Consider the following 72,089-nt stretch of genomic DNA (forward strand, 5'->3'; position numbering starts at 1 on the left):
CTGACTATTAATCAAACGTTTAGTTGATTTGTGTACCGGGAATACTAAAGGTTGTTCGCCTTCCATCCCTGCATATAATTCATCGCCTCTTCCTCAGAATCAGAAAGATCCTCAAACTCAAGATCCTCTGGCTCTGAATCCGACAAAACCTGTCTATTAGTTTTAGATAGTGCTTTCTTATGTACATTACCTCGCTCGGCAGTATCCCCCTCAACAGGCATATCCCCACCCTCTGGAGGTCCTGAGGGAACCCCTGCTGGTGTAGTGTTAGTAGATTCTACCCCAACCGAGCCCGAGGCATTATCAGGTACAATATTAGCAACTGTTGCTGGCGTCACCGAAACCGCCATTGCATCTCTAAATACTTTGATAGATTCTGCCATTTCGTTTCTCATTGCACTCATTAGATACTTATATGATGTAGCTGACTCCTGATTAAGTATTGTTATAGTACAAGCTTGACATAAAGTTTTGCCCCAGCCATGTGCTAGTTTAACATTACATGTTGGGCACCGCTTTGACCTGGGCTTATCAGCTGTATTGCTCTGTAAAAGATAAAACAGAAACAAACCATGCCCCTGTCAACAAACAAAACAAACACTGAGGACAGATGTAACAAAATATGCACAAATATCTCAGTACAAAACAGCTAAGGCTAGCTGTCAACCATAAGAGAACCACCGTTCATCTCACCGCTCCTGCGTCTTAAGTGGCTTCTCCCTCAGGTTTGTCCGCCCTGGGGTCCCTCTTAGCCTCCTGCTTGGACTCCCCGGCATCCTGAGGAGCGTCCATCTCTCACTCTGCTTTCCAATTAGTGAGAGAGGACGCCAGGCTGCTGCGACTCTTCTGTGCTGGCGGGCGGAAGTGACGTCATTACGGAAACCGGAAACGTCCGTTCCGCCATTTTGGAAGAGGGAACCCAATGCGCACGGCCTCCTGCTCACCGCTCTGTTCCCACACGCCCACTTCTCAGCCAGTCGCCTCCGCGAACAGCGTCTTCGCCGCAGCCATCTCTTCCCCACACTCCGATATCCTGCGGCATGAAGAGGTAAGCCGCCTGGCAACCATCCACCTTGCGACCACTGTGCATTTCCTCCAGGCAGCATGCCGTTACTAGCCCCTAGCCACCCAGGCTCTCCAGGACTCCGGCATACAATAGAGAGACCTGTTCCAGGGAACAGGAAACACCCATACTGCCGGACACCTGCGGTGGGTTGATACTTATAGAGAGATCTATTGGATGTTTCCTGTTTCCTGGGAGGGGTCAGATCTCGTAGTATACCTGTCCTGGAGGGTTACTGGGAAAAAGACAACTTTACTTACGGTAACGTCTTTTCCGGTAGTCAGGAGGACAGCACCCCTGGATGAGACTTGTCTCCCTCCCCACCGTGGACAGGAACTGCAAAAGAACAAATGTGCATAAGCAACAGGCAGCCTGCTATATAAGCCACTTACTTTGCTGCTATACCTCAGTTAATATAAAAGATAATACGGACACTAAAATGCTTATACAAACCTCTGACGCTCCACCCAAAAAGGGCGGGTTGTAGGGGTGCTGTCCTCCTGACTACCGGAAAAGACGTTACCGTAAGTAAAGTTGTCTTTCCCGGATCGTCACTCGGACAGCACCCCTGGATGAGACGATATACTAGAGATCAGGTTTAGGGCGGGACCACTGCTTGCAGAACCTTCCTTCCAAAGGATAAATCTGTGCTTGCAGATACATTGAGTCGATAATGTTTTACAAAGGTGTTATGACTCGACCATGTTGCAGCTCTGCATATCTGCTCAATGGAGGCCCCTGCCCTCTCTGCCCATGAAGTAGAAATGCCTCTCGTAGAATGAGCTCTGACCGAGGATGTTAATGTCTTCCCCTGCACCTGGTATGCTGCTACAATTGCCTGTTTGATCCAGCGCGCTAAGGTTGTCTTGGAAGCTCTATTTCCTTTTGTCTTCCCAGCAAATAGGACAAACATTGCGTCTGACTTTCTCCAAGAATTAGACCTTTCCAAATACTGTAATAGACTCCTTCTTACATCCAGTAGATGTAGTCTCTTCTCTTTATCATTTGTTGGATTTTCACAAAATGATGGGATATATATTTCTTGGTTCCTGTGGAAAGAAGAAACAACTTTCGGTAGAAATGCTGCGTCTGGACGTAATGTTACTCTATCCTCTGAAATAACACAGTACGGCTGTTTTATGGATAGCGCTTGTAACTCTCCTATCCTTCTTGCTGTAGTAATAGCTATAAGAAATATGGTTTTTAATGTCAGGAATTTGTCCGATACCTGAGATAAAGGTTCAAATGGAGACTCACATAATCCCTGTAATACCACATTAAGATCCCAAGCAGGTATTCTTGATCTTACAGATGGCTTTAGTCTCTTTAACGCCTGAAAAAAACGGATAATATAGTCTTCCTGTGCTAATTTTCTTTCCAGAAACACACTTAATGCTGAAACCTGAACCTTCAGAGTACTAATACTGAGGCCCTTCTTATAGCCACACTGTAAGAATTCCAAAACTGATCTAAGTGATTTATTGTTGAAAGATCTGTTAGTGCACCAGTCATTAAAGACTCTCCATGCCTTCTGGTAAATTACTCTAGTTACCTTCTTTCTACTATTGAGCAATGTCTCTGCAAGACCATCTGAGAACCCCTTGGATTTCAGTATTACCCACTCAGGTTCCAGGCTGATAGGTGAAGTAGACTCAGATCTGGATGCAACACTGGGCCCTGCGATAACAAGTCCTGCATCAGCGGTAGGACTATTGGCTCTGATATCGCTAGAGATTGAAGTAATGTGAACCAAGGACGTTTGGGCCACAATGGGGCAATCAATATGACCCTTGCTTTGTCCTGAATGATCTTCTTCAATACTCTTGAAAGTAATGGAATTGGCGGAAAGGCATACATCATCATGTTGCCCCAACTTATCGAGAACGCATCCACTGCCCAAGGAGAATCCTCCTGATACAGGGCACAAAATCTTTGACATTTTGAGTTATTTTTCCTGGCGAATAGATCCAGTTCTGGACATCCCCATTGAGAACTTATCATCTGAAAAGCCCTTGGGTTGAGTGACCATTCGTTCTGGTCTAACTTCTCCCTGCTTAGATAATCCGCCACCTGGTTTGATGTCCCCTTTAGATGACGTGCCTGTAACGATCTGACATTGTTCTCTGACCAAAACATAATTTTTGATGTTTGCTTCCATAACATCTGACTCTTCGTGCCTCCCTGTCTGTTTAAAAAGGCTACTACCGCTCTGTTGTCGGATTTTATCATCACATGCGTTCCTTTGATCTGATCCCTGAAGTGTAACAGTGCCCTCCATACTGCTTCTAGCTCTCTGCTGTTCGATGACCTTGAGCTCATCTGTACAGACCATTGTCCCTGAGCCGGAAGAGCATCCAAATGTGCTCCCCAACCCCATAAACTGGCATCTGTTGTGATTATGCTTTGATCTGGGTACTTCCATAACCGGCCTGTCGAAAGATGAACTCGATGCTGCCACCAAAGCAGGGATACTTTTATGTTGTGAGGGATAGGGATCCTCTTGTCCAATACCGTAAGGCTCCTGTTCCATGATCTGAGTATCCATAACTGCAGAACCCTTGCGTGGAATTGTCCCCACTGTACTGCGGGAAATGAGGCTGTTAGAAGCCCGAGTATTGCCATTGCTCTTCTCAGTGATATTGTCTTTGCATTCTGAAAGGAAAAAATAGCGTTTAGAATTGCAGTAATTTTTCTATCAGGCATGAAGATCTTCTCTTTCCTAGTATCAATGTTAAAACCTAGAAATTCTATGACCTGGGATGGAACTAAGGAAGACTTCTCCCAATTAATGAGCCAACCCAACTGCTGAAGATAATCTAACGTAGATTCTGTCTGCAATCTTACCCCTTCTGCTGAAGGTCCCCAAATCAGAAAATCATCTAAATATCCGAGGATATTGACTCCCTTTAATCTAAGGTCAGCTAAAACTTCAGACATGACCTTGGTAAACAGCCAAGGGGCAGATGAGAGTCCAAAAGGAAGAGCAATAAACTGAAAATGTCTTACCTCTTCCTCCATGTGGACTGCAAATCTTAGATACTGTTGAGATGACGGATGGATGGGTAGGTGAAGGTATGCATCCTTGAGATCTAGGGAGGCAAGAAAATCGTTTTTCTGCAAGAGATGAATCACAGATTTTATATTGTCCATCCTGAACTTTCTGTATTTTACATTTAGATTTAAGCTCTTCAGGTTCAGAATGAACCGGTAAGATCCCTGCGGCTTTTTTACCAGAAATACTGTAGAATAGAACCCTTTTCCTCTCTGACAACTTGGGACATATCTTATTACCCCCTTGTCTAGTAGGGATAGGACCTCGTTCTGTAATGCCTGACACCTTGTTTGGTCTTGTGGTTGGGGAGTAATGCAAAACCTCAGAGGGGGATGCTGATTGAATTCGATCCGGTATCCCTCTGATACAATCTTTAGCAGCCACTGACTTGTAAACCGAGGCTGCCATTCCTCTAAAAAATTTGCAACCCTCCCCCCCACTGGGATTCTGGCGTCATTGCTTATCCTGCCTCTTGGCCGGATTAAAGTTGGGTTTTGATTTCTGTGGTCTGTATGGAGCCCAACGCTTACCCTTGGAGGACTTGGAGTCCTGCTCTGACCTGTTAGGGGGACGAAATGGCCGCTTATACTGGAATGGTCTTTTCTTCTCTGGAAAATTTTTCTTTCTATCTGAAGTTCTATCTAGTGTATCATCCAACTTGGATCCAAACAGAAGCCCACCTTCACATGGTATTCCGCACAATTTCGATTTTGAGGCATTATCACCACTCCAAGTTTTAACCCATATGCCTCTTCTAGCTGAGTTAACCAAGGCAGTTGTTCTGGCCGTAAGCTTAACAGTGTCATCCGATGCATCCACCATATAATTGGAGGCATTTAGAACCTTAGGAAAGTCATTAAGAATTTCGTCTCGAGGAACCCCAGAAGCAATTTTATCTTGCATTTCTATTAGCCATGATCTTAATGATCTGCTCACTGCAGTGGAGGCTACTGCGGGTTTAAAAGTCAAGGAAGAGGATTCCCATGCTCTACGCAGAAGGTTGTCCATCTTTTTGTCAATTGGGTCTTTCAGACTACCAAAGTCTTCAAATAATAAATCCGTTTTCTTTGACACCCTTGAAAAAGATGGGTCCAACCTAGGCGGAGGGCCCCAAAATCCCTGGTCCTCCGGAGAGAAAGGATAACGATTGGATAAGGATCTAGGCCAAAAGGCTCGCTTCTCAGGGTTATCCCATTCCTTCTTAATCATACCCTTTAGGGTGGAATGAACTGGGATAAACTGAGGCTGGGGATCCGCCAAAGTTTTGTACATCTCATCCAAAGGTGTCAAAGACTTTTTCTCTGTCTTGATACCCATTGTATCATACATAGCCCCCAATAAATCTTTCATTAAATCAGTTGAGAAAGCAAATTTTGATTTGTCAATATTAGAGACCTCCTCTTCCATATCTGATGGCTGATCTAACTCAGAAATCTCTCCCTCAGATAATTCAGAACCTTCTATTTCACTCTCTCTTCTACGCTTAGATCCGGAGGAACCCGGCTGAGGCAAATTCAGAACAGGGGATGCCGGAACAACAACTGTAGGCACTGAATCCATATTTCCACTAGTTCCTGGAACATCAGAAGGAACTATAGGCTGTGAAGCAATGGCAGAGTCTTTACTCTCTTTAATTGCTGAAGACATCTCAGATCTCTTATCAGATTTGTCCGACTTGTCATGTTTTTTAGGCTACAAAAAAACACAAACAAGGAACAAATATTACTAGAGGTTCCATAGTAAATAATAATAACAAGCAGGAGTATTTCAGATACCACATCTACTTGCCAGAGAGGGGTCTTGTCCAGACTTAGCAGACTGCAAAGGAGCTGAACCTGAAGCGTCCTCCATGACTTCCAGTAACATCTGAGTCATGGACTCACCTCCAAATAAATACCTCTAACAGACCCAGCTGATAACACTTAATGCCGCCCCTGCCGCATAAATTATGCAAATCAGCTCACATACCTTAAGTAATCAGCCTAGGCTGATTCCCTCTCACCGCCGCGGCCCTGCCGCCTGATTGGCCCGGCGTCCTGATGTAATTACAATCAGCTGTTGCGCTGATTCACCTTTCTCCGCCGCGGCCCCTGCCGCTCTGCAGACCTCAGATCACGCGGGACGCCAGCGCGTGACTACTTCCGGGTAAAGCGGAAGTGACCTCTTCATGCGCGCGCCTGCGTGCATAACACCGCTGCCTTCCTTGGAGAAGCCTCCCATTCGCTGCAGGACTCCCCACTGATCACTGCTCAGCTCTAATGGGAGTCCTGCTACACGCTGCCCCTGCCGACTGACATGGATGGCACCCTGGAGACCTCTCCCTCCGTTCCGTCCGGGACAGGAAACTATACTGAGGTATAGCAGCAAAGTAAGTGGCTTATATAGCAGGCTGCCTGTTGCTTATGCAAATTTGTTCTTTTGCAGTTCCTGTCCACGGTGGGGAGGGAGACAAGTCTCATACAGGGGTGCTGTCCGAGTGACGATCCGGGAAAATTACTTAAAATACTGCTGAGCCAGCCATCTGACCCAGCTGAGAGTTCAAATTACAGTTGTGATTAGTCACCGATGAGGGGGAATTAGATAGGCTAAACTCTCTAAATACATACAGGGTGCATTCTCTCTGTTTTCCTTCTGCCCTATGCAAGAGTTCAGGTCCAATGTAAGGGTAGCTGGCTGCTAGGTTCCAAGTTGCGCTGTGTATGAAATGTTTACCATTTACGTTCTTTAGGGACCTGAAGGGTCCCTGAGAGGTCTGCTTAACAAATTCAATGGTTGTCTAGGAAGCGGTGGCAGGAAGGGAGGCGGACGCATATGGTACAGAGACTGGAGGCAGCAAAGCTCAGTCTGGACCAGAGAACATAGGAACAGAGCCCTTAAAGGGGAATTGTCAGCCACAAAAACAAATTACATGTACTCACTGCTCTGTGTTTAATATGCAGCCTGCAACCTTACCCTGCACTGCAAGCACTCCAATATATTCAGAAATGTTTCTGCTGTAATAAATCTCAGTTAGCTTTGCTCTATTTTTGCCATTGGAAACAAGAAGGAAACCTGTCACCAACCCTCCCACATTCCTGCTCCTTACAAATTGGCTGAGGGCAGTTTAGTGAACTGCTGAAATCTGATCTATACTGTGCTCACGTGTTTACAAAGCAAGCTATGACAGTGCAGTTTCTAGGAGAAAAACTGTAATGCTGGGAATACATGGTTCGTTTTTTAGGTAATTAGATGGTTCGATAGATAATTTCCGACATATCCGATCTCCCCTTGGATTCTTTTGCCGCTCGATTTCTGATAGAAGTGAATGGAAAAAGATAAGAAAAATGAGCGGAAAATAAGAGAATCGACTGCAGAATCGAGCAGCAAAACGATTGAGAGGAGAAACGCACAGCAGAAACGAGCCGTGTATTCCCAGCATGAGGGAGGAAATCACATCAGGATTGGCTTCACTCAGAGGGAAACCTGATGGAAAATGCTAGGAACAGAATTCTCTTTATTTATTATATAACATTCACTAAAATCAAAACGTGGACAGTACAATACAAATATAATGTAAGTAGAACAAGTAGTTATCTACTTATATATGTGTTTTTTTCTGGGATATTATGGCTGTCCCACTTGCTTTAATTAGCGCTTCTCAATCAATGAAGCTGTCGGCCTTGCTTCCTTTCTGCATTATAATTTGTCATTCAGTAGCTACGGCACTTTCTGAAAACCTTCAGGCTGCTTTCACAGTGAGACGTTACAGGCGCACGTTAGTGCAGCCTGTAACGCAGCCCACCGCACAGTAATAAAAAATCAATGGGCTGTTCACAGTGCCCACGTTGCGTTACATTGTAACGCAGCACGTACGTTGAATGTGCTGCATGCTACGGCGTTATGCGCGGCTAAGCTGCGTTAGACTGTGCGCACATGCTCTGTAGTGTTGGAGGAGGAGGTCTTCCCTCCTCCTCCTCGGCCAGCCACATGGCTAATTAATATTCACTGCACGGTGTGACGTGCAGTGTTTACTTCCTGGAGCGCCGCTCTGTGCGGCGATTGGCTGGCGGGACCACGTGATGCCGCATGTGTCCAAGAGAAGGCACCGCGGCATCACGGACGCCAGAGTGAGCTGCACAACGCGGCTCACTCTGACGTCCACATCTAAGAGCACCAGGCGTTGCGTTAGGGGCACGTTATGCGACCATAACTTCCCCTAAAATGCAACGTCTTGGTGTGTAAGTAGCCTCATTCACTAGAAGTAACCCTGGGACCACTTACAAATCCTCGCTACAGCAATAAGCAAATCCTTCAGTTGCAAGCAGCTAGTTTAAAGTGGACCTAAAGTCATAACTTCCTCTCTACTCTAAAAGATAAGCAACAGCATAATAACCTTTAATGAAAAATATTTCTTTGTTACAGCTGATAGAAATCCTACAATAAATATGCAGTGTGTCTACTTCCTGCTTTTATAGAAGCAAAGATAGGGTTAAGTTAACATTCTGTCTTTACAAATTAGCTGCTCTGTCGAGTCAGCCATTTGGCACAGCTGAGAGATAAAATTACAGTTGTGATTAGTCACAGATGAGTGGGAATTAGACAAGCTAAACTCTCTAGATATATACAGGGTGCATTCTCTCTGTTTTTCTTCTGTCCTATGCAAGAGTTCAATTTTAAAGTAGCTGACTTTTATGCAGTCATCTAGCTTCCAAGTCCTCAGAACTTACTGCGCACGCGCTGGACGCTAATGCGCAGTAGCCAAGGAAGCAGAACTTTCATGTGAGCTTAAAAACCATACAGTGCTGGTGCTCCAATGAAATAGCCTACATTAAATTATTTTACTGTTTCTCTCCCTAACCCTTAACCCTTTTGCTTATGCATGTAGGCCGAATTGACGGGCAGGCAGAAATGATGGCACACTGGCCCTAACAATAGACATAGCTGAACAGCTACTGTAACAAAAACGCCTGGAAAATCGCTCTGATCTTGCGTTTTCAGAGCGGTTTTCCACTTTCCTATACTTTAGCATTGAGGAAGAAACGCCTCAGAAATCTAAAAAATGCTACAGCCCCCGAGACTGCGTTTGTGCAAAAAACGAACCGCTCTGGTGTGCACCAGCCCATTGAAATACATTACCCGAACAGTTTTCAGCCTGCAAGCTTTTTTAAAAACGCTCCAGAACCGCTGAGACGTGCGGCGCACCAACGTCACCTACTCTTGTCCCACACAGACGGAGAGAGAGCAGAGCAATCTGCGGCTGTACTTGGTGTTCATTCACACCCCACGGTCACCACCGCTGCCACTGCCCTCTAATCTGCTACACTGCCAACGCTCTGTCTGCTGCCTGATAGACAGGCCAGTCCAGTAGTCTGTTTGTTCCGCAATTTTCCAGACTGCTGCTGAAATGAAAGTGGACCTGCTGTCTGCCCTTACCTGAACTTGGCTGTCCTGAACTCAGATCTTCTACTCTGCTCTAAAAAATACGCAACAGCATAATAACCTTTAAGAAAAAAATTTCTTTGTTACAGCTGATACAAATCTTGCAATAATCTGCAGTGTTTCTACTTCCTGCTTTCATGGAACATATTGTTAACATCCTGTGCTTTCAAATGAGCTTATCTGTCATGGCACTTGCAGACAGGTGACACGGGAGAGGTCAAATTACAACTTTAGACAGGCTGAGGCTAAACTCTCTTAAGCTACGTACACACATACAACAACGATCATTCGTTGTGAACAACAAACGATCTTTTAATTGATGAAAGGATGACTTAAAGTGAATGTTTACCAAATACAAAATAAAAAGTCAGATACTCACCTAAGGAGAGGAAAGGCTCGGCCCTAATGAGCCTCCCCTCTCCTCTCCTGGTGCCCGGTCCCGCGCAGGATACGCCGTAGCAGTACTCGACCAGTTCGGTCAAATACTGCCGCTTCCGCAGCCGAAGGGAGCTTTCGGAAGCCTTCGGGAGCACTCAGGCTCCCAAAGACGGGCCGCTCCATACTACTCATGTGCGAACGCCCTCTATGACGCACTTGCGCGTGCGTAGTATGGAGCGGCCCGTCTTTGGAAGCCCGAGTGCTCCCAAAGACCTCCGAAGTCCCTGCGGCGGCGGACGAGAACGGGGGAGCCAGCGCAGCACCGAGGGCACCGGGAGAGGTGAGGGAAGGCTCATTAGGACCGAGCCTTCCCTCTCCTTAGGTGAGTATCTGACTTTTTTATTTTTTAATTGGTAACCACTGGCTTTAAGCAAAAGTAGCTTTTAAAAGTGTGTAACGATCTGATCGTTTGATAGTGAAAGTGTTTTAGTATACAAACGATTAGCTGCGCACATTAAATTCTGCAAAACAAGTGTCCTTCATCTGCATACAATCCAATCCGAACAAGGAATTACATGAGTGGCAGAGGGCGGCCTGATGACCCCATAAGCGCTGAGGACCCATCTAGCAGAGGGTCAATTGTTAATGGTGAGTGCCCACTGCTTGGGGTGTGGTGGTGGTATCTCGCTGAAGTGGACATTGTTTGGCAAACCTGGAACTTAGGAAGAGCGCTGAATGTCTATAGGGTTGTATCGTATGCAGATGAAGGACACTTGTTTTGCAGAATTTAATGTGCGCAGCTAATCGTTTGTATATTGTGATTTGATTTAAAGGAGCAGCGCACCAGCAGTGAATAGTCACCCGTTTTTAATATATCAGCGCAGTTTCTGTGTATATTGCAAGTGTTTTAGTGTCCATTCAAATTACAATTATGGTATAATCATGGAGCAATTAACGTGTCACAGGACACATTCATAGAACGAACGTTAAATAACAAAAACCACGTGTTGTGCTTGCGCATTAAAATGAAAACTTCTATGGAGATATAACGAAATGCGCATGTCAAGCCTACTACGAACGAAGGTTTTCTAACGATGTAATCGTTTTGCAAACGATCGTCATTTAAAAAAATCCGCCAAGGCAGATCTTTCGTTTTTCACGATCTAGCTCGTCCATCGTTTGGCTTAATGATCGTTGGAGGTTGTTTTTTAAACTATCGTCGTTTGAAATGATTGGGGAACGATCGTTTCAAACGACTATAGCCGCATGTGTGTACACGGCTGGGTGCACACATAACATAACATGAAAGGCTGTGTTTTGTCAGGTTTTTTTATTCTTTTTTTTTTTATTTTTTTTTTATGTTGTGCATTTTTGCTGCGTTAGCGTTTTTTTTTTTTAAAACACAGATGCATTTTTCAAGCGTTTTGTGTGCATTTTAATGCACTTGCGGTTCGCATGTTTTTCATGCGTTTTATGCAAATCACTAGAAAGACAACAGGAAGTGGAAATACATTATAAAACATTTTTTTTAACCAAAAAGGCATAGAAAAACGCATACCATTGCGTTTCATTAACTTTCATTACATGCGTTTTTGAAGATTATGCAACAAAACAAGTGTTTTTGAAAACGCACGCATCAAAAATACATATGCGTTTTTTCCTGCGGCCCATAGACTTTCATTAGCGGCAAAAATGCAACTTTTTTGCAACGCCAGCGTTTCTGCTATGTGTGCACCTAGCCCGAATACATACAGGGTATATTTCTCGACACCAAGCACGGGGAAAAATATGTGCTTGAACATGATGTGTACACATGATGCCCCCTTCACATTTCTGGCTGTTCCCTTATACAGGATCTTCTCAAAAAATTAGCATATTGTGTTAAAGTTCATTATTTTCTGTAATGTACTGATAAACATTAGACTTTCATATATTTTAGATTCAAATACACACAACTGAAGTAGTTCAAGCCTTTTATTGTTTTAATATTGATGATTTTGGCATACAGCTCATGAAAACCCAAATTTCCTATCTCAAAAAATTAGCATATTTCATCCGACCAATAAAAGAAAGTGTTTTTAAAACAAAAAAAAGTCAACCTTCAAATAATTATGTTCAGTTATGCACTCAATACTTGGTCGGGAATCCTTTTGCAGAAATGACTGCTTCAATGCGGCGTGGCATGGAGGCAATCAGCCTGTGGCACTGCTCAGGTGTTATGGAGGCCCTGGATGCTTCAATAGCGGCCTTAAGCTCATCCAGAGTGTTGGGTCTTGTGTCTCTCAACTTTCTCTTCACAATATCCCACAGATTCTCTATGGGGTTCAGGTCAGGAGAGTTGGCAGGACAATTGAGCACAGTAATACCATGGTCAGTAAACCATTTACCAGTGGTTTTGGCACTGTGAGCAGATTCCAGGCCATGCTGAAAAATGAAATCTTCATCTCCATAAAGCTTTTCAGCAGATGGAAGCATGAAGTGCTCCAAAATCTCCTGATAGCTAGCTGCATTGACCCTGCCCTTGATAAAACACAGTGGACCAACACCAGCAGCTGACATGGCACTCCAGACCATCGCTGACTGTGGGTACTTGACACTGGACTTCAGGCATTTTGGCATATCCCTCTCCCCAGTCTTCCTCCAGACTCTGGCACCTTGATTTCCAAATGACATGTAAAAGTTGCTTTCATCCGAAAAAAGTACTTTGGACCACTGAGCAATAGTCCAGTGCTCCTTCTCTGTAGCCCAGGTCAGGCGCTTCTGCCGCTGTTTCTGGTTCAAAAGTGGGTTCATGCTTCCATCTGCTAAAAAGCTTTATGGAGATGAAGATTTCATTTTTCAGCACGACCTGGCACCTGCTCACAGTGCCAAAACCACTGGTAAATGGTTTACTGACCATGGTATTACTGTGCTCAATTGGCCTGCCAACTCTCCTGACCTGAACCCCATAGAGAATCTGTGGGATATTGTGAAGAGAAAGTTGAGAGACGCAAGACCCAACACTCTGGATGAGCTTAAGGCCGCTATTGAAGCATCCTGGGCCTCCATATCACCTGAGCAGTGCCACAGGCTGATTGCCTCCATGCCACGCCGCACTGAAGCAGTCATTTCTGCAAAAGGATTCCCGACCAAGTATTGAGTGCATAACTGAACATAATTATTTGAAGGTTGACTTTTTTTTGCTTTAAAAACACTTTCTTTTATTGGTCGGATAAAATATATGCTAATTTTTTGAGATAGGAATTTTGGGTTTTCATGAGCTGTATGCCAAAATCATCAATATTAACCACCCTGGCGTTCTGATTAAATCGCCAGGGTGGCTGCGGGAGGGTTTTTTTTAAATAAAAAAAAAACTATTTCATGCAGCCAACTGAAAGTTGGCTGCATGAAAGCCCACTAGAGGGCGCTCCGGAGGCGATCTTCCGATCGCCTCCGGCGCCCAGAATAAACAAGGAAGGCCGCAATGAGCGGCCTTCCTTGTTTTGCTTATATCGTCGCCATAGCGACGAGCGGAGTGACGTCATCGACGTCAGCCGACGTCCTGACGTCAGCCGCCTCCGATCCAGCCCTTAGCGCTGGCCGGAACTTTTTGTTCCGGCTACGCTGGGCTCAGGCGGCTGGGGGGACCCTCTTTCGCCGCTGCTCGCGGCGAATCGCCGCAGAGCGGCGGCGATCAGGCAGCACACGCGGCTGGCAAAGTGCCGGCTGCGTGTGCTGCTTTTTATTTCATTAAAATCGGCCCAGCAGGGCCTGAGCGGCAGCCGCTGGCGGTGTTGGACGAGCTGAGCTCGTCCAGACCGCTCAGCTGGTTAAAACAATAAAAGGCTTGAACTACTTCAGTTGTGTGTATTTGAATCGAAAATATATGAAAGTCTAATGTTTATCAGTACATTACAGAAAATAATGAACTTTAACACAATATGCTAATTTTTTGAGAAGATCCTGTATATGCCTGTGTAGAACTGGCCTTGGGTGTGGCACGGGAGCAGCTTAATTGTCACTCTTTCTTATCTCAAAAACTTGGGAGGTATCACGGTATGCAATAAATAGTAGACATATGCGTTATTTATGGTGATACAATTTTGCAGTCTTTGGGCTCTATTCTCAATGAGTTACCGCATGAGTTAAATTAGGTAGTGATAAACACCGACCAAAATATCTCGATTTTCAAATTCACAAATTTTTTTCTCACTAAATTACCTCATGTGGTAAAAATGAGGTAAAAGTGTGGTAATTACCTCAAAATTTATCTCCAATTTGAGATTCTCAATTGAAAAGTTGGTGTTAATTAAGGATGTTTTTATCACCTACAAATGGTAGGTGATAATTATCACTTCTCTGCTTTTGGCCTTCAGAATGGAGCCTTTTGAGCTTTGTTTGCTTGAGTTTATGTCAATTTTACATAGCAGGCAGAAAAGACGAGTGTGTCTAATCTCAAGGCGTTCTTTCAGACCTCGTACAGTCTTTTAGATGATTTTATAGATACCGAGGAGGAAATTCCTCTCTGCTCTAAAAGATCAGCAACAGCATAATAACCTCTAAAGAAAAACATTTCTTTTTACAGCTGATACAAATCTTGCAATAAATCTCCAGTGTATGTACTTCCTGCTTTCATGGAAGCAGACATAGGGTTAACATTCTGTGTTTACACATTAGCTGCTCTGCTGAGGCAGCCAGCTGACACAGCTGAGAGCTCAAATTACAGTTGTGATTAGTCACAGATGAGGGGGAATTAGACAGGCTAAACTCTCTATAGACATACAGGGTGCATTTCTATATATTTTCCTTCTATCCTGTGCAAGAGTTGAGGTCCCACTTTAAATGTGACAGGCTTTCCTGGGTCCTCTCTGTGTACTGGGTGGCAAGCATATGGGCTGCCCTACAGTGGTCAAAAATGTTTTTTTTTCCCATACATATTACTGACTGTTTTATCACCTGTTTTACTGCACTTTTATCAAACATTTATCACACTCCGTACATTTTTAGTGAATACTCATTATTTTCACTGAATTATCACTGGAGGTAATTTTTCACCCAAAAAAAGCGTTACCGCATATGGTTTTGTGAATAGAGCCCTTTGTAGCTCTCTTCCTCGGTGTCGCCACTAGTTAGCCTGACGCACTAGCTAGTTCATATTTCAGCAAATATCTGATCTAACGTCCAACGCTGCAATACAGTAGCAAATGTCAATATCAGTATGCTAAAATGATTGCTTTAAATGCCTCCCATTCACACAGAGATTTACTATTGCAATAACTTCCAGCCTGAACGTGCTGTGCTAGCCAAGGTTGCAACGTCTGTGACTCGCCTTCACCTCGCGCTTAATCCGAAATACATGCAAAAAATAAAAAGGAAATTACAACTCAGAAAGTTATGTTACGCAGCCGTACACGGCTGTTTCCGCCGACAGTATGACGTCACATCCGCCGGTAGCTGCGCTCTGCTTTGCGCTCTGCAGCACAGCACGCAGCGTGCTGCTGATGGGAAGACGAGATGAGCGGTAAGCAGTGCGCAGCTGCGGATCGGTTTCAGTACCTACAGGCTTTGGTTACGGAGTTTCAAGACACAGACAGCATAGGTGAAGTTTTTTCCTCCCTGTATTATTTACTCCGAACTGGTTAGCGTAACCTATGTGACAGTAAACTTGTATATAAAACTATAGAAAGACATTCTAGTTCGATAGCATGGCCAGTCTCTTAGCAGCAAGTGCAAATGGTATGTGAAAATATTTTCCCACTCCTGTTTCTTCTATTGAAGAGTGCAAACTGAAGTAATGTTTTGAGGGTATTTGTGATTAGTAGAAGATTTTGGCGTGCTTCCCTAAAAGGGACTAGTGCTTTACACCTCATGATGCCCCATCCCTCAATACTTTTCTTCTAATATAACCACTCCCCCAGAGCTACCTTCCTCATAGGGGCCCACTGGTAGGATACCAGAGGCTGACGTACTTATTTATAATGTATTATCCTCATGCCCACTGCGCTCAACCCACCCCAATCCCCCCCACCTTTCTCCTCTGCCCCCTCCGTTGTACTCTAAATCCTCTGCTGCAGCTCAGTCCATTTCGTCGTGCGCAGCCAGGAGCACTCTGCGTGTGTGTACGATGGCACAGTGACGTCACTGTGCCATTCTGTGCATGTGCAGAAAACACCTGGCCCTGCGCACTGCCACCTGACTCCGCCAACCTGGACTCCGCCAACCTGGACTGAGCTGCGGCGGAGGATTTAGAGTACAAAGGAGAGGGACGGACAAGAACGAGGGACGGAGGAGAACGAGAGCGTTGGGCATGAGGATGGCATCTTATTATGCCTGCTTCCCTTGTTTTCAGTAAGTACTTCAAGCTCTGGTTTCTTCAAACTCTCCGGCGTTATGATTATTTCCATGTTTTGTTTGTAAAAAAACTTATTTTTTTTCCAAGCTTTTAGCAAGAAAATAAACATAACACAGAGAGAACTACAGCAGCTCCTGCACAGGGATGGGTCTAGACTTTTTGCTGCCTGAGGCAAACTTGTGAGGATGTGCCCCCATCCCCGATTTGGTATGATCGCACACAACCCAATAATTTACTCTGCTTTATTTAATGAGCTCAACACAGTAGCACACTGGTTGGCTGTGAGTCTGTGACAAACTGCTCACCCTCAGCCACTCTCCTCCTCAGGAAGGTACACATAGTACAAAAATGATGCCCCTGAAATCTCTGCGCCTGATGCAAATGTTTCACCTTGCTTCATGAGAAAACCAGCCCTGCTCCTGCATATAACTCACTCAGGCATTACTCAGGGATTTCCACTCTGAGCTGTGGATTTCCGCCCTGAGCCGGACTCGGGATTACCGCTAAGGAGGTTAATACCCCTGCAGTGCTTCCATTTCTATAAGATCCCTCTCATCCTTCTATCTTCCCAATAGTGCTTCTTTTATTATGCCCTCTTGTAGTGCTTCCCTCCGTCATAGCCTTTTACGTAGTGCTCCCCTTATTGTGCACCTGTATTTGCAAATAGTTACATAGTTATTTGGGTTGAAAAAAGACTTACGTCCATCGAGTTCAACCAGAGAACAAAGTACAACACCAGCCTTCTCCCTCACATATCCCTGTTGATCCAGATATAAAAACTATATACATAAATCGAGATCCCACAGTCCCATACTACAGGAAAACCTTGCAGCACTCGAGGTCCACCCTTCCCTACACCTGTGGATTGCTGACTTCTTTACCAAAAGGTCCCAAGTTATCAAGCTGGGCACTATTTCCTCACAGTCAAGGGTTTCCAACACTGGGGCCCCACAAGGCTGCGTCCTGTCACCGATCCTGTTTTCACTTTATAGGAATAACTGCAGATCCACAGCAGACTTTGTCAAAGTCATCAAATTTGCTGGTTGATCCTAAACACCGCCCAAAACTGTTGAGATGATCATTGACTGTAGGAGGAACACCCCCACCTCCTATGTACATTGATGGCACGTAAGTCAAAAGGGTACCCTGCATCCGTCTCCCAGCAACAACCATCTCAAACGACCTGAACTGAAAGGAAAACATCACCTCCACCCATAGGAAAGCGCAGCAGAGACTTTTCTTTCTTCGCCAACTGAAGAAGTTTGATATGGCCCCAGAACATCTGACAAGCTTTTACTGCTCCACAATTGAATCTGTCCTCTGTTCCTCCATCCTGGTTTGGTATGCTGGCTTCTCTGCCAGGGGCAGACACTAACTACAGAGCATTATCAGATCAGCAGAGAAGATCATCGGGAACCTACGCCAGTCCCCACCTCCCCACTCGGACCTCCTCTACAACTACAGAATGCGCTCCAGAGCACTGAGGATTGCCAACGATCCCTCATATCCTGGCCACCACTTTTTCAGTCGCCTCCCATCAAGCCAGTGGTTTCGGCCCTTCTCCACCAGATCCTCAAGAAATAGGAACAGTTTTTATCCTTCGGCTATCAATCTCCTGAACTCTCGTGCTTGGTGAATAAAGTTTTTCTGATCTGCCTTTCCATTAATCTGAAACGTCTAGTCCCGGGGGACACTGGGATTGATAGAAGCTGTGACTCAACTGGTTGGATGGAGAACCTGTCACTTTTGTCCAGGGCTCCTGCAGATTGATGGGGACGCTGCACTAAATATTATTTTGCTTTTGTAAAACTAAAGTTATTTAAAATTATTCACCTTTTGCTTAAGGAATTAAATATTCCCATAGTGAATCAATTCTACACAGTGAGAAGGATGTCACTGGATCTCCGGATTTGAAGTCATTGTATCTTGATTGTCTGCAGCTGGGCCTGTTACAATTCCACTTTGCAATTTTCTACATATCGAATTAAGCTGATTGACAAAAGCCCTATGCAGGAATCTGTTTAGTTCCATAATTTGGGTGAAAAAGTCTATGGTTGAACAGAGTAGCCAGAAGCTGAAAAACATGCCCACACTCACCTCCTGTCATGCCACCTTATGAAAAGCTAGTATTTACCTAGCAGAAATTGCTCAAGGCCCGTACATTTTTTGTGATGTCCAGTTCACGGATTGTGGAGGTCACAACTTATTATTAAGCACTTAGGTAGATAAAGACATGCCGGCACTATCAGTACAATAGAGTGGTGGAGATGGAGGAATGGCAGGAGTCTGGGCAGCAAGCACCTCTGTATTTTAAAGTGTACCTGTGGTAGAGGGGGGGGCAAATGGGGCACAGAAGCACGTTCCCTGCCTCATGAAATGCCTCCCGCTCTCTGCCCCCACCGCTGCGCTATCTCCACCCCCGAAATTGGCGACAATGATTGTCTCTAATTTCGAGAGGAAAGGAGGAGAGGGATTCCCTGCACAAAATGCCCACTTGGGGCCTTCTTGCACGCTTTCCCCAGATGCTATTGGACAGCTGTCTCTCCCTGGCCATGCCCCCTGCCGCTCCCCCGCCACCTTGCACGCTGAGAGAGCAGCTCGCTCTCCTTCCAGCATCGAGACCCCCCCCCCAGGTCACAAAAGTGAAACTAAAGAGCTGCGGGCCAACAGAGCAGCGGAGTTGGCAGCTACCTGATCCGCTCAGCCCCCCGGAGCAGGTAGCATAGTTTTTTTTAAATGTAATGTTCCCACCTCCAGGTTCTTTTTAAGGTTTTAGATTGTGTTCTGGAAACTGAAGAGTAGTATGGAAATAGTGCACAAAAATAGCTGCATCCCAGCTTTTTTTATTGTGACAAGCAGAACATTGTTGGCAGGAGTATGCAATCATACAATCTTAAAGAGAACCCGAGGTGTGTTTAAAGAATGTTATCTGCATACAGAGGCTGGATCTGCCTATACAGCCCAGCCTCTGTTGCTATCCCAAACCCCACTAAGGTCCCCCTGCACTCTGCAATCCCTCATAAATCACAGCCGTGCTGTGAGGCTGTGTTTACATCTGTAGTGTCAGTCTCAGCTGCTCCCCCGCCTCCTGCATAGCTCCGGTCCCTGCCCCCGTCCCTTCCCTCCAATCAGCAGGGAGGGAAGTTCTGCAGGAGGTGGGGAGTGCAGCAGACTGACACTATAGAGATAAACACAGCCAGCTCTGACAAGCTGTTTGTCAGCAGCGTGGCTGTGATTTATGAGGGATTGCAGAGTGCAGGGGGACCTTAGGGGGGTTTGGGATAGCAACAGAGGCTGGGCTGTATAGGCAGATCCAGCCTCTGTATGCAGATAATATTCTTCAAACCCACCTCGGGTTCTCTTTAAGTTCTACAGTAGATTAAGGTGAGGTGTGGAACAGTGGATGCTTACACTTGTACGTTCCACACTTGCATGCTTCTTCCAAGGCTAATCCACAGCACTGGACAGGACTATTTCCGATTGGTGGGTGGGGCACACGATGCTACCTTTCTGTAGAGTATCAATGTACAGGAGACCGGAAAGAGTCCTTTCCAGGGCTGTGAATTAGCCTTGCAAGAAGTGCGTGAGTACAAAATGGCTGACAGGCTCCTGCCCAGCACCCCCTTTACCACATCTCCACCTCAATGTACGGTAGGACTTAAGATTGTATGATTACATACTCCTGCCAACAATGCTCTTTCTTTGTCACATTAAATAACAAGCATACAGCAGTGCTAAATGCCGCTTCTTTTTTTTTTTACACTTCAACGTATTAATAGTTTTGGTGTTTAAATCTAGGTTTTCTTGTTTGGAAACTCAGATTATGCCATGCACAGCAGTTGAGCACTGTTATGAGCGGAGGACAGAATGTAACCTGATGACTTTCTCTGCTTGTAATGGTCCTCAACTGCTGTGCATAGCATAATCTGGGTTTCCAAACAAGGAAACACTGATTCAAACAAAAATACTACTTATTATCAGGGCTGTGGAGTTGGTACAGAAATACTCAGACTCCTCAGTTTATGAAACCACTGACTCCAGGTGCCCAAAAATTGCTCTGACTCCTCGATTCCGACTCAACAAAAGTAACATTTAAGAGGCCCAACAATTATTTTTGCCCATGGCCACAATTTACCTAAAGGCAAATCCTAAGGCTTGGTTCCCACTTGTAAAGAAAACTTACCCATTACAGTGAGATGCGAAAGTTTGGGCAACCTTGTTAATTATCATGATTTTTCTGTATAACTCGTTGGTTGATACTGTATTAAGCGTTGGTTGTTATGATAAAAAAAAGTCAGTTAAAGAGGAACTCCAGCCTAAACAAAAATGCTGTCATTAAATTACATTAGTTATGTTAATTAAAATAGATAGGTAATATAATCTCTTACTCACCCTGTTTTTAAAAGAACAGGCAAATGTTTGATTTCATGAGGGCAGCCATCTTTTTGGTTGAAAGGAGGTGACAGGGAGCATGAGACACAGTTCCAACTGTCCTGTGTCCTGAGCATCTCTCCCAGTTGCTAGGCAACGCAAATAACAACATAGGAAATCCCATCATGTTCTGCACAGCATCAGGGAAAAAAAGCCCAGGGGTTTTTTTTTTTGATGGGTGGAGCTTAGCTAAAAATGCAGCTAAACATGATGCTTTGGTAAGAAAAACAAAGTTCTGATGCTGTGAAACTCTTAAAGAAACACCAAGCCTTTTCAATTTTGCTGAGTAGATTTTTAGTCCGGAGGTTCACTTTAAATATTTCATATAGGAGACACGCAGTGATATTTGAGAAGTGAAATGAAGTTTATTGGATTTACAAAAAGTGTGCAATAATTGTTTTAATAAAATTAGGCAGGTGCATAAATTTGGCACTGTTGTCATTTTATTGATTCCAAAACCTTTATTAGAACTCAAATTGGCTTGGTAAGCTCAGTGACCCCTGACCTACATACACAGGTTAATCCAATTATTAGCAAAAGTATTTAAGGGGGTCAATTGTAAGTTTCCCTCCTCTTTTAATTTTCTCTGAAGAGTAGCAACATGGGGGTCTCAAAACAACTTTCAAATGACCTGAAGACAAAGATTGTTAACCATCATGGTTTAGAGCAGTGGTTCCCAACCTTTTATGAGGTATCGCCCCTTAGGGGAAGACGACTCACCCCTGTCGCCCCCCTTCTCTTAGTACGGTATACACTTACGCCAGGTGGTGGTGCCAGTGGAGGGGGTAGCGCTGTGACCTTGCCAGCTAAAAATAGCCGGTGACTCAACTACTTTGCGCCAATTCCCTTACTGGTGTAATGTCAGCTATTGCAGCCCTGCACGTTGTGCAGCCCCGCATGCGCAGTAGGAGCCTGCGACCCATTAAATTGTGCAGCTACGTAAAACGTCCTAAATATCTCCGCTTCCGCACCACGTACACTCCCGAAATTTTCAGGGGAGGGAGGGGACCCCCAGATCTAGCTCTGTGCTGAATTGCCGCCCCCGAGCCCCGCTGGTTCCCAAGACTGATTGCAGCAAACTTATCTCGGGAACTAGCGGGGCTCGGGGGCTGCAATTCGACACAGAGCTAGATCTGGGGGTCCCCTCCCTTCCCTGAAAATTTCGGGAGTGTACGTGGTGCGGAAGCGGAGATATTTCAGGTAAATAATATCTAAATTCCAACTGAGCATGCGTGATACTCAGTGAGGAAGGCTGCTTCCGGGCTGCAATATCTGACATTACACCGGCGCGTGACCAACGAGCCCTGAGGAATTACGCAACTCTATCATGCACACTTGCATATTTTATACAGATCATATTTTTTGCCCATAATTTTCTTAAAAACGAGTGACACTGCGACACTTTATTTGTTCTGCCTTTTCATACTGGTCGCCCCCCACAAATTTACCGCCCCCCTTAGAACCCAAATCGCCCACCTGGGGGCGATCGCCCCCAGGTTGGGAACCACTGGTTTAGAGGAAGGCTACAGAAAAGCTGTCTCAGAGATTTCAGCTGTCTGTTTCCACAGTAAGGAACATATTGAGGAAATGGAAGACCACAGGCTCAGTTCAAGTTAAGGCTCGAAGTGGCAGACCAAGATAAATCTCGGACAGAAGCAACGAATGGTGAGAACAGTCAGTCAACCGACAGATCAGCACCAAAGACCTACATCATCTTGCTGTAGATGGCGTCACTGTGCATCGTTCAACCATTCTGCGAACTTTACACAAGGAGATGCTGTATGCAAGGGGGATGCAGAGGAAGCCTTTTCTCCGCCCACAGCACAAACAGAGCCGCTTGAGGGATGCTAAAGAACATTTGGACAAGCCAGCTTCATTTTGGAATAAGGTGCTGTGGACTGATGAAACTAAATTTGAGTCATTTGGTCATAACAAGGGGCGTTATGCATGGAGGAAAAAGAACACAGCATTCCAAGAAGCCAACAAACCTGAATGAACTGAGATGTTTTGTAAAGAGGAATGGTCCAAAATACCTTCAACCAAAATCTAGACTCTTATTGGAACCTAGAGGAAGAGTTTAGAGGCTGTAATTTCTGCAAAAGGAGGATCAACTAAATACTGATTTTCATTTCTTTTTTGTGGTGCCCAAATTTATGCACCTGCCTAATTTCCTTTCAACAATTATTGCACACTTTCTGTAAATCCAATAAACTTCATTTCTCCATTCACTTCTCAAATATCACTGTGTGCGTCTCCTATATAATATATTTAACTGACATTTATTATAACAACCAACGATTTGTACAGGAAAATCATGACGATTAACAAGGTTGCCCAAACTTTTACATCCCACTCTAGGTACATTTTCTGCTGCGTGGCAACAGACATGAAAACTGATCTAATGTTAATAGCTAACAGTTTTTGCTTCCAGTTGCTGCTTTTAAAGTGGACCCAAATTAAAAATACAAGATTTCAGAAATAAAATCTATTTTCTATCTTATAATAAATAGCAGCCTTTTTTCAGCTGCATGATGACAAATATAAAATATTTTACATTTATTGGAGGAACCCCTCCCTTCCTTTCATATTGCCGGGACAGAATCCGGCAAACTGGTGGAGTAGGTGGTATCCGGCAAAGGAGGAATTGCTAATGGCTGCCACCTGTATAACCCTAGTTATGAAAAGAGAAGGGTGAAAAGCATGCACTGAAATGCTCATAGGCTTAAAGGAGGGTTTATTTATCTTTGTATGTGTCAGAGTGGTGCAACTAAATATTTTGAATTAAAAAAACGGTTTGGTTTGGGTCCGCTTTAACGGATCCATCTGCTGCTCTGCAGGAAATGCAATGCAAAGTCCCAACCTGCTGCATCTTTCTGGATAGCAGATGCATTTCCCATGGAAACCTATTTTGGTAACGTACTCGTTCTGGACATGACCAAGAGGGGAAACCATATAAAAAAAAGACAAACATATGCACCAAAATGATTATTGAGTAAGAATAAACTGGAAATGATTGACGGTCAATTCAACACAATCGTGCATGGGTTTAGCTGACCGCGAGAGCATTGTGTTTAACAGTAATGGTCGAGCCCTGTTCACAGTGGTGTGATCTGATTTTCACCCAAGCATATGGCATGCAGCATTTTTTTTGAATTTGCAATTTGGAGTTAAATTGATGCGAACAAAAGAAAGTCATATAGCAAACCTGATGCTATGCAATTTTTGTGCTATCTCTTTCTGACTGCAATTTAAGACTATGGGCCTGATTCACAAAGTGGTGCAAAGTGTTTGCACGCCTGTGAAAAGCCCTTTATCACGCCTAAACTCAGTTTAGGCGTGATAAAATGAAACTCGAGCGAAATTCACGCGCGGCGCGCGGTGTAGTGCACGCGATGCGCCCATTAAACCCTATGGGCGCGGAGTTGTGCGATTGTGTGCGCAAAACTTTGCGCGCGGGACTTTCTGCGTGATAAACAGCACAAAACGGTGCTAACTCAGCAGTGCACAGGTTATCACGCCTAAAGTCTTTTAGGCGTGATAACTGAGTTATCACCGCTTTGTGAATCAGGCCCTATGTATCCATAGTGGCAGTGCAATAATTATATCTCCAAAACAGTGACATTATCTGTTTTAAGCCACTTCAGTATAGATCTTCATCTCTGGATTATTACAGCAAATACTTATTGCTCATGCACTGCAGTCACTCACTAGTCATTGTCTTGCCACCAGTTCACAAATTATAATCCCAAACCACAAAATAGAGTTAAAGCGGATCCAAGATGAAACACTAACTATAACAAGTAACTTGTCTACAGTTTAGATGGTTTAGGCTACTTTCCCACCAGGACGTTGCGTTTTAGGGGACATTATGGTCGCATAACGTGCCCCTAACGCAACGCCTGGTGGTGTTGGATGTGGACGTCACACTGAGCCGCGTTGTGCAGCTCACTCTGACGTCCGTGATGCGTACTCTTGGAGGCATGCGGCATCACGTGGTCCCGCCAGCCAATCGCCGCACAGAGCGGCTGCTCCAGGAAGTAAACACTGCACTAATTAGCCATGTGGCTGGCCGAGGAGGAGGAGGGGAGACCTCCTCCTCCAACACTACTAAGCATGTGCAAACAGTCTAACGCGGCTTAGCCGCTTATAACGTACAGCATGCAGCACTTTAACTTGACGTGCTGCGTTACAATGTAACGCAACGTGGGCACTGTGAACAGCCAATTGACTTTTCATTACTGTGCAGTGAGCTGCGTTACAGGCTGCACTAACGTGCGCCTGTAACGTCTAACTGTGAAAGCAGCCTAAAACAGCAAATCTGTCTGCATACAGCTTTAATAGAATATGATTTTTTTCTTCCTGTGATACAATGACAGCAGCCTTGTTGTTTGTAAACATTACACACAGCCAAGCTTATCTGCACCATCACCACTCAGACTGTGAAAAAAACCTAATCCCCTCCTCCCTCCTCCCCTCTGCCTCTGAAATCAGTGGCTAGTAACACCTCACCCTCCTCCTGCCCAGACTGAGCTCCCATGAGCCCTTGCTACTGCCAAGGCTCTCTGAAAACTGCGGGCAGGGCTTGTTTAGTTTATAGGGAATTAGGCCTAGTGCACACCAAAAACCGCTAGCAGATCCGCAAAATGCTAGCAGATTTTGAAACGCTTTTTCTTATTTTTCTGCAGCGTTTCAGCTAGCGTTTTGCGGTTTTGTGTAGCGGCTTTGGTATAGTAGATTTCATGTATTGTTACAGTAAAGCTGTTACTGAACAGCTACTGTAACAAAAAACGCCTGGCAAACCGCTCTGAAGTGCCGTTGTTCAGAGCGGTTTGTGGTTTTCCTATACTTAACATTGAGGCAGAAACGCATCCGCAATCCAAAATCTGCAGCAGCCCGGGAGTATGCGTTTCTGCAAAACGCCTCCCGCTCTGGTGTGCTCCAGCCCATTGAAATACATTACCCTAGCGGATCCGCACTCGCAAGCAGATCGCAAACCGCAGCGGAAACGCTCCGGTGTGCACTAGGCCTCAGAGTATTAAAACAAAAACTAAGTATTTGGCTTGAGGAATGCCCTATAAACAATAGGAAAGGAACACAATTATGCAATGAGTAAAAGTTCATCTCTGATTCACTTTAAGGTGCAATCACATGTATAAGTGCTGTCACCTGCAGGGATCAGGATTTATCCGTTGGCTGACAGTTCGGGGCCCAGTGCTGTACAGACACGTCACTAACTTGAAAACTAGAGACACCATTCTGTTGCCATGGAGGGAGAGGACAACGGCACAGTGCTTGACAAAGTAGCATGAAACGGGTAGGATGAGTTGGCGAACAATACCCTCAGCCTAGGTGATCCACAAGGTGGATTTCTGGCCAATGAATTGAGGGGGATCAGGAAATATTGTACACTTGCTAGATTCTAGGCAGAGCCAGCTGGACTGGCCGCCATGGCTGAGAATTATCTAGTGTCTGATACAAGGCTTGAGTACTCAGTGGCGTACCTAACACAAGGCTGCAGGTGCTCATAACACCAGGTGTAGCCATGGCTAGGAGTGCCGGTGTGGTGCTCAGCCACTGTGTTCTTCCACCTGGGACCTTTTTTCATAGTTTGGGAAACATTTGTGAAAATAGCAGCAGGCAGTGCATGGGACTGTTCTACTTCCTGCACTAGGTTTAGCACCCCTACCTGTCCGGTGAACAATGTGTCTTCTCACTCCCTACACACAGCCTGCATTGAGTTAAAGGGAGGGGGGACACCAAGAGCCCAATAGTGTGATATTGTATAGATGGAAATGAATAATGAGTAATATAACAATTTAATACTCACAAACCAGGGTTACCATTAGGCAACCACTGTGAAGGCAGGTGGGGAGATTAACCCGACCCCACTCAGGATTAAAAGTCGCTCTCTGTAGATGGGAAGAAGATGGGTACAACCCTCCACCAAGGGTGGACTTAGCAATATGTAGAAGCTTTCCAGAGGCGCCAATAGAATAAAAGTCACTTAAACGAGCTTAAAACCGATGGGGCAGTGGTGGGCCTATCCCATCCATGCAGACAAAGCAAACAAAGGAAGGACTGTGGCATCAACAGTCAAACAACAATTTATTTATACTCCACAGTAAAAATAGGCAACGCGTTTCACGGGCTCAATCCCGCTTCATCAGGCCAATCAAAAAGGAGCATACAGCTTATCAGCATCAAAACCACACTGAGCGCCTCTGTGTGGTTTTGATGCTGATAAGCTGTATGCTCCTTTTTGATTGGCCTGATGAAGCGGGATTGAGCCCGTGAAACGCGTTGCCTATTTTTACTGTGGAGTATAAATAAATTGTTGTTTGACTGTTGATGCCACAGTCCTTCCTTTGTTTGCTTTGTCTGCATGGATGGGATAGGCCCACCACTGCCCCATCGGTTTTAAGCTCGTTTAAGTGACTTTTATTCTATTGGCGCCTCTGGAAAGCTTCTACATACAGCCTGCATTGAGTGAATGTGCAGAGCAGCAGGGTGAGTAGAGAGAATGATTGCTGTGCTGCAGCTGGGACATTAGCAAGGAGAGGTGCCAGGATGTGTTTAGTGCTTCAGAAGTTGCCTGTCATTAGTAGTCACGTGCACTGGCTGCTGTAATACCAGAATGCCCTGGACTATTGATTTATCCTGATCAGAGTAATAAATCAATAATGCAGGACAGTCTGCTGCTGCAGAAGCCAATGTTACAGGTGCTGACAGCTGATTTCTGTCAATTTAGATGATCTTAATTGTGGGTAATATTCTGTCTTTTCCCAGCTGCTCCTCCCACCCTGTTGTTTTCCCCCATGACCATTTCCTCTTTTCAGATTTCAGTGGCTTCTTTTAACAGCATATCCCTTCCAAACGGCACTGGTGAGAGGTCTTCCTGCCATTTCTCCTCTCCCACCAGGATCTTTGTCTTGTTTCTCTACCTCTTTATCCCCCCTCTGCATCCCCCTCTTTTGTATGTGTCCCCCTTTTCTGACTGTCCTCAGAGGAGCTCACTATCTAATCGTACCATAGTCATAGTCTGTCCAATATAATTGTGTATTTATATACAGCCGCACTGACATCTTCTGCAGCACTATATAGACTACAGAGTTTCTTAATGGTTAGCTCCGTCCACATCCTGACGACTCCTTTTCCCCAAAAATCCCCCAAAATGTGCAGCAACATGCTTGGTGCCCCAACCCGTCGACCCTCTCATCAAAAAAAGTTGTTTGTTTGTTTTTTGGTGGGGGTTGTCTGTAAATAATCAGCACTGGGTGTCAAATTTCTTATGTACCCCACTGTGAGTACTGCACACAGTAATTCGGGTCTAACTTTTTCCATCCATGCATCCACTAGTGATGCTCAAGTTAGGTAAAGTATGTAGAAAAGCCCACACATTTCAACAGATGGCCATCCTTATCAGGACCAAGACCAATTGTGTTACTAGTTGCAAGGATACCCAATTACCTAACACCCAATATCAAACTACATGTACAAGTCCACAGCCAATCAGAGGGAAATGAGCCATGGCTGACTGCAGTCTGAGAAAATTCTGCAAATGCCTGAAGCTCTGTCCACTAATCAAGGGTCTTTTAGTTTGGATCACCCTGGGCAGAAAAAAATGAATTCTAGGGGAGCCCGCTCTGCAGCCTGACTTGCTGATTGTTCCTGAGGCTCTGACATCACATCTTGTCTGTGGAACGCAGACCAGCTGAACCAGGAAGTATTCTTCAGTGCTGCTACTGCCCTCATAGAGCTGCATTGCTGCTCGTAATTAAATCCAATACCCTAAGAATGACCAGCAAGAAAGAGGGGTCTCCACTCACACACTCATTTAGAGGATCTAGAGGGAGCTTCACGCGAGGGGAGGCACCCTGCGGGGTGACTGCATAATACAGCCGGGTAAGACTAAAAGAAAATACTTGTACTTTTAAAATGTACGCACAACCAGTCCTGACCATCAGGGACGAAGTGAAAAAAGCAGTAAGCTAGGCTGGAGGTAAAACATTTATAGTTACCAGTCCTGATTAGTAGGGGGCGGGGTTAACCCATAGTATGCTGCCATGGATTTGACAGGAAAAATGAATTCTAGGGGAGCCATGCAGTAAGTAAGACCAGAGAGAAGAGAAAAGAGGATGTGAAAGCAAAAAAAGGAAAATTACCAATAAAAACTGCTACAAAAGAAAGGGGGAGACAAAAAGAGGAAAATGTCAAGAGGTAGGGAAGGGGGTATACTGAAAAAAGAGGTAAAAAATACAAACAACAAGCCAAAAAAAGCAAAAAATCCTGAAAAGATGATGGCAAGCAGAAACGATGAAAGAGAGAAAAAAAAAAAAAAAAAAAAAAAGATCATGCACTATAGTGCAGATCAAGGTAAATTACAAGAGAGAGATGGAAAGGAGTACAAGCAAAAAGAGGTAATCTGAGAACAAGCTTGCAAACTGCTTGAAAAAAAAAAAACATTAGTGAAACTAAAAGAAAGAAAAAGATAACAAGAAAAAAAATTTGTAGAAATGAATACCATAATACATGTGAGAAATAATTAAAAATAATACATAAAAAGTGCTGCAAAACTATCACAGTGCCGAGGTTGTTCCTATCTTCTAAGGGCTTGCAAATGCAAAATTATCTTATAGACAGGAAACCATACACAAATGGTTGGATGCAACAAATTTGTTTTGTTGTGAACTGGTTAATTTATTGGTAGCTAGTTTTAGCAATATGATGCAACTTTCTTGCATTTACAGAATGTCTGTTTGTGTGTTTTGGATGTCTAAAGCCAAAGTATCATATTGCCCATTACATGGAATAAGAGGGTTTAAGAATTCTATATAATGACTCCTGCATTTTGTGTTTATTATATAGAAGCCAAGGAGCAGGTCCTCGCAAACCTAGCCAACTTCTCCTATGATCCAAACAATTTCTCAGATCTCCAGCAGCTACAAGTACCAGATTTGTTTATGGACATGTTGACTGAAGACAATGAAAATCTAGTGGAATTTGGAATAGGTATGTTTTGGTGATAAGAGTGAAACTAAAGCCAAAACGTTTTACTTTTGTTTTCAGTAGACCAGGAAAACAACAAAGGATTCATTATTGTTCGAATTATGGTGGGTTTTCTTGGTCCTGAGGCAGAAAAACATCTTTACATTATTACAAGACCACCATTATTTAACCACTTCGCCGCCCGGGTACAGTATATCTACGCTCCTTTGGAATTCAGTTCCCCGCCCGGAGCGTAGATATACGCACCCGCTGTCGCCGCTATCCGTGCTCCCGCTCGCACGTGCGAGCTCCCGCGCTCGTGCACGCCGCCGCCTGCTTGCCCGGAGATCAATGAACGGGAAAAACCATTCCCGTTCGTTGATCTCTGCCCCCCCAGCAATGATCGGCTGCTTCTATGAGAAGCAGCGTGATCATTGTGAAAAAAAAAACAGTTTCCCAGCCTCCCTGAACTTCCTGCAAGCTTACTTCCTACGCTTGCAGGACGCATTTACAAAACGTTACTGTGTCCATCTTGTGGTCAAAAAGTAAAACTACACCCAAAAACATTTTTCAGATACAAATACATTATTTTACAATAGAAATTAACTCATTAACTCCCACACTCCCCAATTGTTACCATTTTTTTTTTTTTGTAATAAAAAAAACAAATAGTTACCTTAGGGACTGAAATCTTTAAATATTTATATCAAGAGGGTATAACACTGTTACTTTATAAATGATGGGCTTGTAATTAGGGATGGACGCAAAACTGAAAAAAATGCACCTTTATTTGCAAATAAAATATTGTGATAGGGACATAATTTAAATGGTGTAATAACCGGGACAAATGGGCAAAAAAGTTACATGCATTTTAATTACAGTAGCGTGCATTATTTAAAAATTATAATGGCCGAAAACTGAAAAATAATTTTTTTCCCAATGGTTTCCTATTTTCCCCATTAAAACACATTTAGAATAAAATAATTCTTGGCATAATGTCCCACCTAAAGAAAGCCTAATTGGTGGCAAAAAAACCAAGATATAGTTCATTTCATTGCGATAAGTAATGATAGTTATAGGCGAATGAATGTAAGGAGCGCTGAAAGGTGAAAATTGCTTGGATGCTGAAGGGGTAAAACCCCTCAGTTGTGAAGCGGTTAATACTGCATTTGCTTCCTGCTCGAGCTAGAGGGACCTATGTTATCCAGTTTGGCTCGGTTCACATTTGTTTTAAAAACGTATCCGTAACTCCGTTTTGGGGCCTGGACCAAAACCAGAGCCACTGATACCAATGGTAAAAATAGTGGCCATCTTCACCCTCTTCAAAAATGGATCCGATGAAACCGCTCTGAAAAACTTAATGGAGGGTCCGGATTTGTCGGGAGTATACGGACCCCGGATACATGGAGAGGTAGGGCAAGGCAATACAGAAATGGATCTCCCTCTGCACAGGCTATTTTGTACACAGAAACGGAGGAAGATCCGGATTGCCTACTGCCTGCTCCTCCACGTAACCCCCATAGGTGTCCTCCGGTAGCCTGAGGTGTAACAGCCAGGAAGGGGAGCAGCGGGCACAGCGGCGGGGAGGGGGGTCCGCTCCCCCACCTGCTATTTGCGCAAATGTAATTGTATCCAGCGAGCGGGGAAGCTTACCTTCCGATTGCTGCGTGACTTCCTGCAAGTATAAAAATATCCCACTGAAGTATAGAGGGCGGCAATGCAGGAAGCCACGCGGCGAGCGGTGGAACGGAAAGAAGGTAAGCTTCCCCACTCGCTGCATAACCATTACATTTGCACATATAGCTGGAGGGGGACTTGGGGACCCAGGTGGGGGGGGCCGACCCCGCCGCTGTGCCCGCTGCCCCCTTCCTTGCTGCTACCCCCTCTAGTTCGGCGCAGACCCACCCCCTCCGCCCCCTCATGGCCAGGGCTGGGGATACGTTTCCTCGGACTGAAAATGTATGCTGCAAAAAGGACATTTTTTGCAGAACGGGGAGAGAATTTTTTTGTTTATTTATTTATTTTTTTAAAAATGGATCTGTTTGAAATGGATCCGATCTGCAACTGGACAAGTGTGGACCGAGCATAATACTCAGGGCAGTGGAGTCGGTACAATAATCTTCCGACTCCTCAGTTTATGAAACCTCCGACTCCGGGTACCCAAAATGGCTCTGACTTCTTGACTCCGACTCCTTAGTCTAATACTTACCAGCGCTGTGGATTTTGTACACAAATCATCCGACTCCAACTCCTCAGTTTATGAAATCTCCAACTCCGGGTACCCAAAATTGCTCCGACTCCACAGCCCTGATAATACTTTTGACTCTTCTCTTTTTAAAATATTAACCCAGTTTGCTTTGGGATCAATAAGATTTTTTTTTTATTTTTTTTTGCAAATGTGAGACAATCATTGTGTACATGGGTGTCCGCACGGCAGGCAAATTGGGGCGCCTGACACCCCCCCCCCCCTTCCCGGCCGCCCCCCGCTGCCTAGTGACAGCAGTCCACGTTGCTGTGACAGCGCTCCTCTTGCAATCTAAACTAAGACAAAAAACAAAACTGCACATAGTGCATTGCTGCAGTCTCAATTTTCACATTGCATCCACGCCACCCAACACGTGCATAAGTGATATTGGTGTGCTCCACTCTTAGTGAGAAACAATCCCCTCCAACCTAGCAGCTCACCAGATGGACACCGCCTCAGAGTCCAGGTGGGTCTAGCGTGCAGCCTTCAAGCGGCCAACTATAAATCACAGCCTCCACACTTGCCTTTTCATATAGCCATATAAATCCAGGTTTATTACACAATTCCACATGTAAAACAGTTAAAAAACAAACATAATGTAATCCAGTTTTAAAAGTCACAAAGGCATGCGCAATCCAGCGCACTCACGTGAATAGATGAATAAAGGGCATCTCGGGCACAACAGCCCACCAATATCGTTCACCCTTCAAGCGGCAGCGGCGTCCCGACACTCCGCTCTCCTTCACTCTGTGCGTACGTACATCCCGCTGCCCAGTGACGTCAGCGCTCCTGGCCAGCGGAGGGGGGGGGGGGGTCGGTCCCCAAGTCCCCACTCCCCCTCCAGCTATTTTAGCAAATGTAATGGTTTGCAAGAGGAGTGCTGTCACAGCAACGTGGTCTAATACAATAGGTTTTGTGGTAGCGAATACTCACTTTAAAGACTCACTGTTTGTATTTTGGCAGGCGCAGTTTACTTTCTTTTAAATACGCTAGTGACAGCAGGCAGCCCAGTGTCAGACCTCCGATCAGCCGGCGACCAGTGGGTGCAGGCTCTAGGACCTCGCGGACACCACACTGAAACGGGGAAGTGACATCACTTCCGCATATGCAGCGTGGTGTTCACGAAGTACCGTGCACCCGCTCTCACTGGCTGACTGGTCGCGGGCTGATTCTGAGGTCTGACTATGGGCTCTGGCTGCTGCTGTCACTAAGGTCTGGGGGGCTCCTGTCACTAAGGTGAGGGGGCACCTGTCACTACATACACTGGTGGTCCCTGTCACTACCTGAACTGGTGGTCCCTGTCACTACCTGAACTGGTGGTCCCTGTCACTACCTGAACTGGTGGTCCCTGTCACTACCTGAACTGGTGGTCCCTGTCACTACCTGAACTGGTGGTCCCTGTCACTACCTGAACTGGTGGTCCCTGTCACTACCTGAACTGGTGGTCCCTGTCACTACCTGAACTGGTGGTCCCTGTCACTACCTAAACTGGGGGGCACCTGTGTCGGAGGCGCTCGCAATCTAATTCTTATTATAGTCCTAGTCTAATGTCCCACCATTGCTAAGTTCATGTAAATTTGGCTCCACCCATGACCACGCCCACATCCTGCTCCGCAGCCACGCCCATTTTTTCGGTGCGACACATGCTCTGATGATGTATTTCCTGTTTGGTGGCCATCTTCATTGTTTACAAAAACAATGCATTAAAAGGTGATTTTATCACCAAGAAAGCAGCAGGAGCAGCGAAAATGTCACAGAGAAGGCTAGGAGAAGACTGCAAACAGGCTGGTACTTTTATTTATGTAAGATTTACACAGTACAGATTCTCTTTAACACATCTTGATGCAGTTCTATCGTATTGTATAATTATACGTGTTCATCTTACCCAATGATAGAAAAGTTCTGTAACTTTCTAGATCAACTCTTGCTGTACACCTGGGTCTTTTGTCAGACTAGTTACCGTACTTTTAAAACAACTCACTATTGTTCTAACTCCCCTTCATTTGGATGTATTATCTCACATAGAGCCAGGTGTTACTTTACTTCAGTAAAGTTGACCTGCAATTGTACTGTTACTAGTGCTGGGGGAGCACCCTGCACACCACAACTTTACCGGAGTTTGGTACATTAAGTCCCCTTGGGCTCATTTCACTAAGACCTGTTCAGTAAAAAATAATGGGTCAGTAAAATACTGCACTTTTGTTCCCAAATTCACACATGTGGTAATAGTGCAGTAATTTACTGAAAAACATGGCTTTAGTTCATTAAAGGGAACCTAAAGTGAGAGGTACAGTGGTGTGAAAAACTATTTGCCCCCTTCCTGATTTCTTATTCTTTTGCATGTTTGTCACACTTAAATGTTTATGCTCATCAAAAACCGTTAACTATTAGTCAAAGATAACATAATTGAACACAAAATGCAGTTTTAAATGATGGTTTTTATTATTTGGTGAGAAAAAAAACTCAAAACTTACATGGCCCTGTGTGAAAAAGAAATTGCCCCCTGAACCTAATAACTGGTTGGGCCACCCTTAGCAGCAATAACTGCAATCAAGCGTTTGCGATAACTTGCAACGAGTCTTTTACGGCGCTCTGGAGGAATTTTGGCCCACTCATCTATGCAGAATTGTTGTAATTCAGCTTTATTTGAGGGTTTTCTAGCATGAACCGCCTTTTTAAGGTCATGCCACAACATCTCAATAGGATTCAGGTCAGGGCTTTGACTAGGCCACTCCAAAGTCTTCATTTTGTTTTTCTTCAGCCATTCAGAGGTGGATTTGCTGGTGTGTTTTGGGTCATTGTCCTGCTGCAGCACCCAAGATCGCTTCAGCTTGAGTTGACGAACAGATGGCCGGACATTCTCCTTCAGGATTTTTTGGTAGACAGTAGAATTCATGGTTCCATCTATCACAGCAAGCCTTCCAGGTCCTAAAGCAGCAAAACAACCCCAGACCATCACACTACCACCACAATTTACTGTTGGTATGATGTTCTTTTGCTGAAATGCTGTGTTTCTTCTACGCCAGATGTAACGGGACACGCACCTTCCAAAAAGTTCAACTTTTGTCTCGTCGGTACACAAGGTATTTTCCCAAAAGTCTTGGCAATCATTGAGATGTTTTTAAGCAAAATTGAGACGAGCCTTAATGTTCTTTTTGCTTAAAAGTTGTTTGCGCCTTGGATATCTGCCATGCAGGCTGTTTTTGCCCAGTCTCTTTCTTATGGTGGAGTCGTGAACACTGACCTTAATTGAGGCAAGTGAGGCCTGCAGTTCTTTAGATGTTGTCCTGGGGTCTTTTGTGACCTCTCGGATGAGTTTTCTCTGCGCTCTTGGTTTTGGTCTGCCGGCCATTCCTGGGAAGGTTCTTCACTGTTCCATGATTTTGCCATTTGTGGATAATGGCTCTCACTGTGGTTCGCTGGAGTCCCAAAGCTTTAGAAATGGCTTTATAACCTTTACCAGACTGATAGATCTCAATTACATTACTTTTGTTCTCATTTGTTCCTGAATTTCTTTGGATCTTGGCATGTCTAGCTTTTGAGGTGCTTTTGGTCTACTACTCTGTGTCAGATAGCTCCTATTTAAGTGATTTCTTGATTGAAACAGGTGTGGCAGTAATCAGGCCTGGGGGTGACTACAGAAATTGAATTAAGGTGTGATAAACCAAAGTTAAGTTATTTTTTTAACAAGGGGGGCAATCACTTTTTCACACAGGGCCATGTAGATTTGGAGTTTTTTTTCTCACTAAATAATAAAAATCGTCATTTAAAACTGCATTTTGTGTTCAATTATGTTATCTTTGACTAATAGTCAACGGTTTTTGATGAGCAGAAACATTTAAGTGTGACAAACATGCAAAAGAATAACAAATCAGGAAGGGGGCAAATAGTTTTTCACACCACTGTATATGGAGGCTGCCATATTTATTTCATTTTAAACAATACCAGTTTCCTGGATGTCCTGCTGATCCTGCCTCTAAAGGTGCGTATACACGCACTACTAAAGAGTACGACGGGTCCGTCAGACCCTCCCGCTGGGCGGGTCGTTCTCCCGACACTCAGCGGATCGTTCAGAAACAGCCTTATCAGTCTGCAGACAGACTGTACACGCACTACTGTCGGGAGAACAACCGCCCAGCGGGAGGGTCTGACGAACCCGTCCTCTTTAGTAGTGCGTGTGTACGCACCTTAATACTTTTAGTGATAGAACCTGAACGTGCATACAGATCGGATGTGTCTGATAAAAATCTGACAAGATTAGCTGCATGCTTGTTTGAGGTGTGTGACTGCTGCAGTCAGAGATACGTAACTTTCATACAGTGCTTTCCTATAGGGTATAAAAAACGCATTTGTTTCTTACAAAACATATTTGATACTGAATTTTCCTTCATGTTAAAAGGCGGATTATTATTTTTTGTTTTAAAAAAAGAAACCTGTATATGCCTGCATGAAAAACATGAATGCATGCAAATCCGCAAACGCTGGGGAAAAAAAACAAACATATAAACATGGCAGAAAACTCATGGTTTTCTGCACAGACAAGTATGCTCTCAGCCTTAAAGCTAATGGGAATCTAAATAAGGGCTGGTTCACACAGGCGTTTTGTGACGTTTAACGCAGCGTTTCAGATGTGGTGTTTTTGGGATCTACCGCCGTCCCATTCAAGTGAATGGGAGCGTTTAGAGCTGGCTTTTGCAGGCTTTCATGAAAGCCTGGCGGTAGATCCCAGCGTTGCATCTAGTCTTGAAAGCAACATGTTGCTTTCAGAGGCGGTAAACGCCAGGAAACAATAGCAGAGACCAGAATTGCTAGCCTTGAACGCTTCCTAAAAGCCTTCAAAAGCTAACGTCTAAATGCTGGCATTTAAAGCAAAAGCTTGGCAGAAGCCCGTGTGAACCAGCCCTTAAAAAAACAACAAATACTTACCTAAGGAGAGGGAAGGCTCTGGGTCCTAATGAGCCTTCCCTCTCCTCTCCTGGTGCCCGTTCCAGCGCAGGATCACCCGCAGAAATTAGGTCAAATGCTGCTATCTCTGCCACCAAAAGGATGCTTCAATGTCTTTGGGAGCCCAAATGTGCATGTATGGAGCTGCCGGTCTTCGGGAGGACCCTGCTTCCGAAGACTTCTGAAGTCCCCCGGGACGGGGGATTTGAATGGAGGAGCTGCCACCACAACCTCCTCCCTTTAAATTGTAAGCCTTTGCCAGGGCCCTCCCTCGTTGTGTATCATACTTAATTGTGCATGCTACACTCAGAATTACATGAGCTTGTATTATTGGGACTACTTCTCCAGTGTATGGTCTGGCATTGTGTATCTTATTGCTTACTTACCTGTATTGTGTTGTCTGTCTCCCCTAGTATCATTGTCTGTAACCTTATTTATTATTCAGCGCTGCATAATATATTGGCGCTATATAAATCCAGTGAATAATAATGAGGGTCAACAGATGTTACTATGAACAGATTGTGTAGGTAGACATTGAGGTGAAAAAATGGGTTTGTGATTGGCCAATCAAAGTTGAAGTTGTGTACCAGGTTTTAGTCAAGTGGTAGTAGATAAGTGGCGTTTCTGAACAAGCGCACCCAAAGCAATACAGATTGCTACCATCTGCTTCTGGTAGGTGAATACAGCCTCCAATTTCATGGGGCAAATTATTACCTGCGCCAGTGTTACTATGGAAATTGAATTAAGTAAACAAAGCTGTGTGATGTGGATGTTGATTCATTTACCTGTGGTAATACTGTCATGCACAGACAGTGCATGGCAATATTACCCTTTCTTCTGCCTGCAGTAGTGTGAGTTACGCTATTAGCGCAACTCCCTGTACTCGAGTAGCACGACCATTGCTCCCGCAATGCACATTACTAGCGAGCGTCATCGTCAGCAATGCGAGTTACCGTAGCAATGGTCACGCTACTTGAGTACTGCGAGTTGCGCTGACAGGGTACTGTGGGTGGACGTAAGAGTAATATTGTCATGTCAAATTGCAAGATGCAAAGGCCCATATCCAATTAACTTTTTCTCCTAGGTCAGGGGTGTCCGAACTTTTTAAGCCAGCGGCCATATTGCTGTTCTTGAGAGTGCTAGGGGGGCAAACTAACAAAATTAAATACAGTTTTTGCTGATTGCCATTCGATACTGTGACATTATCATGTGCAGTTAGCACAGTGGCAGCTGCTAATCAGTGGCTGTTACTGCTGCTGGCATAGTGGTGGCTGTTAATCAGTATCCAGTGTTCTCCCCAGAAATATTTTCCAGCCGGGTGGCATGAAAAAGTAGCCGGGTGGGGAAGTAAGGTTGCGCAGGGTGCTGCTGGGTCAGAAAGTAAGGAAACGCTGAAAGGAGAGTGAGGGTCACACTGGCTGGGGAATCACACTGGCTGGGGAGAGGTCAGCATCACACTGAGTGCTACTGGGTGGGAAGATAACTTGTTCAAGAAACAAAAATCGCATTACGAATGCTCACAAAATGCTGTATGCAGTGCATTTGTGATTCTTATACAAATCGCAACTGTAGTGTGAATGCCACCATAGGGCAGCTTTGTCATAGCGATTCTCTGTTCGCTGGCGTTCAGCAAAGCTCTAAGGATTCCCTGAAAATCACCTGTGTGAATGGGGCTTTAGTGCCATAGCCCCATCATCACATATATGACCTGACACCATTCACCATCCCTGCATGCAATGTATGTTACTCCTGCTGCTGCACATACACTAGTTGCAGAGGAGTGCTGACTTAAAGCTGATCACATGGGCAGGCGACATGAGTGGTGAGAACTCCAGCGAAGACTTTGCAAAAGCCATGCTAGTTTAAAGGGGAACTGAAGTGAGAAGAATATGGAGGCTGCCATATTTATTTCCTTTTAAACAATACACATTGCATGGCAGCCCTGCTGATCTATTTGGCTGCAGTAGTGTCTCAATCAGACAAGAAACAGGCATGCAGCTAATCTTGTCAGGTCTGACAACAATGTCAGAAACACCTGATCTGCTGCATGCTTGTTCAGGGGCTATGGCTAAAAGTATTATAGGCAGAGGCTCAGCGAGGCTGTCAGGTAAATAAAGATAGCAGCCTCCTTATACCTCTCACTACAGTTGTTCTGTACAGCACAGTGATTTGTGAACATACAAGTATTCTGTCAGAACTCAATGCATGTATGTCTTTCTCAACCTAAATAACTAACTGCTGAGACAAAAAAAAGGCTAAACTTGATGTAAAATGCTGAACTAAACTTTTTACCATTGCCCATACTGAAAGCTGGATATCACAGTGATGGAACTGAACAATTTGGGGTTAATAGCTAGCAAACCAAGTGTCAGCTAGTGATAAAGTGCAGAGACACAGGAGGCAGAATGAAAGCTGCACTTTTACAGCCTCTGTAAACCACTTATCTCTCACTGAATGCTCCAGAATAAAGAAACATGTTGATATGTTAATATGCGGCTGCCACACTTCTTTGATGACTCCGACATTCTTGTGACCTGAAGGACCTGGGGAAGGGGACATTGTACATGCTGCTCTGACGGAGAGGAAGAGAAGAGCGTCTGTCCACTGTAGTAGTCAGCGGGAGTGACTCACCAAAAGATAACAAATCAAACCGCACATTCTATTCAGTGCAGACTCCAGCTGAAAGTTCCCGCGGTCTGCCTGTTCCTCTCTCTGCTATGAGATTTCCCCGCCCTTCTACACTGCTGATAGGAAGGAAGGAGCTGAGGAGGAGGGCGGAGATGGTGTCTCTGCTTGCGTTCCAAGCTGTCATGTCTATCGTGCGGAGGAAAGAATTTATGATGCAGACAGCGGCCAATCACAGCAGCCGGGCGGGAACAGAGATCTGGTGGGCGCTCCGCCCGGGTAATAGGCTCTGGGGAGAACACTGAGTATCTGCTAGTTGTACAGTGGTGGCTGATCACCTACAGGTGAGCAAAGGGGGAGACGCAAGGTGTCCCCTGCATGCGGCACCACACCTACGGCCTGTGGGCCGCGTGGAATTGACAACTGTAGAGAGCTTTGGGGGCCACCAGAAAAGGCTTGGCAGGCTGCATTTGTCCCTGGGCTGGACTTGGGGACCTGCCTGCCCTAGGTGAGATTTTAACACCTTGTCAATTGCAAAGTGCTGAAATAGACTTTTTTTAATTTAAAGAAAAATAATAAGATCAATAAAAATAAATTATACAGAAAGCTGTGTTGGTGGGCAGAAAAGGAGGCAAGATTCATTTGGCTACTAAGTTGTATGGCCATGCTATAAAATGTTAAAGCTGCAGTGTGCTGAATTGTAAAAAAAAAAAATAGCCTGTTCACTAGGGAAGCGTAAGCCTGTGGTCATCAAGAGGTTAAACAGACTTGCTGGGACATTCTAATTTTTAAGCATTAGCATACCCAGCTAAATTTAGGATATAGCTGTTAATTTGAATTCAGAACTAGTCGTTGGTAAGAGTACTTGTAGAGGGTGCAAACAGAGAAACAAAGAACATCAATCAGGCCCTAGGCAATTTCTCTGTGGGTACATGTAAGAGTGATGTGCAGGTACCCTGCAGGAGATTGAGGGAATTCTTCCTCTATTACACTTTCATCATGCACAATCTGAACCAGGTTTACAGGTGAGAGACGACACCTTTGCGTTCAAAGTGCACAACATTCTCAGTGGGTTCACAACAGCTTTACTGGGAGTGCATAAGTATAGTACTGCTGTGAAGAGATGATCTTCTGAGTAATTTCGAGTAGCAAGCTACTCTGAATTGAAATGCTAATGAATCAATGATTAATCAGCGGTGACAGGGGGTTAACTTTCCCAGAAGTCTACGCAATAGTCTGCGCTCTTCTCACATCACAGAACTGTGAGCCGCATTCCACAACTCACTACCGCGCTTCCTCCTTCCGGGTTGAGGGAGGAAGCGTGGTAGTGAGTCATGCAAACGGCTCACTGTTCTCCTATGATGCATAATGGAGTGCAGACTATCGCGTAGACTTCTGGGAAAGTTAACCCCTTGTCTCCCGCGGTCACAGCTGATTAATCAGTGATTCATTAGCATTTCAATTCCGAGTAGCTTGCTACTCGGAATGACTCAGAAGCCCATCTCTACTACTGTATAACTTCATTTGTAGTCTCCAACCCCAAATTTAACAACATATCAAATTGATTTCATAAGCAAGGGGAGTGCAAAAATTTGCATATGCCTGCATCAACGCAAAATTATTTGCATTGCCCATCCCTACTAGTGATACAACTACACATTAGGCTTTACTTTTATAGCAGAGATGTTATTTATTGTATATGTTACGGCCAGAACCCGAAGTTTGGCCACTTTGCGTTCTGGCCGGCCACTTCGGGTTCTGGCCAGCCAATGTGCGAACTAACCGCTGCGCTGCGGCCAATGTGAGAAGTGAAATGATTCCAGTAAAGATTAATGTATGTTCTGGCTGTCTCGCTGCAGCCAAATGTGTCAAAAGTGTGTTCATTTAATGAAATAAAGCCGGCGGCAATGTTCCAAATGAAGCCGCCGGCTTCAGCTTTCTCTCCTCCCCCCTGGCCCTCTCTCTCTCTCTCTCTCCTGGCAGCCGGTGGGGACATGCGTGTCCCCCCAGAGTCGTTCGTCGCAGCAGGGTATTCTGCCGTTCGTTCCTGCAGAGCGGGTACTGGCAGAAGAAATGTCTGCAGCCTCCCCGCTCTGCTGCCCTGGCGCGACGAACGACTCTCGGGGACACGCATGTCCCCGCCGGCTGCCCAGTGTTCTATAGGAGAGAGAGAGAGGCAGGGGTGAGGAGAGAGAGCTGAAGCCGGTGGCTTCATTTGTTACATTGCCGCCGGCTTTATTTCATTAAATGAACGCACTTTTGAAACATTTGGCTGCAGCGAGACGGCCAGAACATACATTAATCTTTACTGGAATCATTTCATTTCTAACATTGGCTGCACCGCCGCGGCCAGTTCGCATATTGGCCGGCCAGAACCCGAAGTGGCCGGCCAGAGCGCAAAGTGGCCATACTTCGGGTTCTGGTCGTAACATATATATATATATATATATATATATATATATATACATATATATATATATATATATATATATATATATATATATATATATATATATATGATCCCTGTTTACACATCAGATATACAGTGACAATCAGATATGTTTATCTGACTTTAAAAATATGGTGACTGCTTTATTGCAGCAGCACAAGTAACTTGTTTTTTTGAAAGTTTTATTTTATTTTTGTGGACTAAGCACTGCTATTGCTGTATATGTTATTTATTATGGCTGTTATTTGAGAAATAGAAAATTTTATAGTGATTTTTTTAATTACAGTTTAAATTTATTAGGAGTCGGTGCAATTTTTCCCAACTCCAGGTACCCAAAAATGACTCTAACTCCTCGACTCCGACTCCACAGCCCTGTACCTAGTCCTAGAGGCAGTGCATTTTTAGGTTATCTAGTAAGGAGTACAACTTTGCCATAGGCCATGTACCCGTATTTGTGATGTCTCAAACCACTCAACTATGTATGTATTTTGACTTGATTGTACAGCGTTTTAAAATTCTCATGTATCTGTGCTCCCCAACATTTGTTTTCTACTAGGTACAATGCTACAGAAAATGTTGGCACTATATAAATAAAGAGAAAGAATATTCATTAAAGTAGCTTGAAAAGATTCTAGTATAAGATGGCTAACTATTTCATAATATGTTCTTATTTTAGGTGGCATCTGCAATATGTGCTTGGATAAAACCATTAAGAGACACATTTTGTCATCAGGTGGCTTAAGCCTTATTATTAATTGTTTGTCAAGCAGCCGTGAGGAGACTGTTTTGTCTGCTGTGACTGCGCTCATGTACCTGTGTACTGCTGCTTCTCGGGCGGAAATCATCACTCCTCCAGTTGTGGAGTGCATGCTCCGTTTTTCAGTGTCTGCCAACTCCAGGTTTAGCAACCTGGCCAAAATCTTTCTGGAGGACTACTGTACTGATGCCCAAGTACAAGAAGCCAAAGCTCTGAGCCAACACACTGCATTGGGAATCCCCCTTCCTAAAGACTAACTGTAGAATTGAGTATGTATGTGTTTGTATGTATGTATGTATGTATGTATGTGTGTGTTTGTATGTGTGTTTGTGTGTTTGTGTGTGTGTGTGTGTGTGTGTGTGTGTGTGTGTGTGTGTGTGTGTGTGTGTGTGTGTATATATATATTATTATGTATGCGTTTCTTGTCACACGAATGGTACTGTACAACTTTCATTGTGCTAAGGTGGAAATTCATGAGATTTCTGAATGTAACAAGCCAGAGGAACAGCCTTAAAGAGACTCTGTAACAAATTGTTTATCTTTATTTCTTCTATGCTATAAGTTCCTATGCCTTTTCTAATGTGGTCTGGCTTACTGCAGCTTTTCCTAATTGCACAGTAGCTGTGTTATCTCTGTTATATGATCTAATCTTCTCTCTATAGTCGGCACAGTCAGGCTGAGGCAGTCAGACTGGAATGTGCAGGGCTGCTTGTGATTAGCTAGAAGCTGTACACACCCCCTGCAGGCTCTGTGTGACTAACACACTCTGCTTAGCTGAGCCTATTAGAAGCTGGTTAGTTTGTTTGTAAACACTGCCTAAAACTGGCAATTACAAGCCAGGTTTGCAGCAGAGAATGGCAGAAACAGCACAGAGGGGACCAGGAGCACATAATGAATAGAATGGTATGCTTTTTATTGTAAGAATTTCAGAGTACAGATTCTCTTTAAAGCAGACCTAAACCAATTTTTTTTCTAATAAAATTATATTTTACTAACAAATCCAGCACTAATTTTGCAAAACAATTTGTGCTTACCTGAATGAATTGATTTTTACAGCATGCCATGACCTCTGATTGACAAGCTGCCTGGCAGTATTTTGCACAATACAATCTTTCAACTGTAGGGACAGTTTCTGTCGGCTTGTGATGTGACCTTACATTTGGTGGCTGTACTTGGAATAGTTGATCCTGGGGCTCAGTTGTGATGGGTAATTTGACACGTGTACAATTAAAAACACACGTACACAAGCGCTCAAGGACCAATTAGCAGAATAAATGCTCTACAACCTGGTAGAGGGTGTAAGAAAAAAACAGAAACTGAATATACACCAGTCCAAAGGACGATGGAGCGCTCTCCTGCTACTGTAATAGCTAACAAACATATAAGGAATATATGATCGAGCGCTCAAATCCATTCCTGTTTCAATAGGATTCAGTATGCTTCAAAGTGTCCCATAAACTCTCATGAAGGTAATGCATAGGATTAGTCCATCTCACAGAGATTAGTAATACATCAGACCCTCCCCCAATATGGATAGATTCACCGGATGCAACGGCCAAACAGGGCCCGACTTCACGTTAGGGGTATAGGCCACCCCTCAGCCTCTCCGGCAACTTAGCTGGGCTGGACTCCCTCCACATTCACCACGTTACCTCCAAATAGAAGAGACGCTTCACATAGCGTAAAAGTATCCGGCGTTTATTGAAAAAATTTGCATAAAGCAACAAGTACAAAAAGATCTAGTGCGGTGTGGCACTAGGGTGTAGCGAGCAAAGTACGTCTGCCATGCGTCTTAATTGCCGCAAAACACCCGGTACAGACCCGAGAGCGAAACACCGCCGCTAGTTCAAACAGGATGCGTATGCGGACCAATCGCCGCGTCCGGTGACGTCAGACGCAACACAGCTACGGACGTGGTGATTGGTCCGCATACGCATCCTGTTTGAACTAGCGGCGGTGTTTCGCTCTCGGGTCTGTACCGGGTGTTTTGCGGCAATTAAGACGCATGGCAGGCGTACTTTGCTCGCTACACCCTAGTGCCACACCGCACTAGATCTTTTTGTACTTGTTGCTTTATGCAAATTTGTTTTAATAAACGCCGGATACGTTTACGCTATGTGAAGCGTCTCTTCTATTTGGAGGTAACGTGGTGAATGTGGAGGGAGTCCAGCCCAGCTGAGTTGCCGGAGAGGCTGAGGGGTGGCCTATACTCCTAACGTGAAGTCGGGCCCTGTTTGGCCGCTGCATCCGGTGAGTCTCTCCATATTGGGGGAGGGTCTGCTGTATTACTAATCTCTGTGAGATGGACTAATCCTATGCATTACCTCCATGAGCGTTTATGGGACACTTTGAAGCATACTGAATCCTATTGACACAGGAATGGATTTGAGCGCTCGATCACATATTCCTTATATGTTTGTTAGCTATTACAGTAGCAGGAGAGCGCTCAATCGTCCTTTGGACTGGTGTATATTCAGTTTCTGGGTTTTTTTTTCCGTGTACAATTGCTAGTGTACAACCAGGGCTGTGGAGTTGGTACAAAAATCCACAGACTCCGACTCCTCAGTTTAGGATTCCACTGACTCTCAGACTCCTCTAATTTGCATATTGCAATCTTGTTGATTGAAATGTAACATAAAATTTGTCTCTTAACCTCCCTGGCGGTAAGCTCGAACTGAGTTCGGGCTATGCCGCCGGGAGGCACCGCTCAGGCCCCGCTGGGCCGATTTGCATAATTTTTTTTTTGTTACACGCAGCTAGCACTTTGCTAGCTGCGTGTAACCTCCGATCGCCGCCGCTACCCGCCGATCCGCCGCTATACGCGTCGCCGCAGCCGCCCCCCCCCCCCCCCCCCCCCCAGACCCCGTGCGCTGCCTGGCCAATCAGTGCCAGGCAGCGCCGTGGGGTGGATCGGATTCCCCTTTGACGTCACGACGTCGGTGACGTCATCCCGCCCCGTTGCCATGGCTCTTGATCAGAGATCAAGAGACGGGATCTCTTGATCTCTGATCGCCGAAGGCGATCGGAGGGGCTGGGGGGATGCCGCTCGGCAGCGGCTATCATGTAGCGAGACATTGTCTCGCTACATGAAAAAGAAAATTTTTTTTTTTAAAAAAAACGTATTTGCTGCCCCCTGGCGGATTTTAATAATCCGCCAGGGAGGTTAACTGCCAACGCTTAGGAATTTTAAGACAACTGAAGTGAGAAGGATATGTAGACTGCCATATTTATTCCCTTTAGTCATAGATTAAAACTAGTCCTTGGTAAGAGTACTCGTAAAAGGTACATACCGGAACAAAGAACCTCATCAGGCCCTAGGCAATGTAACTGTGGGTACATGTAAGAATGATGTGCAGGTATTCTGCAGGAGAATTAGGCGATTCTTCCTCTATTACACATCTGAACATGGATCAGGTCCTAGGCAATGTAATTGTGGGTACATGTAAGAGTGATGTGCATGTACTCTGCGGGAGAATGAGGCGATTCTTCCTCTATCACACACTGCAGGTACAATCTGAACCAGATTTATGGGTGATAGACAACACCTCTGTATTCAATGTGCACAACATTCTCAGTGGATTCCTTGCAGCTCTGTGGGGAGTGCATATGTAGAGTATAGTACTACTGTGTAACAAAGTAAACCTGAGACAGATGAAATTAAAGTTTTATACATGCCTGGGGCTTCCTCCAGCCCCCTTCAGGCTAATCAGTCCCTCACTGTCCTCCTCCGCCACCTGGTCCAGGTACTTGAGCCAGTCTGGCATAGTGCGCATGCATACACTCTGCCGCCGGGAGCGTACTACACCTGCGCAACACTATTGCGTAGGTGCAGAATGCTCCTGGCTGTAGGAGCGGCATGTGGCCGTACTGCGCTGATGGGCTGAATTACCGGGACTCAGAAGATCTAGGTGGCGGAAGAGGACAGCGAGGGACTGATTGACCTGAAAGGCACAGGAGGAAGCCCCAGGTATGTATAAAACTTTTCTTTTCATCCGTCTCAGGTACCCTTTAATTCGTAGTCCCCAAACCAAATTTTAACAACATATCAAATTATTTGATTTCATGATCAAAGGGAGTGCATACGTTTGAATAAATCAGCATCAACGCAGAATTATTTCCATCTCATTGACCATCTCTATTAGTGACACAGCTTCACATCAGGCTTTATTCTTAAAGCATAGATGTTATTAAGTATATATGAGATTCCTGTGTACACATCATATATACTTTTGTGAATATAGAATAAAGCAGCAGGCACAGCGGACTTCTGCGTTTGGGAGGGTTTTACCTTCTGGTACAGGTATATAGGGTATCACCTTATGTGTGCTTCAGATAGTAGAAGAAACATCATAGTATCACAGGACCAAGGGGTAAAAATATCCGGCACAACTCCAAGGTCTTCGTTTTGTCAGTTTAATCTCATAATGCATGTACAAAGGTTAACTTCAGTACAATGGATTCTGACCAATCAGGTTTTTTCCTGACTCCGACTCCAGGCACCCAAAATTGCTCCGACTCCAACTCTACAGCCCTGTGTACAAAAGGAATCCTGCAGATGGACCACGGGGAGGAACACAGTCAAGTATATAACCTTTTCCAATCTTGATTGTTCAATTTTACCACTTCCAGATAGTATGAGAGCTTACCTACAAAATATTTTCAAAGTATTGAACATCTGTTGGACATCATACTGCATGGAAGTGGTAAAATTGACCAATCACAAAACAAAAAATCACAAATTGCCAAGACAAAAAGTTGAAGTCTGAGGTCTCCTTTCCACTTGTGTATTATGCTAATCAAAACGCATCTACAAAGTGATACGAAGGGACATAAAAAGCCCATTCAATTTAATGTTAAAGTTCCCATTCATGCGTTGTTTGGATGCATTAATGCAATGCATGGTTGCATATATTTTTGTGCACTATGCAGTGTAATCAATCCCATTATAATCAATGGGATCTGCATCACTTCGGAGAGCAATGCAAGTGCCATGCCTGCGTTGCAATCAGTGCATAATTGGGGATGCAGCCTTAAAACGGAACTGTAGAAACATTTCAAACACACTGTTTAACTTACCTGGGGCTTCTGCAAGCCCTCAGCAGCCATCCTGTCCCGCACCGGTCCTCCACGAGTCTCCACTCTCCCGCCGCCAGCTACTTTCCGTTTCGCCGCCGGGCCACTGCGCCTGCGTGGCTCTGGCCACGCATATTCTTTCTTCGCGTTCCACTCTGCAATAGTGCTATTGCAGAGGAGAACGCCAAGAAAGGATACGCTTGACAGGGCTGCGCTGGCCTCGACTTACCAGTCAAGGAACGGAGCGGCGGCGAGAGAACAGGCTCGTGGAGGACCGGTGCGCGACAGGACAGCTGCTGGGGGCTTACAGAAGCCCCAGGTAAGTGAAACTGTGTATGAAATGTTTCTACAGTACCACTTTAAGTGAATCAGACAGTAGTTTAGAATGCAGTGGATAACTTACTTACTCTGCAAAATATAACAGACAACAGCAGTCATCTGGCAAGTGGTAGTGAAACAAAGACATTGGTCCTGGACCTGTAGAGGAGAATTGTTATCCAGTTTTAAAACTAATTGTACTTACAGCAATTAAGAGACTCTGTAACGGAAAAAAGTCCCCTGTGAGGTACTTACCTTGGCAAGGGAAAGTCTCTGGATTCTAACGAGGCTTCCTTTGTCCCACTGTGGCAGCGCTGGAAGGGGGGCATGTAAATATTTACCTTCCCGGCTCCAGCGCAGGTGAAGTAGTGGCTCACTGCTCGGGATCAGGCAGAAATATCAGATCTCAGTCAGTTCCGCTCTACTGCGCAGGTGCAAGTCGCCTGCACAGTAGAGCGGACCCGATAAGGCTCGGCTATTTCTGCCTTAGCCCATAGGTAGGGGAGCACGCTACTGCGCCTGCGCTGGAGCCGGGGAAGTTTAATATTACAGTACGACAAATTGTCGGCTGTGGTTTCAGGGGGCTTCATCTCTGCCACCGTGTGACGGAGGAGTATGGGGGAAGCCTCATTAGGATCCAGAGGCATCTCCCTCTTGAGGAAAGTACCCCACAGGGGACTTTTTTTTTTCGTTACAGTCTCTTTAAATATTGATTTTCTCATCCGATTTGGGTCTGAAACAGATGTGTTTTCACCATAGGTTTTTATGGGAAATGCATCCCCTATCTGGAAAATGCTGCAGGTCGCAACTTTGCCTAAAGTTTACTGCAACATACCAAGAGGATCCTTCAAAAATTACAGTGGAAGTAGACAATACTAGATATAAACAAGCTAAGCTTTTGGTTCATGATTTTGCTTCCAAGTGGTATGATATTTAGGCATGCAGGAGGATGACAGCAAAGCAAGTCTGAAGCAGGGGTGGTCAATGAGATGCAAATGACTCTGGCTTGCGTGCAAATTTCATTTATATGGTATGCAGCTTGGAATTTGACCAATTTAAAATCAAGAGGAAGTTGATTTGATTGGCCCAATTCCAAGCTGCTTACATCTGCATTAAATTTGCATGCAAATCTCCAGCCAATCTAAATAATACATTCTGACAACAAAATTTTAGCAAAGATTCTAGCAAATAGACTACACAACCATTGTTATTCACCGGACCAAACTGTCAGAATTCTAGCGGTTTTATTTATGCAGGAAAAGCTGTCATGTGTATGTTTTAAGTTTTAATGTGGCTGGATAGTGTACTGGTTAAGGGTTCCGCCTTTGACATGGGAGACCAGGGTTCGAATCCTGGCTAGGTCAAGTACCTATTCAGTAAGGAGTTCAAGGCAAGACTCCCTAACACTGCAGGGTGGCCTCCTGAGCGCGCCCCAGTGGCTGCAGCTCTTGAGCGCTTTGAGTCCGACAGGAGAAAAGCGCTATACAAATGTTCGGATTATTATTATTATTAATGTTCTATGCAAATTTTCATTGTAAACTGTAAAGTTAGAGAACTTTTTTAAAATATTGCTCTGTGACATATCAGCATATTCCAGACAGTGGAACTCATAATTATTATATTATTTTGGTTACAGAAGCCAAAACATTTTTGTCTGTTACAAGAATCTTTCAAATGTCAAGGTTACACAGCACAGAATCAGAATCAGAATCAGAATCAGATTTATTTCGCCAAGTGCAGCAGTTGACACACTCGGAATTGTTTGTGGTACACATCGGCATAAAGCATAGTACAAAGGCATTTAGAGGCATAGTGCAAAAACATTCAATGACGACAGACAAAGACATTAAAACCAGGTAGTGCAAAACATGTACAGACAAGGGAATTTAGGTATTGTAGTGCGCATTACATGCGGTAACCACAGAATAGGTAAACATTACTTTAGGCCTGGGTCACAGGTGTGCTATTTCCTGTGTGTGTGACTTGAGTTCAGAAGGCCCACTGCTTGGGGGAAAAAAGAGTTCCTGTGCCTGGAGGTTTTGGTGGAAATAGCCCTGTACCGGTGGTCTGAGCGCATGCGGTTGAAGAAGCGGCTGCCAGGATGGTGTGGGTCATTCGTGATCCTGTCTGCCCTTGTTCTCAGTCTGGATGCGTGGAGGAGGTCCAGAGGTGGCAGGGGTGAACCAATGATTCTTTCCGCTGCCTTGATTACTCTTTGTAGTCTGTACCTGTCACTCGTGGTGGCACCCCCATACCAAACGATGATAGAGGAGCACAGGATTGACTCGATGGTGGCAGTGTAGAAGCTAGACAGCAGCTCCTGCGGCATACCAAACTTCCTGAGTTGTCTTAGGAAGAACAGCCGTTGCTGCGCCTTCTTTTGGCATTTAGTGGTGTTTTCACTCCATCTCAGGTCATTGGTGATGGTGGTGCCCAGAAACCGAACACTTGATACTCTGGTGACTTCAGTGCCTTCGATGAATACCGGGCTGAGTGGGGGGGGGGACTTTTCCTGAAGTCGATAACCAACTCGACGGTCTTTGCAGCGTTTAGGACAAGCATGTTGTCCTTACACCAGTTGCAGATTCGCTCAATCTCACTGCGGTAGGTGCTTTCGTCCACTCCACTGATGAGACCAAGGATGGTGGTGTCATCTGCGAATTTAATTACCTTAACGCAGTCAGCAGTTGAGGTACATCTGTTTGTATACAGGGAAAACAGGATCTGAGACAGTACACAGCCTTGGGGGGCGCCAGTATTTGTGGTCCTCATTTGGGAGAGGCAGCTGCCAAGTTTAACCTGTTGCGTCCTGTTTGTGAGGAAGTCCTTGATCCAGGTGCAGAGATTTCCGTCAAGCCCAAGTTGCGCTAAGTTGTTGTACAGGATGTTCGGGCAGATCGTATTGAAAGCGGAGCTAAAGTCTAGGAAGAGGATCCTGGCGTAGGTGTTGGGTCTGTCCAGATGTTCCATGGTATATGCCAGGCTGATGTTGATGGCATCCTCAATGGACCTGTTTGCCCTGTATGCAAATTGAAGTGGATCTAGGAGAGCGTTGGTGGAGTTTTTCAGATGGGTGAGGACCAATTTTTCTAGGATCTTCATGACAGTTGAGGTAAGGGCCACAGGTCTGTAGTTGTTGAGATCCATAACACCTGTTTTTTTGGGTACTGGTATGATGGTGGACCTTTTAAGGCAGGAGGGTACCTTGCCAGCCGATAGGGAATTCTGAAAAATGGAGGTCAGCACGGGGGCTAGCTGGCTAGCGCAGGTTCTCAGGCACATAGATGACACGCCGTCTGGGCCAGAGGCTTTCCTAGGATTTAGTTTCCGGAGGTGCCTGAGTACGTCAGACACCTGGACTACTGCTGGTTCTGGGAGGGCACTGCCAGTACTAGGAGAGGTGGGGGTTGCCCAATGGGTGGCCCTCGGGTTTCCTACATGGGTCGGTTGTTCAAACCTGCAGTAGAATTCGTTGAGTTTTTCTGCAAGCTCGAGGCTCGGGGGTGCATGTTGTGGTGAGGGTTTGAAATTTGTGGCTGCCCTAAGACCTTGCCAGACTTCCCGTGTGTTGTTTGAGCGTAGGCGGAGCCCCAGCTTGTTGGAGTAGGCCCTCTTTGCGTTGCTAATTTCGCGCTTGAGGGTGTATCTGGCTTCCTTGAATTCCTCCGGTGTTCCGGACTTGTGCGCTTCTTCCTTGATTTTCCGGCATTAAGTTTAAGATGTTAGCAAGAAGTTTTTTTAGAAGCTATTTTTTATACTATTTCTTTAAGAAGATTACTACAAGTACACAGCTATTGATACAGATGAGACTACTTTTGATCTTATTCTACATAACACAACTGTTGTATTCTTTTTTGAATGTGCTTAGAAGATTGATGATCGCTTGGCTATAAAGGCCATGATGAGATGGAATACTGTCAGAAGGAAACACTACTTGGAACTTTTCATATTTTGTATATATGCTGTATGATAAGCAAATACAATTTTTTATATAAGATCAAATACTGAGTGCTCTGATTCATTTCAAGGTATACCGTCAATCTATAATTACTGTTATAGAGGGTTTAGACCCCGCTAAGACGGATTTATATGATAGCAACACTTTAAGGGCTGGTCCTTTACTGAGTTAGCAATCATGAAAAAGGCAAGAACCGCTCCGCTTCATTCCCAGTAGATCGGCCTAGCAGAATATTTGTAATATTTGTAGTCCAACACCCAATTCCCGCATAAAAACTTGACACTAGAGTCATCCTCTATATGGATGCAAACAAAGTGATTCGGCCAAATCGCTTTTTAAAAAAAAAAATAAACTACATAAATTTGGCTTCGGTCCTGTATTCTATAGATGGTTTAAAATACTATATAAAGCTGTCCCTTCTCCTGTTTTCAATTGCTGTAGAGCGCTTAGCAGTTCTAATAAGGTTATATTCAATGATTAGAGGTTTGGTACTTAATTACATGGAGGAATGCATATTCCTATATGCCAGTGACGCACAGATTTACCCAGAGGACCCTGGGCCTTCAATGGAATCTATTGTTCATGTATATGACATTCTCAAGCATTTCTCAGGCTTTCAAGATACATAGTTACCGTATTTTTAGGACCTTAAGACGCTCCGAATCATAATACACACCTAGGTTTAAAGGCCAAAATCCAGCAAGGAAAAAATATGTACTAAACCTGGTGTGTCCAGGGGCGTCTTGTGAACCGTTCCCCCACCCCCCCACCCCAAACTGCATAGGTAAAGTGACACACTGCACAACTCGTACTCCGCACTCAAATATTGGAAAGCTGCTATTAAGCTATTGTATAAGGTAGTCCAGATATTTACATTTGAAAAACCCAGTAGCATCTGGGGATCAAACCAACAGCATAAAATGAGCACAATAGGCAGGCAATAGATTCCAGGCTTAACCCTGCAGCATATGAGGATAGCAGTGCTTCCGTGTTTCCATTGTATAATGGAGCCACACCCTCTCTGATTGATTGGTCAAAGTCCAATGTAAAGCAAAATGATTAGCTGGGGAATGATGTCCTTGTTCCGCCCGTGGGATTGTCAGAGCCAGTTGAAGCATGGATGGCATTGTGATGGAAGCAGAGCAGCTTGACTTGCAGTGTCAGGCCATACTTGTCTACAGGCTTAGCATATGAGGATAGTGGTGTTTCCGTATTTCCATTGTACAATGGAGCTGTCTCCTCTCTAATTGGTTGAAGTTCTCTGTAAAGCAAAAAGATATTCCAGATTTTACGTACACTTTAATCCATAACACAGGCCATGTCCCCTTATCCATTGTACAACCCTAGGGACAAAAAGCTCATCTGCCAAGCTTTTGTAAACAAACCGCCCACATGCCTCCAGTGAGATGCCGGGTGACGTCAGCTGTCCGTCCCCTTTGCTCGATACACAGGACGAGCTACAAGCAAAAGAAGAATAATATATAAACATATGTTATATGTCAAATTATATAGAGCAATGAACATACTGGGCCACATAATTATAAAAGAGGTTGCATGTCATATTCTCAGTTCATTCCCCAAGGTTCCAATGTATCAAGTTTCCTTATCCAAAATGCTTCACTATACAATAATTTCCTAAGTCTATTCCCACCCGTTCTTGGCACAGGTATATGTTCTAATATTTGAAATCTTAACTGGCTAACAATGCTTGAATAAAATGAGGTACAGATAATTCACTATTTTTATTCCTAATGGTACTTTTGTGTGAAGATAATCTAGCTTGAATAGGTTGAGTTGACTGCCCGATATATAAGAATCCACATGGACACCTTAGTGCATAAATAACATAACTGGAATTACAATCAAACTGTCCATATATTTTAAAGGTATGTCCTGAATGTGGATGCCTAAGTACTGGTCCTCTGATAACACTGTTGCAATGAACGCAGTTTGCCTCTTTAAGAACTCTTTTACAGCTGTCCTAAATGATGAGAAGGATGAAGATTGTGAAGATGTGGAGTTCGTTTGAGTAAATATTCATGGTGGAAATAAAGGTTGCCTATTGCTTATTGGGGTATGCTACAGGCCACCTCATATTAATGAAGCTGCAGAACTGCAATTACTACAGCAAATTGAAAAAGCTACAAGTAAAAATGAGGTCATAGTTATGGGTGACTTCCACTTTCCAGACATTGGAGTATTGAGGCTGTCAGGAAACCGGCCCGCGGCACGCCTGCGTATACGGTTCCCGACTGCGGGTTTGACCAGATCGAGAGGGGAGCAGCCTTATTCAAGCTAAAACAAGGCTGTGACCCCTGAAACACTTCTCACTGCCACCACTAGCTGTTGCTAGACACACTCCTCACTCTGACGTCGAGCTACTCGCACTGGCGTTTTCGTATGTTGGGTCAGCTGCGCACTTTAGGCCAACGTATGACAAACGCCCCACACACACGCACAATTGCAATCTTACACTGTAGTGAAGCAAACCACTAACAGTCGTTCCGAACGATACTGTTAGCCACTCCGAGACTTCCCACTCTGCTATCGAGTGCAGAAGTGCCCCATACACACAATGCAATTACAATCTTATACGGTAGTGTTGCTCAGTCATACAATCAGGCATGGACTTATACACAGTTACACTTCAGTCTCTCCTAGGCTATGAGTGCTAGTTTAGTACAGCAAAAGTCAAACTTATTAAAGAGACACTGAAGCGAAAAAAAAATGATGATATTATGATTTGTATGTGTAGCACAGCTAAGAAATAAAACATTAAAGGGAACCAGAGAGGATGAACTATACATACCTGGGGCTTCCTCCAGCCCCATACGCACGGATCGCTCCCACGCCGCCGTCCTCCACTGCCTGGATCCGCCGCCACCGGGTCCCGTCATTGCCGCGAGTCGGCAAGTCAGCCGGCGGACGCGGCCAATTCTCCGCATTACAGGGTGCTCTCCCCATACAGATACGCATGTGGCTGCTTACTGCGCAGCCGCATGCGTACATGTATGGAGGGAGCCCCTGTGATGCGGACAATTGGGCGCGTCCGCCGGAAGTGACGGGCCCGGTACCGGCGGATCCAGGAAGCTGAGGACGACGGCGTGGGAGCGATTCAGGCTTATGGGGCTGGAAGAAGCCCCAGGTATGTATAAAATCTTTGCCTTCTTTCACCCCTCGTTAGTAATTATTCATAGTACACAACCAATTCACTATATCATATTTTTTTTTTCCGCTTCAGTGTCTCTTTAAATAACGATTTAATATTCCAGGAAAAAAAAGTGGAACAATGCAGAAAATAATATATACAAAAGAGTTACAAAAACAAAGTAAAAAAAGTTACAAAATAAAAGTTTACAAGGATACACAGCAAGACAAATTTGCATAAAAATAAAATGGGATATAAACATAAAGTGAACTTTTACCAGCGCAAATGTCCAACCGTGGAGGGACACGGATTTACTGATTCGATCGGGATCAGCTCTGGCGATGTGCTACCCTCGAGAAGATAATTTTTAGGCATCTGGCCCTGCTTTTTATACTGGGATATATGCCTAGAGGCTGCAACTTCATTGGGAAGGGGAGGAACTAGTTTTGATTAACTTTTCAGACATAATTTATTTCCCAGAGATCTAACTCCCACATTGTAACGATCGGTGTAACACAGAGAGGATCTGATTACCGGTGATCTGCAGTATCACCGAGAATACAGATATATACCCGATTATTGATGATCTGCAGTATCACCGATAATCAGATATATCTCTAACCTCTGGACACCTGAGTAATATGAGTGTTTGGTGCAACAGTAATACTTTGAGGAGAGCTTCCGTATAGAGGGTGCAAGGCAGTAAGAGATACTGCCCAAAGAACAGGCTCCTTCCAAAGGCCTGAGGCTCCCCAAGGGGAGGAGTCAGGCTGAGAGTGGGAAGGACCAGAGTGTGAGTGACACTAATGGTGGAGTGTCACTGACAGATCTGTGAACTATCTCTAAACAGAGGAGATAGTTCTCGAGGTCGGACAAGCCAAGTCGGCAACAGACAGGCAGATCAGATACAGAGGAAAGAGACTGATACGGAATCCTAAGGCAAGCAAGGTTTGGCAACGGAGTATTAGATATAGCAAAGTACCAAATCAGAGATCAGAAGAGAGGTCAGGAAAAGCAGAAGTTCATAACAAATAATCAACAATCGTCTAGTCTAAAGGTGTGAACTCCTTGATCATCAACACCCTGGAACTAGTCTGAAGATATAACAGGATGGTAAAGCTAATTCCTAGTCTTGGGTGTGAGCTCCATAGTCATCAACACCCTGGAACTAGTCTGAAGAATAACACAGATAATATACAGTATTCCTAATCTGGGGTGTGAGGTCCGTGATCATCAACACCCTGGAACTGGTCTAGAGAATAACACAAATGATATACAGAATTACTAATCTGATGTGTGAGGTCCTTGGTCATCAACACCCAGGAACTGGTCTAAAGAATAACACAGAATCTGACAAAAGGTCTGAGTGCTTCCACGTAGTGATCGCAACGGCAGACAACCAGAGAATGACCAGCACCCAGTATATATAGCAAGGCGCTCTCCAGCGCCTCCCCTAAGTGCTGGACCAATGGGAAGTGGTGGAATTGTCAGCTGACCGGCTTGGTCAGATGACTCCCTTCTGGCTGTCATAAAAGCTCTGCCTCTCAGCGTGAGCGTGCGTCCTTCTGAACCTGTGTGGACTATCAGTCCCATCCACACCAGACCTGTGCTGCAAACCATCCGCTGTGCTGAGCGCGGAACCAGCCGCACCGCTATCAGAGCATGCGGCGGTTCCTCTGCGTTCAGCCATACTGCCAGATGTAGGCCTATGCGTGCAAACCGCCCCCGTCAGACTCTGAATCCGCCGCCTTGTTCTCAGGACATGCGGCGGTTTCTCCGCGTTCAGTCATGCTAGCAGATGCAGGCCCACGCGCGCAACCTGCCGTGTTGAACGCGGAATCAGCCGCCTTGCTCTGAGCACCCGTGGCGGCTTTTCCGCGTTTTCTCACACACATCTAAAAGTGTATTTCACAGCAGATTAAAGGTGGGGACTTGACTGCTCTTGGCATAATAAGCCATTTCCTGGCCAGAGGCTAGTTAGCCAATTAGCAGTTCCTGCTCCTATTCACCATCGGTCACCTTCAGATGCAAACGTAGTTTCCCAGACCATCCCACCTGAGACAGCAGATCAAAGGCGACTGCTAGTGGCCTAATGAGCCAGTTCCTTGCCCCAAGCTAGTAACTCCAGGTAACAGCTTCCTTTTAGCAGACAATGGTAGAGTCAATTTACATGTACATACAGGAACTCCCTGAAGCCAGGTTGGCATACCTATACCTCTGGCAGATAGAAAAATGAAAACATACTCCTGTATTATCCCAACATCATAACTAGCTGCCATATTCCTGACACCTCCGCTCTTTAAGATGGTGCTGGCAGGTGACTCCCACGAATCACCTTGCCAGCGCCTACACTGTCGGCCTGGCCTGGTGGGGTAACTCCTTAGCATCCTCAGGAGGATTCCCCACCTGTCATTTACCTCCCAGCTACACGACTGGAAAGCTAGGTAAGGTTGCTGTAATGTGTCATTGCCCTTGGCAACCTGACGTAACCAACCAGGGTAATGAGAGTCAGTGACGACCGTGAATTTGCGTCCATAGAGACAGTGCTGCAGCTGGGGAAAGGTTCCGACCATCACTACACGCACTTTCTCTATAGTGGCAGGAGCTATCTCTCTGTCCCTTTGGGGAACGATTATCTGCCAGTCTGCCTCCTCCACTTCGGAAAGCTCCGTGGGAATAACTTCCCAGAACCCTCTCAGCCCGCCCCTCCCAGCTGGTGACCTGCTGGCCAGACCCCTGAGCTCTTCCAGGCTGCTGTCAAATCGAACAGCCCCAAAGAGCTCAGTGCTGCCTGTCACACACGCCAGGAAGGCTGCAGACGGAGAGGCTCCTGGGCCCTCAGGGCCAGGTTCCGAAGTGGATGTGGCTGACCCAGCAACATTTGCCACTTCAGTGGACAGTCCCTCTGCTGTAGACCCGCTAGCGCTGCGGGTTACCACTGCAGCTGAGGGAGCGCCCACATTACCCATATCATAAACCACATCACATTTGGTCTTAAAAACATCTGAAGGGGGAAGAGCTGGCCTGGGGCCGTCTGCCCCTTCAGTGGGCAGTCCATCTGCTGCAGCCCAGCGAACACTACTGGTTACTCCTGCAGCCGACGGAGTGTCCACATGACAAGATCATTATGTAGCCCAACACATATGATATCAACATTATCCGCAGCATTATACACAGTGCTACTCAGCACTTGACAAGCAGCATCAACAGTTCCTGCATCGATTACCTCGATAGTCCGTGCGTCATAAATGACATAATCAGTTTCTGCATTCTCTGTATCAACATGTCCCACTCCAGGCCTAGGCACTGGAGACTCACTAGGGCTGGCTCCTAGTATACAGTCCGTAGCCCCTGGAGGCCCACCAGCACTCCCCACTTGCACAGTTATCAAACAATACCTTGCAAGAGTCCTGAACTTCTGCAGGGGAGGCGGGCTCCATAGGGGTTAGATTAGGCTCATACCGGGCTACTAACCGTCCCAGGTCAGTACCCAGCAAAACGTTGGTGGGGATTTTGTCAGTTACCCCAACTTCTTTCATTCCGCTGCCGGCCCCCCACTCCAGGTGGACCAAGGCGGTGGGTATGTACTGCTCCGGGTTCACAAGCTGGGGATGTATAAGAAGCACTTCTGCTCCAGAGTCTCTCAGCCCAGTGGTAACTGTACCCCCAACCGTGACAAGCTGCAGATTCTCTGCGTGGCTAGTGGAATTCTGGGTAGCACGCAAAGCAGTTTGGACTTCACTGGGGTTTGAGGCCTCACTGGATTTTGGGGCCTCCCTCTTCCTCTCTGGGCAAGTCATGCTGATATGACCCACCCTGTCACATACAAAGCATTTCCGGGTGTCAGTGGTTGGTTGCTTGAATACAGGAGACAGCGGTGCTTGCCTCCTCTGGGTGATGGGTGAAACAGGTTTAGCGATCTGTTCTCCCTTCCAGCTGGGAGTAGTAGTCCTCCGGGACTCGGGTGCTCTATAGGCTGTGTAGGAATCTGCAATTTCCGCAGCCCCATCCACTGTCTTTGGTTCTCGATCCAGCACAAACAGCCGGACATCAACAGGACAAGTGTGGAGGAACTGGTCTTTTATTATCAGTTCCTGCAGGGCATCAAAGGTTTTAACAGACAGTCCTTTTAACCACTGTTGGAAGGCAGTGCGCAGGTTGCAAGCATGATCCAGGTAACTGTCCTTAGGACCTCGCTGCATTGTCCTGAAACGTTTGCGATACACCTCTGGCGTGAGGTGGTATCGCGTAATGATGGCTTTCTTAATTGCCTCAAAGTCTGTTTCTTCCTCCTGGGGGAGACTCACAAACGCCTCCAGGGCCTTGCCTCTCAGCCCTGGTGTGAGATACCTTGCCCACTGCTCACGGGGCAACCCATACTGACGATAAGTCCTTTCAAACCCCTGTAGGAAAGTGTCTATGTCAGAGTCTTTGTCCATAGCGGGGAACTTATCCAGGGGGATTCTGTGGACTTGCTCACCTTCGCGTTCTGCGGGTCCAGCAGACCGGTTCTGCTGCTGAAGTTTAGCCAGCTCCAGCTGGTGTCGCTGTGCAGCTTGTTCCCTCTCAGCCTGGAGTCGCTGTGCAGCTTGTTCCTTCTCTGCCTGTTGGTGCAGTAGGATCAGCTTTAGGCGCAGTCCAGGATCAGCCGAGTTCAGTAGCTGTAGATCAGCTTCCAGAGATGTCATCTCCGTGTTCGGTGGATCATCCAGGACATCGTCTCCACTCGCATCCTGCGATGGGAGCGATTCCTCCTCTGGCGTGTAGTGAGCTGCATCCGCTGGCGTTGGAGCATGGGCTTGCTCTTCCTCATCATACTCCTCGAGGGCACTAACTAACTGCTCCTTAGTCTGGCCGCTCGCCGTCTCGATGCCTTTGTGCTCACACAGGTTGAGTAGTATTTCTTTGCTATGCCTTGCATAGCTGGTTGCTTTCTAAGCCATTGTGTTGCAAAAGAAAAAGAAAAAAGGGGGAGGGAAAGCAGAAATGCCAAGTGTGTACCTTTGGAAAAAATAAAAGTATATAGATTCTGCACTGAGTAGACTTCTGTAGGCTAGTCGCTTCTAACAGCTTCCAGCCTTTAGTACACAGAATAGAGAGCTAAACTGCGTACTAATGTACTAAACGATCCCACCACTGCCAGCCAATTATGTCAGGAACTGTGTGACCCCTCAAACACTTCTCACTGCCACCACTAGCTGTTGCTAGACACACTCCTCACTCTGACGTCGAGCTACTCGCACTGGCGTTTTCGTACGTTGGGTCAGCTGCGCGCTTTAGGCCAACGTATGACAAACGCCCCACACACACGCACAATTGCAATCTTACACTGTAGTGAAGCAAACCACTAACAGTCATTCCGAACGATACTGTTAGCCACTCCGAGACTTCCCACTCTGCTATCAAGTGCAGAAGTGCCCCATACACACAATGCAATTACAATCTTATACGGTAGTGTTGCTCAGTCATACAATCAGGCATGGACTTATACACAGTTACACTTCAGTCTCTTCTAGGCTATGAGTGCTAGTTTAGTACAGCAAAAGTCAAACTTATTAAATAACGATTTAATATTCCAGGAAAAAAAGTGGAACAATGCAGAAAATAATATATACAAAAGAGTTACAAAAACAAAGTAAAAAAAGTTACAAAATAAAAGTTTACAAGTTTACAGCAAGACAAATTTGCATAAAAATAAAATGGAATATAAACGTAAAGTGAACTTTTACCAGCGCAAATGTCCAACCGTGGAGGGACACAGATTTACTGATTCGATCAGGATCAGCTCTGGCTATGTGCTACCCTCAAGAGAAGATAATTTTTAGGCATCTGCTTTTTATACTGGGATATATGCCTGGAGGCTGCAACTTCATTGGGAAGGGGAGGAACTAGTTTTGATTAACTTTTCAGACATAATTTAATTCCCAGAGATCTAACTTCCACATCTAAAAGTGTATTTCACAGCAGATTAAAGGTGGGGACTTGACTGCTCTTGGTATAATAAGCCATTTCCTGGCCAGAGGCTAGTTAGCCAATTAGCAGTTCCTGCTCCTATTCACCATCGGTCACCTTCAGATGCAAACATAGTTTCCCAGACCATCCCACCTGAGACAGCAGATCAAAGGCGACTGCTAGTGGCCTAATGAGCCAGTTCCTTGAACCAAGCTAGTAACTCCAGGTAACAGCTTCCTTTTAGCAGACAATGGTAGAGTCAATTTACATGTACATACAGGAACTCCCTTAAGCCAGCTGCCAGCCTGGCATACCTATACCTCGGGCAGATAGAAAAATGAAAACATACTCCTGTATTTATCCCAACATCATAACTAGCTGCCATATTCCTGACAGAGGCTACCCATTCTGGTAAAAGCAGCAGATTTCTGGCATCACTACAGGACAGTTACCTGACTCAAATGGTAACGGAACCAACTAGGGGGAATGCATTACTGGATTTGATCATTTCAAATAGACCAGATAATGTATCAAATGTGCAGGTTCAAGAACATTTGTTCTTGAACCTGATAGGCAATTTGTTCTTGGTGACTGATAGGCCGCGGGGCAGCGGGACCACTAAAACTATGAATTTTAGAAAAGCAAAGTTCAATCAAGTCAGGCAGCCACTAAGTTTGGTTAACTGGTATAATGTACTACAAGGCGAGAACACTGAAGGGAAATGGCAAGCTTTTAAACTTATTCTCAATCAATATTGTAGTAGGTATATCCCATATTGAAACAAAACCTCTAGGAATAAAGAAAAGGCCTCTGGATGAATAGACAGGTTAGAGATATAATGAAGGGGGAAAATAATGCCTATAGGATCCTAAAACAGGAGGGCTCCGAGGCTGCATTAAAGAGGAACTGAAGAGAGAGGTATATGGAGTCTGTCCTGTTTATTTCCTTTTAATCAATACTAGTTGCCTGGCAGTCCTGCTGATCCTCTGCCTCTAATACTATTAGCCATAGCCCCTGAACAAGCATACAGCAGACCAGGTGTTTCAGTGGTTCAGACTTTAAAGTCAGATCTGACAAGACTAGCTGCATGCTTGTTTCTGGTCTTATTCAGATACTACTGCAGAGAAGTAGACCAGCAGGGCTGCCAGGCAACTGGTATTGATTAAAAGGAAATAAACAGGACAGCCTCCATATACCTCTCTCTTCAGTTCCCCTTTAAGCAATTATAAGGAGTAATAAAAGTTGTAAAAAAGAAATTAGGCTGGCAAAGATTGAAGCTGAAAATCAAATCGCTAGGGTTATCAAATCTAACCCAAAGTACATCAATTCTAAAAAAAAGTAAGGTTAAAGGTCCGTACACACGCCGGACTGGAGGCAACGACGGGTCCGTCGTCACCTCCTGCTGGGTGGGCGTTCCAGTGACAGTCCGGCGTGTGTACAGTCTGTCTGCAGACTGATACGGCTGTTTCTGAACGATCCGCCGACAGACTGTACACACGCCGGACTGTTGCTGGAACGCCCACCCAGCGGGAGGTGACGATGGACCCGTTGTTGCCTCCAGTCCGGCGTGTGTACGGACCTTAATTTGTATTGGACTCCTAAAGCAGGCATGTCAAACCGGTCCTACGAGGGCCGAGGTCCTCCCACATTTTTGACACAGCTCAAATGAATTGATGGGTCTGAACCAGGATAGGTGTGGTCCATCAGGTAGAACACATTCTTTTCTTTCTCAGTCCATCCTAAACACTGGCATGGATCTGGCCCTCCAGGCCTGGAGTTCGACACCTGTGTCCTAAAGGATGAGGGTGGGAACTCAATGATGGATGACCAAGGTAAGGCAGAGTTATTAAATGCTTTCTTTGCTTCTGTCTTACAAGGGAAACATCACTGTTGCAAATTACAGATGCAGAAGAGTCTCAATCTTCCAATTGTAGTATTAAATACTTAACGTAGGAAGAAGTGAAGGCAAGACTAAATACATTAAAAATATACAAGGCACCTGGCCCGGATGGCATGCATCCTCGGGTCCTAAGGGAATTAAGTTCCGTTATAGATAAACCCCTTTATCTTATCTTTTGTGACTCTCTTTCTGGCAGAGTCCCAGTGGATTGACGTACAGCCCACGTTTTCCCATTATTTAAGAAGGGCAAAAAATCAGATCCAGGAAATTATAGACCTGTAAGCTTAACATCAGTTGTATGCAAACTATTTAAAGAGAACCAGAGATGAAGCACCCTCTTGTATTTTACCTTATAAATCAATGGGAACATGACAGTAAACACCTAATCTGCTCTTTGTTTCATTGTTCTCTGTTTAATCTGACTGTTATCACCTCTGATAAGAATCCCCGACTGAGCACTCAGTCTAGCTTTGATACAGAAAGATTATAGCTGAGTCTATCTTCTGTGGTGTTTTTTCAAGCCCAAGCCTGCCCCCTTGTGGCTCTGCTATAACGACTCAGCTATAATTATTCCCTGCAAAGCTAGACTGAATGCTCAGTCCTGGATTCTTATCAGACACTTAGCAGTGAGGATGAAACAGAGAGCATGGTAAATGTTTTCACTAATGTTCTTACTGATATATATTGTAAAATACACAAGGGTGCTTCGTCTCTGGTTCCGTTTAACCACTTGAGGACCTCAGTCTTTCTACCCCTCAAGGACCAGAGGCAGGGGCGTAGCAATAGGGGGTGCAGAGGTAGCGACCGCATCGGGGCCCTTGGGCCAGAGGGGCCCCAAAGGGCTCTCCCTCAGCTACAGTATTCTCTCCCTATTGGTCCTGTGCTCATAATAATCACTTCTATAGATAAAATGAATAGAGGTAATCATTAACAAGCTGTTTCCCATCCCCTTCTTGCACCTCTGACACTGTAGTTGCCATTGGCAGGTTTTGGTGTGCCGTATCGATTGTTATGTATAGAGTGCTTGGGGGGCCCCATTGTAAAACTTGCATCGGGGCCCACAGCTCCATAGCTACGCCACTGACCAGAGGGTTTTTTTCCATTCAGACCACTGCAGATTTAACGGTTTATTGCTCAGTCATACAACCTACTATCTAAATGAATTTTCCCTCTTTTTCTTGTCACTAATACAGCTTTCTTTTGGTGCTATTTGATTGCTGCTGCGATTTTTAGTTTTTATTATATTCATCAAAAAAGACATGAATTTTGTCAAAACAATGATTTTTTTTTAACTTTCTGTGATAAAATTTGTCAAAGTAAAATTTCTGTATACATTTTTGTCCAAATTTATTGTGCTACATGTCTTTGGTAAAAAAAACAAAGTGTATATTTATTGGTTTGGGTAAAAGTTATAGCGTTTACAAACTGTGGTGCAAAAAGTGAATTTTCCCATTTTGAAGCATCTCCGACTTTTCTGAGCACCTGTCATGTTTCATGAGGTGCTAAAATTCCAGGATAGTATAAATACCCCCCAAATGACCCCATTTTGGAAAGAAGACTTCCCAAAGTATTCACTGAGAGGCATGGTGAGTTCATAGAAGATTTTATTTTTTGTCACAAGTTAGCAGAAAATGACACTTTGAGACAAAAAAAAAAAAGTTTCCATTTCTGCTAACTTGTGACAAAAAAAATTAAATCTGCCACGCACTCACCATGCCCTTCTCTGAATACCTTGAAGTGTCTACTTTCCAAAATGGGGTCATTTGTGGGGTGTGTTTACTGTCCTGCCATTTTGGGGGTGCTAAATTGTAAGCACCCCTGTAAAGCCTAAAGGTGCTCATCGGACTTTAGGCCCCTCAGGAGAAGTAGTATAATGTGTTTTGGGGTGTATTTTTACACATACCCATGCTGGGTGGGAGAAATATCTCTGTAAATGACAATGTTTTGATTTTTTTTACACACAATTGTTCATTTACAGAGAGATTTCTCCCACCCAGCATGGGTATCTGTAAAAATACACCCCAAAACACATTATACTACTTCTCCTGAGTACAGCGATACCATATGTGTGGCACTTTTTTGCACCCTAACTGCGCTAAGGGGCCCAAAGTCCAATGAGTACCTTTAGGATTTCACAGGTCGTTTTGAGACATTAGTGTAACGATTGCGGAATTATTTCCGTGGTCAGCGCACAGGACGCGCGCTGACACTGCGGAAATCCTCCACAAGCGTGTAATTTGTTAGAACCCAGCTTGGGTGCGATGCACTTGTAGAGGGCAATTCCCACCGGCAGATGGAGCTGTGGAGTGCAGACGAGTACAGCTTCTGCACGGCCACAGATGCCAGATGGGAATTGTACAAGTTGAAGCAATGCAGGGCAAGATAGCCCTTAAAGAGAGAACACAGAGACAGAATGTATGTGTGTCCACCAATCTAGTCGCCACCCAGCGACGATGAACACACAACAACAGAACCGAAGTGGGAACGCAATCGCAAGAGTGGCGATTGCCAAAAGTGACACAAGACCGAACTAGACAGAATACAAGTGTAGAGAAAGAGCACAGAGACAGAATGAATGTGTGTCCACCAATCTAGTCGCCACCCAGCAACGGTGAACACACAACCGCATAAACAAAGTACGAATGCAATCGCAAGACTGGCGATTGCCAACAGACACAATACCGAGCAGGACAGAACACGAGAGTAGCAAAAGGCACAGCAAGCAAGAACAATCAGAACATCAAGAAAAATAACAAACTCTAGCTAAACGCGTACACCGCACTCATTTGCAACAGCGAACGCGTTTACGACACGATCACCGCACGTTAGGCGCCCAGTGATAAGCGCGCCACCCTAACTAACCAATGAAACACAAACATGAAATAGAGAACGCGAACGCTTGCTAAACGTTTACCTCACCGAGCCTACAGCAAGCGTTCGTACCAGACAAGACAGACAGGTAGGGCTGCCAGTACCAACCCCTGCTCAGGCTAGCACCCCTAAGGCAGAATACAGAAGGAACCACCGCTGCTACCGCTGGAGCGGATGCGATCCAAACAGACAAACAGATGGGGCTACCAGTAGCAACTGCTGCTCTGGTTAGCACCCCTAAGGCAGAATACAGAAGGAAGCACTGCCACTACCACTAGGGCGAATGCAATCCAGACAGATGGAGCAGCCAGTAGCAACCGCAGCTCTGGCCTACACTCCCAGACAGACAGAACGATTTCCTGTCGACCGCCACTGGCGACAAGACAATCAAGACAGAGAGACAGAACAAGGCAATTCAGATAATACAACCTGACTGCACTAGAAGGGATGCCTAGTGCAGTCCCCAGGAATTACTCTAAGATAATCTTAGCAAACGACAGCAAGGCTGACACTCCAGGAGAGTTTGCAGGAACAAACCATCATGACCAGCAAGGAATTCTGGGAGCAAAAGGTATTTATACTGCAAGCCATCAAAGGAGGCAGCTAGGCAATTTGCATGACAAGTATATGCAAATTCCTCACCAGCAGAGCAACTCTGAAACTTGCAAAGCGAAGACAGGTCTCTTTTCCAGAGACCTGCAACACTCAGACCTAAAGAATGGACAAACAGCTGTCTGCCCGTGCAGACAGCTGAGCAGATCATTACAATTTGGTTTCAAGACTACGCCTCACGGTTTAGGGCCCCTAAAATGCCAGGGCAGTTTAGGAACCCCACAAGTGACCCCATTTTAGAAAGACAACACCACAAGGTATTCTGTTAGGAGTATAGTGAGTTCATAGAAGATTTCTTTTTTTGTCACAAGTTAGCAGAAATTGACACTTAGTGGAAATTGATTTTTATTGTTTTTTTTTTCACAAACGTGTGACAAAAAATAAAATCTTCTATGAACTCACCATACCCCTAACGGAATACCTTGGGGTGTCTTCTTTCTAAAATGGGGTCACTTGTGGGGTTCCTATACTGCCCTGGCATTTTAGGGGCCCTAAACAGAAACCAAATGCCTCAAAATGACCAGTTAGGGTGCAAAAACGTGCCACACATGTGGTACCGCCGTACTCAGGAGAAGTAGTATAATGTGTTTTGTGGTGTATTTTTACATATACCCATGCTGAGTGGGAGAAATATTTCTGTAAATGACAATTTTTTGATTTTTTTTACACACAATTGTCTATTTACAGAGATATTACTCCCACCCAGCATGGGTATGTGTAAAAATACACCACAAAACACATTACATAGTTACATAGTTATTTTGGTTGAAAAAAGACATACGTCCATCGAGTTCAACCAGTACAAAGTACATTATACTACTTCTCCTGATTACGGCGATACCACATGTGTGGCACTTTTTTGCACCCTAACTGCGCTAAGGGGCCCAACGTCCTATGAGTACCTTTAGGATTTCACATGTCATTTTGAGGCATTTGGTTTCTAGACTACTCCTCACGGTTTAGGGCCCCTAAAATGCCAGGGCAGTATAGGAACCCCACAATTGATCCCATTTTAGAAAGAAGACACCCCAAGGTATTCCGTTAGTTGTATGGTGAGTTCATAGAAGATTTTATTTTTTGTCACAAGTTAGCGGAAATTGATTTTTTATTTTTTTTTCACAAAGTGTCATTTTCCACTAACTTGTGACAAAAATAAAAACTTGGGGTGTCTTCTTTCTAAAATGGGGTCACTTGTGGGGTTCCTACACTGCCCTGGCATTTTAGGGGCCCTAAACCGTGAGGAGTAGTCAAGAAAGCAAATGCCTCAAAATGACCTGTGAATAGGACGTTGGGACCCTTAGTGCACCTAGGCTGCAAAAAAGTGTCACACATGTGGTATCGCCGTACTCAGGAGAAGTAGTATAATGTGTTTTGGGGTGTATTTTTACACATACCCATGCTAGGCGGGAGAAATATCTCTGTAAATGGACAATTGTGTGTAAAAAAAATAAAAAATTGTCATTTACAGAGATATTTCTCCCATCCAGCATGGGTATGTGTAAAAATACACCCCAAAACACATTATACTACTTCTCCTGAGTATGGCGATACCACGTGTGACACTTTTTTGCAGCCTAGGTGCGCTAAGGGGCCCAACGTCCTATTCACGGGTCATTTTGAGGCATTTGGTTTCTAGACTACTCCTCACGGTTTAGAGCCCCTAAAATGCCAGGGCAGTATAGGAACCCCACAAGTGACCCCATTTTAGAAAGAAGACACCCCAAGGTATTCCGTTATGTGTATGGTGAGTTCATAGAAGATTTTATTTTTTGTCACAAGTTAGTGGAAAATGACACTTTGTGAAAAAAACAATAAAAATCAATTTCCGCTAACTTTTGACAAAAAATAAAATCTTCTATGAACTCGTCATACACCTAACGGAATACCTTGGGGTGTCTTTTTTTCTAAAATGGGGTCACTTGTAGGGTTCCTATACTGCCCTGGCATTTTAGGGGCCCAAAACCGTGAGGAGTAGTCTGGAAACCAAATGCCTCAAAATGACTGTTCAGGGGTATAAGCATCTGAAAATTTTGATGACAGGTGGTCTATGATGGAGCGAATTTTGTGGAACCAGTCATAAGCAGGGTGGCCTCTTAGATGACAGGTTGTATTGGGCCTGATCTGATGGATAGGAGTGCTGGGGGGGGGGGGGGTGACAGGAGGTGATTGATGGGTGTCTCAGGGGGTGATTAGAGGGGAAAATAGATGCAATCAATGCACTGAGGAGGTGATCGGAAGGGGGTCTGAGGGGGATCTGAGGGTTTGGCCGAGTGATCAGGAGCCCACACGGGGCAAATTTGGGCCTGATCTGATGGGTAGGTGTGCTAGGGGGTGACAGGTGGTAACAGGAGGTGATTGATGGGTGTCTCAAGGTGTGATTAGAGGGGGGAATAGATGCAAGCAATGCGCTGGCGAGGTGATCAGGTCTGAGGGCGTTCTGAGGGTGTGGGCGGGTGATTGGGTGCTCAGGGGCAGATAGGGGTCTGATCTGATTGGTAGCAGTGACAGATGGTGACAGGGGGTGATTGATGGGTGATCAGTGGGTGATTAGATGGCAGAACAGAGGTAAACAATGCACTTTGGAGGTGATCTGAGGGTGGGTCTGCGGGTGATCTGATGGTGTGGGTGGGTGATCAGATGCCCGTAAGAGGCAGGTTAGGATCTGATCTGATGGGTGGCAGTGACGGGGTGATTGACAGGTGATTACAGGGGAGGATAGATGTATACAGTACACAGGGGGGAGGTCTGGGGGGGTCTAAGGGTGTTCTGAGGGTGTGGGCGGGTGATTGGGTGCCCTAGGGGCAGATAGGGGTCTGATCTGATGGGTAGCAGTGACAGGTGGTGACAGGGGGTGATTGATGGGTGATCAGTGGGTGATTAGATGGCAGAACAGATGTAAACAATGCACTTTGGAGGTGATCTGGGGGTGGGTCAGTGGGCGATCTGATGGTGTGGGTGGGTGATCAGATGCCCATAAGAGGCAGGTTAGGGTCTGATCTGATCTAATGGGTGGCAGTGACAGGGGATGATTGACAGGTGATTACAGGGGGAGGATAGATGTATACAGTACACAGGGGGGGAGGTCTGGAGGGGGTCTAAGGGTGTTCTGAGGGTGTGGGCGGGTGATTGGGTGCCCTAAGGGCAGATAGGGGTCTGATCTGATAGATAGCAGTGACAGGGGGTGATTGATGGTTGATCAGTGGGTTGATCAGATGTAAACAATGCACTTTGGAGGTGATCTGAGGGTGAGTCTGCGGGCGATCTGAGGGTGCGGGCGGGTGATCAGATGCCCGTAAGAGGCAGGTTAGGGTCTGATCTGATTGGTGGCAGTGACAGGGGGTGATTGACGGGTGATTACAGGGGAGGATAGATGTATACAGTACAAGGGGGGGGGGGGGTCTAGGGAGGATCTGAGGGTGTGGGGGGTGATCAGGAGCCCCCAGGGGTCAGTGTTAGTGACAGGGGGTGATTGATGGGTGATCAGTGGGTGATTAGATGGCAGAACAGAGGTAAACAATGCACTTTGGAGGTGATCTGAGGGTGGGTCTGCGGGTGATCTGATGGTGTGGGTGGGTGATCAGATGCCCGTAAGAGGCAGGTTAGGATCTGATCTGATGGGTGGCAGTGACGGGGTGATTGACAGGTGATTACAGGGGAGGATAGATGTATACAGTACACAGGGGGGAGGTCTGGGGGGGTCTAAGGGTGTTCTGAGGGTGTGGGCGGGTGATTGGGTGCCCTAGGGGCAGATAGGGGTCTGATCTGATGGGTAGCAGTGACAGGTGGTGACAGGGGGTGATTGATGGGTGATCAGTGGGTGATTAGATGGCAGAACAGATGTAAACAATGCACTTTGGAGGTGATCTGGGGGTGGGTCAGTGGGCGATCTGATGGTGTGGGTGGGTGATCAGATGCCCATAAGAGGCAGGTTAGGGTCTGATCTGATCTAATGGGTGGCAGTGACAGGGGATGATTGACAGGTGATTACAGGGGGAGGATAGATGTATACAGTACACAGGGGGGGAGGTCTGGAGGGGGTCTAAGGGTGTTCTGAGGGTGTGGGCGGGTGATTGGGTGCCCTAAGGGCAGATAGGGGTCTGATCTGATAGATAGCAGTGACAGGTGGTGACAGGGGGTGATTGATGGTTGATCAGTGGGTTGATCAGATGTAAACAATGCACTTTGGAGGTGATCTGAGGGTGAGTCTGCGGGCGATCTGAGGGTGCGGGCGGGTGATCAGATGCCCGTAAGAGGCAGGTTAGGGTCTGATCTGATTGGTGGCAGTGATAGGGGGTGATTGACGGGTGATTACAGGGGAGGATAGATGTATACAGTACACGGGGGGGGGGGTCTAGGGAGGATCTGAGGGTGTGGGGGGTGATCAGGAGCCCCCAGGGGTCAGTGTTAGTGACAGGGGGTGATTGATGGGTGATTGACAGGTAATTGATGGGTGATTGACAGGTGATTAGTGGAGAGAATAGATGTAAACAGTTCACAGGGGGGGGGGGGGTTGGTTGAGGATCTGAGGGTGTGGGGGGGGGTGATCAGGAGACCCCAGAGAGCAGATTAGGACCTAATAAAAAAATAGCGCTGACAGATAGTGACAGGGAGTGATTGATTGGTGATTAGGGTGGGTGATTGGGTGCAAACAGGGGTCTGGGGGGTGGGCAGGGGGGGGGGGGGGTCTGAGGTGTGCTGTGGGCGATCAGAGGGCAGGGGGGGGGCAGATCAGTGTGTTTGGGTGCGACTTAGGGTGGCTGCAGCCTGCCCTGGTGGTCCCTCGATCACTGGGACCACCAGGGCAGGAGGCAGCCTGTATAATACACTTTGTATACATTACAAAGTGTATTATACACTTTGTATGCGGCGATCGAGCGTTGACATCCCGCCGGCGCTTACTACCGGCCGGTGGGATGACATCGCGGGTGGGCGGAGTCTGTTGCCAGGGGCAGCGCGCATCACCAGTGACGAGATCGTTGCCCCTACGAGCCGAAAGGAGCCGCCGCCATTCGGCGTATTGCAGTCCTTTCGGCGTCCACTTTGCCGCCGCCCATCGGCTGTGGGCGGTCGGCAAGTGGTTAAGGGGTTACTAAGAGATACTATACATGACTTCATAGTAGAAAATAATCTTCTCAGCATCAACATGGGTTTACTAAAGACAGGTCCTGTTTGACTAACATGCTCAGCTTTTATGAGGTAGTGAACGCTAATGTGGATGTTGGGAATGCTGTAGATGTGATATACTTGGACTTTGCTAAGGCCTTTGACCAGGGGCGTAGCTAGAAATGACTGGGCCCCATAGCAAAAAAAAATTATGGGCATAACGCCCCCCCCACGACCTTCCAACCCCACGGACCTCGGACCTCCCACCCAAACATTTTGTGGGGAATTCTAATTTCCCCACAAAATGCAACCAGATTGTCGGCAGATTTCCCAACAAAATACAACCAGATTATCGGCAGCTTTCCACACAATATGCAACCAGATTGTCAGCAGATTTCCCCACAAAATGCAACCAGATTTTTGGCAGATTTCCCCACAAAATGCAACCAAATTGTCGGCAGATTTCCCTACAATAT

General features: G+C 45.4%; 2 protein-coding genes across 2 annotated transcripts; one reads left to right on the forward strand and one right to left on the reverse strand.

Annotated features, from left to right (window-relative positions):
• Positions 1–2,288: 2,288 nt before the first annotated feature.
• LOC137540799 (uncharacterized) lies at positions 2,289–4,523 on the reverse strand. Its single transcript, XM_068261956.1, has 2 exons — positions 4,070–4,523; positions 2,289–3,715 (listed from the first exon to the last, which is right to left on the reverse strand). Exons 1-2 carry the CDS (start codon positions 4,521–4,523, stop codon positions 3,009–3,011), a joined length of 1,161 nt encoding a protein of 386 aa, XP_068118057.1. The 3' UTR covers positions 2,289–3,008.
• A 10,842-nt stretch (positions 4,524–15,365) lies between these two features.
• Positions 15,366–43,345, forward strand: ARMC7 (armadillo repeat containing 7). The gene is made up of 3 exons (XM_068264002.1): positions 15,366–15,489; positions 29,539–29,682; positions 42,598–43,345. Exons 1-3 carry the CDS (start codon positions 15,405–15,407, stop codon positions 42,933–42,935), a joined length of 567 nt encoding a protein of 188 aa, XP_068120103.1. The 5' UTR covers positions 15,366–15,404; the 3' UTR covers positions 42,936–43,345.
• The last annotated feature ends 28,744 nt before the right edge of the window (positions 43,346–72,089 follow it).

Source organism: Hyperolius riggenbachi, chromosome 12 (assembly GCF_040937935.1).
Source record: "Hyperolius riggenbachi isolate aHypRig1 chromosome 12, aHypRig1.pri, whole genome shotgun sequence".
In the NCBI taxonomy this organism is placed as follows: domain Eukaryota; kingdom Metazoa; phylum Chordata; class Amphibia; order Anura; family Hyperoliidae; genus Hyperolius; species Hyperolius riggenbachi.

Excerpts from the sequence above, each read along its gene's own strand:
- LOC137540799 (XM_068261956.1), bottom strand. The coding sequence starts at position 4,523 with ATGGCAGCCTCGGTTTACAAGTCAGTGGCTGCTAAAGATTGTATCAGA. Across the intron at positions 3,716-4,069 it reads CAGTCCACATGGAGGAAGAG|AATGCAAAGACAATATCACT; the intron begins GTAAGACATTTT and ends TTTTCCTTTCAG.
- ARMC7 (XM_068264002.1), top strand. The coding sequence starts at position 15,405 with ATGAGCGGTAAGCAGTGCGCAGCTGCGGATCGGTTTCAGTACCTACAG. Across the intron at positions 15,490-29,538 it reads TCAAGACACAGACAGCATAG|AAGCCAAGGAGCAGGTCCTC; the intron begins GTGAAGTTTTTT and ends TTTATTATATAG. Across the intron at positions 29,683-42,597 it reads TCTAGTGGAATTTGGAATAG|GTGGCATCTGCAATATGTGC; the intron begins GTATGTTTTGGT and ends TTCTTATTTTAG.